The sequence below is a fragment of the Pogona vitticeps genome, chromosome 8 (assembly GCF_051106095.1).
Source record: "Pogona vitticeps strain Pit_001003342236 chromosome 8, PviZW2.1, whole genome shotgun sequence".
Lineage (NCBI taxonomy): Eukaryota > Metazoa > Chordata > Lepidosauria > Squamata > Agamidae > Pogona > Pogona vitticeps.
This window is the reverse complement of record NC_135790.1, coordinates 10,064,613-10,133,601: the sequence shown is the minus strand read 5'-3', so window position 1 is coordinate 10,133,601 and position 68,989 is coordinate 10,064,613. Positions and strand designations below refer to the sequence as shown.

General features: G+C 42.7%; 3 protein-coding genes and 1 long non-coding RNA gene across 4 annotated transcripts in view; all 4 read right to left on the bottom strand.

The window, feature by feature from the left end:
* The window catches only part of LOC110075185 (prolactin-releasing peptide receptor), a 17,973-nt gene extending 12,698 nt beyond the window's left edge, over positions 1–5,275 (bottom strand). The window contains exon 1 of the mRNA XM_020786157.3: positions 5,099–5,275. The gene's annotated coding sequence lies outside the window, so the exon portion shown is untranslated. The remainder of the gene's footprint in view (positions 1–5,098) is intronic.
* Positions 5,276–25,293: 20,018 nt separating this feature from the next.
* Positions 25,294–40,659, bottom strand: GOT1L1 (glutamic-oxaloacetic transaminase 1 like 1). The gene is made up of 9 exons (XM_020786146.3): positions 40,548–40,659; positions 39,292–39,476; positions 37,744–37,867; positions 35,538–35,650; positions 33,785–33,877; positions 30,436–30,586; positions 28,099–28,264; positions 26,948–27,090; positions 25,294–25,621 (listed from the first exon to the last, which is right to left on the bottom strand). Exons 1-9 carry the CDS (start codon positions 40,657–40,659, stop codon positions 25,392–25,394), a joined length of 1,317 nt encoding a protein of 438 aa, XP_020641805.3. The 3' UTR covers positions 25,294–25,391.
* A 1,379-nt stretch (positions 40,660–42,038) lies between these two features.
* On the bottom strand, positions 42,039–48,922 carry LOC144584181 (uncharacterized). The gene is made up of 2 exons (XR_013538277.1): positions 48,136–48,922; positions 42,039–44,057 (listed from the first exon to the last, which is right to left on the bottom strand). It is a non-coding gene; the product is annotated as an uncharacterized LOC144584181 (long non-coding RNA).
* A 4,950-nt stretch (positions 48,923–53,872) lies between these two features.
* Positions 53,873–65,795, bottom strand: LOC110075177 (nucleoplasmin). Its single transcript, XM_072978828.2, has 7 exons — positions 65,731–65,795; positions 64,044–64,144; positions 62,124–62,206; positions 60,452–60,571; positions 59,079–59,172; positions 56,947–57,108; positions 53,873–54,020 (listed from the first exon to the last, which is right to left on the bottom strand). The coding sequence occupies exons 2-7, from the start codon at positions 64,114–64,116 to the stop codon at positions 54,007–54,009; spliced, it is 546 nt and encodes a 181-aa protein (XP_072834929.2). The 5' UTR covers positions 64,117–64,144; positions 65,731–65,795; the 3' UTR covers positions 53,873–54,006.
* Positions 65,796–68,989: the final 3,194 nt, after the last annotated feature.

Here is a 68,989-nt window from a genome sequence, read left to right as displayed (position 1 = left end):
ATGAAAGAAATACTGTACTATATAGGCTGAATTGGGATTGTATAAGCCGGATGACAAACCTTATAAGGTGTTTTGTGGAGAATTGTTTCCACTCTGTGGCCCCTTTCAAGTGTGCCATAAGGCCCCCATTCAGATTGGCTTTTCTAGAGAATACTCTGAAGGAGCTTTTTAGATGGGTGGTAGAACATGTCCCCAGGCTCAATCCATGGCATCTCCAGGAAGAGCTGGGTCAGAATCCTTCCTGAAATCTTGGAGATCCATGACCTACTGGTGTCAAACGTGCGAGACTAGATGGACTCTTGGCCTGCCTCAGGATGAGGCAGCTTCTTGGGTTCCTATCCCCCATGAGGAACCATTTGGCTGAAAGCAGGCCCAGCATTGCCACTTCGCATCCCTGCATGTACAAATGAGAGACAGACCAGCAGCAATTCGCATCCTGTTCAGACTGGCCTGAGCAGATCTGTTTCCCCCCTAGAGCTTAGAGCATATTACACTTTTCAGTCAGCAGCTACTTAATGGGTAATATTTAGAGGAAGGAAAGAAGGATGGGAGAGAAAAGTGCTTAGAGAAGCTGCAACCGATAATTAATGGGAATCATAAAGGCTTCAGAGTTGCAAGGGCCCTTGTAGGTATTCTTGACTATAACAACCCCCAGCTCCGTGGAGTAACATGCAACCTTGAGATTGGTTGATTTAAAATTTCTTTATTTTTGAATCATTTATTGGTCTGTTTTAAAATCCAAGCTTTTTGATTGACTAAAATGTTCCCAGTTTATTTGACCAGCAAAGTCCCCCCCCCAAATATTAACACAAGTAATAAATATTATAGATGCAAACATCCTAATGGCAGAAGCATCGTCTGTTTCCCTCAACTCTTCCAGTGCAGATGCATAGAGTTCTGTAAAAATATCACAAAACATTGTTTTACTCGGGTGCAAATTCAGCTTATTAACCGAGCAGAGATCATAAGAAACCAATTATGTTTTAAAATGTAAATCCGTTGACAACTCTAATTCTCAGAGTGATTGAGATTTTAACTCCACAGACACTCAAGAGTTTTCGCCTGCCTGGATGCCCCAGCGTTCAAATGCTGGATGGGGTCAGTTGACAGCACTATCACAGGAGGACTTGGGGACACAAATTCAGGTTCCTATTCAGCAGAATGAACAAGAGGCCCCATCCCCATGAATCAGAACCTAAAATAATCTAACTGCATCCCTCGGGTGTGCTCTCAGGGCAGTGGAGGCTCATGATTTCACAGAGGTGGTGAGTGTGTTCTGGGTTTTACTCTTAACTTTACAGGAGTTATTCAAGATGCTGACCCCTATTCTCCAAATAGCTTGAGAACCCTGGATATCGCCTTTAAAATTCAGAGCAAAACCTGGTGCACATCCACCATCCCATGGCATTAGATTCACCAGCCTCCATTGGTTGAGTAGAACCAACGGGGCTCAATAACAGATGTAGAGTATCCAGGGAGTAAGACTAAGGCAAATTTTCTTATAGTGTTATCCTTCCAGGCGTGTATGTCTTTCAGGGATGTCATGCCTGACAGATCAGACATGAAAACAAAGTTGTGGTCAATGAGCAGTGACAGAACAAAAGTAGGATGATTTCCCAAATGCATTTTGAGGCAAGCTCACTATAGAATACACAGACAATCTTTTCTTAACGAAATTCTGCTCCTCTAATTTAGTCCCCAAAGGAAAAGGTACCTGTCTGTCATGGGTTTGGAGGGAAAGTTCCATCCTATGGGGAGTGGAAGGCGGGTCATCAGGAGGAGGGGCTGTACTGTATATATATGTGGAGCGTGTGTGGAGAAGCTGGAGAAGAAGCTGGGGAAGAGCTGAGAGAAGAAGCTTGAGTGGGAGTCTGTGTGTCAGACAGGGTACTACTGTGTGTCAGTCAGTACCAACCTGATAGGTTCAGGTGTCTGTATGGGTAGCCAGAACTGATAGGTTCAGGGTCTGTGCTTCAAGTTAAGTGTTCTGTGTGAACCAAACTGTGTGTATGTATGATTGAGACTAAGCCACGTTACTGTATCTTATTCACCTGATCATTTTATTTTCCCTGTGTGTTGTTTAAATAAACCTTGTTCTTTTATTTGTTAAAAAACCATCCCTGGTCTGTGTGACTTTTTATAGGGAATGGTTGGTGGCAGCTTAGTGAAACTGTGGCATCCTCCAGTAGGTCTGGGTTTGTCACACTCCCCCCCCCCTTTTGAAGATAGGGACAACATTTGCCCACCTCCAGTCTGTGGGGATTTCTCCTGCCCTCCAAGAATTCTCAAATATTATTGCCAATGGTTCTGAAATTACTTCTGCCAGTTCTTTTAATATCCTTGGATGTAATTTGTCTGGCCCTGGAGACTTGAATTCATTTACAGTAGGCAGGTATTCCTGTATTACTTCTGTACCTATTCTGTGCTGCATTTCCCCCACTGCATCACCTGCTCTTCGCCCCACAGGTTCAGCACTATTTTCTTTTTTGGAGAAAACTGAGGCAAAGAAGGTGTTGAGAAGTTCCACCTTTTCCCTGTCCTCTGTTAGTATCTGGCCATCTTCTCCATGCAGCAACCCTATCATTTCCTTGTTTTTCCTTTTGCTGCGGGCATAACAAAAAAGCCCTTTTTATTGTTTTTAATTTGTCTGGCAAGCCTGAGTTCATTCTGCACTTTTGCTTTTCTTACCTTTCCCCTACATATAATGGCTATTTGCTTGTAGTCCTCTTTGGTGTTTTCCCCATTTTTTTAGATCGTGCCTTTAGTATCTCCCTTTTAAGAAATTCCCATCAATCCACTCCCTTCTCTTTCAGTATCTTTGTCCATAGAATTACAGCCAGTAATTCCCTAAGTTTACTGAAATTGGCCTTCTTAACATCTAGAATGCATGTCTGGCTGCTCTTGGCTTCCTCTTCCCACTGTATAACAAATTCCAAGAGAGTGTGGTCACTCCCCCCTAAGGATCCCACCACTTCAACCCCATTAACAAGGTCATCCCTGATCTAAAAAAGCTGATCCCCTTGTTGCCTCTTCCACTTTCTGGACCATGAAATTGTCTGCAAAGCAAGTGAGGAATTTGCTGGACCTTATGTTCTTGGCAGAGTTTGACTGCCAACATATATCGGGATAGTTGAAATCTACCATTACTACTGCATCTCTCCCTTTTGAATGCATGGCCATCTGCTCCAGGAAGGCATCATCCAACTCCTCGGGCTGGCTTGGGGGTCTGTAGTATACCCCCACAATGACATCCCTCTTATTTCTTTACCCTTCAGTCCTTACACAGATGCTCTCAACCTGGCTTCCTGGATTTAAGTCCTGGATCTACTGACAAGTATAAACATCCTTGACATATAACACTAATCCTCCTCCTTTCTTGCTAGGTCTATTTATCTGAAATAGTTTATGCATCCCAATTCCAGTCATGAGTTTCATCCCACCAGGTTTCAGTGATACCTTTTGTATCATATTTATTTTGCTGTATTAAGAGTTCCAACTTAATGTTGTCCCTTTGATGGCTAAATAGAAACTGATTCTTTTCCAAATTTGCAAGTGAAGAAAGCTAAGCAGGTAGCTAGGAGTGGATTTTTGTGTAGAAACACTATCTGCTTTAATCAGTTCCAGCCCAGCTTGGACAACTTGATCTTTTGGACTACAGCTCCCAGCATCCCCTGTTGTTGTTGTTGTTGTTGTTGTTGTTGTTGTTGTTGTTGTTGTTGTTGTTGTTGTTGTTGTTGTTGTTGTTGTTGTTGTTGTTGTTGTTGTTGTTATTTATTTGATTGATTGATTGATTGATTGATTGATTGATTGATTGATTGATTGATTGATTGATTGATTGATTGATTGATTGATTGATTGATTGACTGACTGACTGATTGATTGATTGATTTCTATCCCACCCATCTGGTCTGGTCGATCCTAACGGTGCTTTCAAGGTAAATGATATACATTTAAGGAGTGGCTTTACCAGTTCCACTCCCCCAGTGAATTTCCATGGCTGAGTGGGGATTCGAACCCTGTTCTCCAGAGTCCTAGTCCATCACTCTAGCCACTACACCACACTGGGAATTCCAGTGCAGCATCCCCTACCCAAGCAATTTTTCCAAACTCAATATAACTGAATATATTCATGTATTCTTGGAGCAACTCCCATCTGACCACCAACTGCACTGAATGAGCAATTACATGCACATAAAAAATAATTATTCTACGCTCTCTTTCAAAACAAAATCCCTGGACTCAGAATTCTTTCATTTGGTGTCTGGTGACAAATATCACTCACACAGTTTGTGTAAAGCAACAGCCCACAAGGATAGATGACACTGTAACAATTTTAGAGACGGTGGCTTAAGTTTATGAAATAAAACACAGAATATTTGCTTTTTCAAGGAGGCAGCCCAAGTAACATATGGAAATCAGTTCCATGCTATGCTTCAGCTGTCACTGAACAACGCTACCAATAAAAGTAAGAGATTGTTTTCCTTAATGGAAGGACCGTGCACAGAACATGGTGAAAAATGCATTTTCAATATGGAGCAATTCTTTTTCTGCGCTTGAGCCTAAAAAGAGAATTCAGAGTCAGAAGTACATTCTGCTGAACTCAGCAGTTCCTTGCAATCATACTGATGGTACAAGGCAAGAGCTATTAATTCAAAAGTAAGTATCCCTGATTTCAATTGGATTTACTCCTTAGTAAATGCATACAGGATTAGAGACTTAGGGTGGGTCTGTTACGGAGACAAATCAAATATATTTTCAACCAAAGGCTGGGCAAGCCTTTGTGGTGATGAGCCTTAAAGACCATAGCAAATTAAGGGAACAAAAACAAATTCTTACTGTTAATTTTTGCTAGTTAATACTAATCTAATGCCCTGAATTTTCTGGACTTTCATAAGAATTTTCACTAGCGACACATGAACAGAAGAGGTACTCCCATTATCTTGTAAACCCTGAAGTATCCGATTACAAAACTTTACCCTCTTTCAAAGCACATTCCCATTCTCCAAGCTGATCATGGAGTAAAAAGGAAAAGATTATAAGACAATAACTTTATTAGAAGCATGCAGACACAAATTCATGCATTCTGTCGTCTACTGACCTGAAACGAATACAGCAAAAGTCAAGAGCAAAAGGCAGACGGAGGACTCCAACTGTACTATAGCTGTGTGAGAGATGGTGTGTGTGGATGGGTGTGTGTAAGAAGAGAGAGAGAGAGAGAGAGAGAAGGAGAGAGAGAGAGAAGGAGAGAGTCACAAAGAGAGCATACAGTCAGGCAGTATCCTGAGATGTTATGCTCTCAATAAGTAGATTTTTATTTGGTGAATTCAGTTGGAGGATAGATTTCACTTGGCTAGCACCCTCTGCCGGTTGTTCTTTCTTTGCTATTTTTCTATTGGTTGCTTAAACCAAGGGTGGGCAGGAGCCTCCACTGAAATAAAGAAAATTCCAGGTAACCCTGGGCTCCTGTGTGAGCAGGACGACTGTGGATGTTTTCTACCAGCTCTTAGCACTACCCCTCAAATGGCACTGTGCACTGATTCTTTTCCTCTTTAAAGGAGAAAGAAGAAGTAGCAGGAAAATGTGGGAAGATTAGAAATTATAGAGTATCTAGACTATACTTATAGAGTATAGGTATCTAGACTTCACCCAGAGTCTGAAAGACTTTTCTTTACGTGGGGCTACCTTTGAGATTGCTGCGGAAACTACAGGTGGTGCAGAATGCGGCGGCCAGACTACTCAGTGGGCTGAGAAGATACCAACATATCTCCCCCACTCTGGCCGCATTGCATTGGCTGCCAATCCGATTCCGCATTGATTTCAAAGTGTTAACGCTTACTTACAAAGCCCTAAACGGTTTAGGACCTCGATACTTGGCGGAACGCCTTCTCCCATCTAGATCTACCCGTGTCACTCGCGCGAGCCAGGAGATAAGGCTGAGGAGCCTAACGCCGAGAGAGGCCCGAAAGGAAAAGACCAGAATCCGGGCCTTCTCGGCGGTGGCTCCTCGCCTTTGGAACAACTTGCCCCCTGAGATTCGCGCGGCTCCCTCGCTGGGCATTTTTAAGAAACAACTAAAAACATTGATGTATAGGTGGGCCTTCCCAACAGAAAACCCTTGACGATCTTTTTTCTTATTCTGTTCTTTATTATTATTATTTTTTATTTAAGTTTCTGCTGTAAAGTTTTAAAATTACATTGTTGTTTTTACTGTAAGCCGCCTAGAGTGGTCTAATATGATCAGATAGGCGGGATAGAAATAAAATAAATAAATAAAATAAATAAAATAAATTGTCACTGCAGTTCCTGGACTCTTCAGAGCAGTTGGAAGTTCAGAGGATCATAGAATCATATGATGATGGCATTGGAAGGGGCCTATAAGGCCATTGTGTCTAAATGCAGGAATCCAAATCAAAGCAGATCACACAGATGGCTGTCTAATGTTCTCCAGAATGGGCTCAGGTTTGTTTTTCCTGCAGGCAACATAGGTACAATACTATACAGCAATACTGGGTCATTTCCTGGTGTTTAGGATCATGAATGCAAAAGCACACTATCTCATATTCATAAACCATTCAACTCTTCTTTTGAAGAATTGAAATTCCTGACATTTAAAAATGGAAGTTTTAGTACACGTACAATACACACAAATTCCAACAAGAACTTCCCTCATATAGAATTACCCAGTGCTAGGGAATCCAAGAAGATAACTAGCTGATCTCTACTATGGTTACTGGTAGAAAACAGAAGCAAGAACAGCTGAGAAGTGGCTGCAGTCCCTTTTTGCCAAAAAAAAAGAGTCTGAATGGCTGTTCTGGATTTAATGAAGTGGGTCAGGTACAGGTATGATTAAGTGCAACATATACAACAAAGAAACATACACACACTTTAGGTTCTCAGGTAAACTAATGTTGCACACAAAAGTTGCTCCATAAGCTCAGCTAGAAGAACATACAACCTAGCTTGGAATGAAGCTGCTTCTAATGAGAGGAAGAAACACATTTCAATCCTATTTCCAGTTAACAGAGAGAAGAAGAACAGTAAGGTTGGGCAGACATTGCAGACTTACTTGACTTACAAGATTTATCTTGGCCTAGCAGTGCTGCTGTTTGACAGAAGATCCAGGACTAGTTCTGCTTAAGCCAATGACTTTTTAATGTCTGTTTGGCCAGGATGGAGTTAAAAAGTTCTCCTTCTGAGAGTCATTAAATTTGGTCCTGACTGGCAAGGTCAAATGTTCAGATCTTCCTTCCTTGCTTCTCAATGTTTATGTTTCGAAAGTCCATGCTAATAATCAGTTTATACAGAAGGGGGGGGGAGCCAAAAACTCACAAGTTTTTCCTCTCTCAATGGCTTTTTTCTAGTCAGTATTAAACATGATGCTTGGATTCCTTCCAAATAAAAAAGGGGGTGGAACTGACCACTCTCTTTCGAGATAAGCAAGTTTGATCTTTTCAATGTATTTGACCAGTTTAAAATCTGCAGACAGAACAGGTTGTTGTTGGAGAACACAGGGGGAGGACAACATTACTTTTAAAAAATGTAACTCAAAAAACATTTGTCCGAACACCCAGACTGCCTGCTATATCTGTTCCAAATTTGGTGCTTATCTGAGGTCCAATTTCTAATTTTTTGTTTGGGCTGCCTCCATTTTTTAAGTTGCCTTAAGGAATGTTGATTTGCTCTATTGCACAATATCTATTGCTGCACTCTCATGCAGCAATAATACAGTGGGGAAGACTGTGACCAGGTGATCCTGCAGCCCAGATGTGCTCCCTGTGGATGGGGCAACATCAAGGTCCTTGATCTCCATCTGTGTTACAGTTCCTCATTTTAACATCAGACTGGGAGGAGACAGCCTTTCAAATGGAGGATGTCTGCAAAATGAGGACTACCTCTTGGCAGCCCTCGAAATGAAAGACCATCCATCATAAAAGTGAACACGTGGCCACCATAAGAAACTGCACATTGAGCTTATAGTTCTTCCGGCAGTAACTAAGTTTTAGAAATTAAGCTTTTCAACAGTTTAGAATGAGAAAAAACTCACATGCCTATGTCATGCCTTGGGAAGGGGATCGTAGCATCTGGGGTTGGAGATTTCCCCCATCTCTGCCTTTAAGGAAAGCACACAAGCCGTGTCGCTACTTTCTCTGCCAAGTAGAGAGAGCATCTACTGCTTCATTTGCCCATCTGCCCCTAGGTTTTTCACTGTGGTCTTCAGTGTCTCTGGCTGAGTTGATGTTGAATGGGAGCCAGCGTGGCCCAAGCCAGCAAACCGTAGCCATGACAACAAAATGCTACTTAAAAAGTCATGGAAACTATATCAAACAGGTAATGCCAGGTGATTAGAAACGAGGGACATTGTTCCCACTGGTTTTGTTTAATGGCTTAATCCTTTATCTGATGTTTATGCTTTCTCTTGCTTGCATTAAGAAGACTGAAATGACAAACAATGTTTTGCATTCAGGTTATAAGAACAGCTTGTTGGGATTCTGGGAGCCATTAGTCAACGAGCCAACTTTTCCAAGTTCTGGCCCTGTGAAATTTGAGTATGTCTGCCCCAAGCAGAAGTTGACTCCATCTGTGTTGCCACTACTCGACTTCACTGGCCTTAGCCAGACAATAATAAAAGCAAAAAACAGAAAAACCGAAGTAGATGCATCCACAAAAACTCACACAGAAATATAACAGTCTTTAAGGTGCCATAAAACATTTGGTTTTCATTTTTTAATATTTTAGTTTTGAATAGGCTTGGACAGACTAGCACGACTAGTCTGTTCAAGCATATTTTCTTTGCAATTTTCTTTGAACATTGCCACTGGTTACTCTCAGCCTTCTCCAAAATGAACATTCTTTTTGCATGGACATCTTTGGGGAGCAAACAGATGCTTCTCCTGCTGCTCACACTACATTGAGTGCACCTTTTGGGACATGAATATTCAATGCCTTGTCAGAAACAGCCATGTGATACAATATAGAAATCTACATTTTAAATCCCTGAGACCACCTGCAGAACATTTGGAAATAATTATCAATATATTTCACTTTATTGTGTTTTTTTCAAATGAGTTGCATGTTTCAAGGTCTTTGTCAGTGTAAGGCAAGATCACCGACTTGCATATATATTACCTACATCAGTCTAGAGGATGGCAATTATAGTTGCATGATAATGCAGTTATGTTATTGTGCAGCAGAGCAAATCAACATTCTACAAGGCAGTTCTAAAAAAGGGGCAGACCAAACAAAAAAATTATACCTTTGAAACTGGACTTTGGATCAGCACCAAATTTTGCACAGGCGAAGCAGGTAATCTGCTCTTGCTCTGTGCCAAATTTGGAGGGCCATTGGTGTAGACCATCTTAACTGAGGCCATGGATGTTGTCAACATTCAGGCTACTTTTTGCTCTGTAAAGCTTGGCTTCCTTTCTCCTGCTGGCAATGCAGTCAGAATATTGTCAGCAATCTGGGACCATTTCCTGGCTTTTTGAATTGTGACTTTGGAAGAGCAATATCCCACTGGATATTCAGTTCTTGGAGGTTTTTTCAAAAACTGAATTGTAATTTCTGTTTAAGTGCTGGGAAAATATACATATTTTGAATCACTGTGTATAAATCAGAATCACTGTCCACTGTTTTCGGTGATCTGCAAGTGGCCACCTCTGGAATGCCACCTCTGGGAACATGTCAGAAATGGAATTTAGCTTTTGCTGAAAAGAGATCCTTTATCCTTGGCTAAACCAGAACTAGTCCTGGATCTTCTGGCAAGCAGCAGCTCTGCTAGGCCAAGAGAAATCTTGTAGGTAAGTCCGCAATGTCTACCCAACCTTACTGTTCTTCTTTTCTTTGTTAACTGGAAATAGGATTGAAATTTGTTTCTTTCTCTCATCAGAAACAGCTTCATTCCAGGCTGGGCTGTATGTTCTTCTAGCTGGGCTCATGGAGCAACTTTTGTGTGCAAAATGGTCCAGGAGGAAAGGATTATGCAGCTTTTCATCACACCATTCTGCTGTGATGGTGCTGCGAAGCCTGCAAGGTGGCCTTGTTTAAAAAGACATAATATTAGAGGAAAGATGACGTTCAATGTGTTATTTAGCCTTTAGAGGTCCTAAATGTTTTTTCTTTGTTCTGGCAAATGCTATAGCTGGGAAGAGACAATTATAAGTTTTCATCATTTCGTGCTAGGCTGCTAATGAGGATGATAATGTAAAATTTTACATGTTATAAATTTCCCTACTGTTCGTTGCTAATCACAGTGAAGTAGCAGATCAAATTAGTAACATTTTAATGGATTTTACTATGCAATAGAAGAAAAAGACTCCAGTGGAGAATCCAAGCTATGAGGCTCTAACAAGGTGATGGTGAACTAAAAAGGGTTTCTTTTGTTGAAATGTATGCGTGTTTGTACACAGCATCTGTACGCAAGCATGGTATTAAAAATGACACAAGGTGTGAATGGTATTCTAACATTTCTTCTAGCCTTTGCAGATTCCCTGTGAGGACATAACACACACACCCTGGGGGTCCGTGTACCACAGATTAAGAACCTATGCTGTTGACCATCCTGAATGCTGCCATTGAAGTTGTTTGCATTCAGGCTGCCCTTTGCTATGTAAAGCTTGTCCTCCTTTTTTTCCTGCTGGAAATAAGGACATGATATTCTGCGGCAATATTGCATCATTTCCTGGTGCTTTGAATCCAGCTGCCTGGATACTTCATGCTTTCAGCTGACGTGATGAATAATGTTGATGGAGGAGCTAAAGAAAATGCCAAGGGCATTTTGTCATTACAGTGGTGCCTCACATAACGATGTTAATTGATTCAAAAAAAACCATCGCTATGGGAAACATCGTTATGCGAAACGCATTTTCCCATAGAGATGCATTGAAAACCGGTTAATCTGTTCCAATAGAAACGGATTACCATCCTTAAGCGAAAAAACCCAATGGAAACATTGTTATGCGATACAATGTTTTCCCCATTGGAATGCATTGAAGCCTTTTCAATGGTTTAGTGAAGTCAATTTTTGCAAATTTAAGTGTGTCATAAAAGGGTCAAAAACGGTTTTAAATCCTTGAAATAGTTTCTGCACCTTCTAAAACGGGTGCAAACTTAATTTGGCTTTGATCTGACTTTTCGTTAATTTTTGCTGAATTTTTTTCTCCCCCACCAACTTTTGACAGCTGTCAGAAGTTGACAACTCCATTATTTCCTATGGGGGAGGAAAAAATTCACAAACAAATAACGAAGACTCAGAACAAAGCCAAACTTAGTTTGCACATGATTTAGAAGGTCCTCTAACGAACCCAAGCAATTAAAACAGTTGCTGACTTTTCGTTAATTTTTTGTGAATTTTTTTCTCCCCATAGGAAACAATGGAGCTGTCAAATTTTGACAGCTCCATTGTTTCCTATGGGGGAGAAAAAAATTCAGCAAAATTTAACGAAAAGTCAGATCAAAGCCAACTTAATTTTGCACCCATTTTAGAAGGTGTTCTAACGAATCCAAGCATTTAGAACCGTTTTTGACCATTTTAAGACACTTTTTAAAATAAAAAAACAAACATCGCTAAGTGAAGCAGCGGACCTAAAAACGCATTCACTATGCGAAGCATGGTCCCAAACTTCGCTAAGCGAAAATCGCCCATAGGAAACATCGTTAAACGGTGCATATTATTTTCTTTAAAAACCTATCGTTATGCAAATTCATCGCTAAATGAGGCACTCGTTAAGCGAGGCACCACTGTACTTTGTCATTTCTTTCTACCACTTCAAAGTGGCCAGATGGGCAAATTCTCTACCAGCCATGGAAATGTAGCCATCAGCTAAGACGAGATGCTGCCATATATAGCTACACCTATCAGAGAATTCCCCTTCACGGATTCCTGCCTTGTCATGCTGAAGGGACTTGAGTAATTCAGAGAAGCTATGGGCTATGCCGTGCAAGAACACCCAAGATGGAAAGGCCATAGTGGAGCATTCCAACTTAAACACAATCCACCTGGAGCAGGAACTGGCAAGCCACTCCAGGATCTTTGCCAAGAAAACTCCATGGACAGAAACAAAAGACTAAAAGATATGACACTGGAAGATGAGTCCCTCAGCTCGGAAGGTGTCCAACATGCTACTGAGGAAGAGCAGAGGACAAGGGCAAGTAGCTCCAGATTTAATGAAGTGGTTGGGCCAAAGCTGAAAGGACGCTTAGCCGTGGACGTGCCTGAAAGTGAAAGGAAAGTCTGATGCTGCAAAGAAAAATACTGCATAGGAACCTGGAATGTGAGATCTATGAACCTTGGGAAGCTGGATGTGGTCAAACAAGAGATGGTAAGAATAAACATCGACATCCTGGGCATCCGTGAACTAAAATGGACAGGAATGGGCGAATTCAGCTCAGATGATTATCATATCTACTATTGTGGGCAAGAATCCCGTAGAAGGAATGGAGTAGCCTTCATAGTCAACAAAAGAGTGGGAAAAGCAGTACTGGGATACAATCTCAAAAATGATAGAATGATTTCAATACGAATCCAAGGCAGACCTTTCAACATCACAATAATCCAAGTTTATGCACCATCCACCCTTGCTGAAGAGGCTGAAATTGACCAATTCTATGGAGACTTACAACACATTCTAAAACTGATACCATAGAAAGAAGTTCTTCTCATTATAGGGGACTGGAATGCTAAAGTAGAGAGTCAAGAGATAAAAGGAACAACAAGTAAGTTTGGCCTTGGAGTTCAAAACAAAGCAGGGCAAAGGCTAATCATCAGCCGAACAGGTGTTTAGTGGATTCCAGCTCTGACTTCTCTGGTGGGCTCCCACTTAGAGGCAGCAGCCAGAAGCAATGGGACAGGGAAGCCACTGAGTGGGTGCCTGAAGGGGGGGGGAGGCCAAACTAGAAACCTGTTCAGTTGTTAAACAAACCAGTGGTTTATGCCCATCTCTATTTGCCATGCATCACGTAATTAGGATTTTTCAAAACACTTTTAGTTATGCAAAACCTGATTCAAAAGCAGTTCTTATTGTCAGTATAACCACACTTCTGGGCAAGTGGAAAGCACTGATTGCTCTGCTCCGGCAGCAAAATGTTTTGGGTCAACCTCGGTTCAAAGGATGAAGGCCAGGGCTCTCCCTCTAGCCAAGCTGTACTTTCAATTTTAGGTTGGAAAAATCATGGAGGTGGAAGGGTTCACATGTTGCAGTGTCTGCCTATGAGCAGGATAGGCTTGGTTTGGGAGATCACTTTATGGAAGACGGTAATTTCAAAAGAGACCACAGATTCTGGACATTAGAAAGGATAGATATTTGAGATTATAAGATTTTGCTGGAGAAAATGGAGTGACTTAAAAAATAAAGACTTTGGAGCTCTCTGGTTTAAACAAGAAATTGGATTTTCTTCCACTTCTTTAGAGCTGGGTTTTGATGAAAATTGTTCTCCCCTTTTTAAGCTGGTTACACCCAGATTCTTGAATCTAATTGCCATGTTCCAGCTGCACACATTACAGATGATCAAATTCATAGCCTCCTACTCACCTCCAGTTACAGTTCATTCTTCTGGAGACTCTAGTAGAAACTGCTGTAGTTTTCTTTCCATATGAACAGGCTCTTGCAATACACAAATAACTGAACTTTTACATACCTTTTGATGCTCCTATAAATATATGCATTGGTTGCCTTTCTTGTATACTTTTATATCTCCTTGAAATCAGCCTTTGAATACTTAGAGACAAAAACACAATATATTTTCTTAGCATCCTGAGTCTCTTTCTCCATGAATGCCCATGTGTGCTGTATTCCTATAGACTTGTCCCTCCTGCACACAAATGTAGACCTGCTTCCTCTCTTTTGTACATATGTGAACGGCTTTCTAATGAGCTCACAACAGTGTCCATGGCTCTCCTTTTCCCACCTTGTCTGCACAAAAGCCCATTAGATTGGTCAAACAGAGAGAGTGAAAGAGAGTGAGACAGACAGTCAGCCAGATAGACAGACAGTCAGAGACCAAAATCATCCATTGAAATGTTTTGGCTCTGTGGGGCCTAGACCCTCATTCTCTCCAGTCCAATCCAGCAATGTTATCCATATATTGAACAGGCTCTCAGAAATGTGTTCTGGGAATAGCTGAAGCATCAATCAGCTGTGGAGGTGGCAGCAGGCCCTATGTCTCCTGGAAGTTGCCCACAGGACTATAAATTTACTGTAATAGCTTTACTTTGCTTGCCCTCTTGATATTCACAAACAACACCAAGCTATTTCCCTTCTGTTGATTAGCAAGTGACTGTTAATGTGAGGCAGCAGCTAATAGAGTACTAAAATAATTACATGCAATGGTGAAAAGCCCTGTATTTCTGCAGAAAAACAACTCTACGAAAAGCTATTAAGACACTCAAAACTTCTGCCTAGTAGGATGGCAGATTCAAACCAATTTCCTGACTTCCCCGAGTTCTTTACTTATAAATGACATTGTGGAAAATTACAGAAAGAGAAGCTCAGACAGAGTATGGTGGCCTTTCAACTCAACAAGATTATGGAGGCAACAACCTCCACTATTTGTCAATTGAAAATAGGTCTGCTTGTTTTACATTAAGTGAAATGAAGGAGCGGTACTTGATAACAAGGCAACATGCAAGAAGCACAAATAGTCTGCTTTCATGGAGGTAAGTGGCTGGTGATCTGATTAAGGAAAGGAGGGGATGCGGACATCAGGAAAGTTGTAGAGATTGCCGTCATATAATGTGATGCTTAAGTAGCAAAAGACTCTGCCTCTCTCGATTTCTCCCAGAATCAACATGTTTTAATCCCCATGTCCTTCCTCCCCCAGATATGGAGAAATTTGGAAGACTGTGTTGCTTCTTATATTGAAAGAAAATTCTCTATTGTTCACATGGGCCCTATTTAATAGTTACAGCTCTTCCCAGGGCAAATAGGATTGTTACTGCCTGACATGTACTGTAGCTGCTAAACATGAGGAGTTTCTCGGAGGTGGGGGGTTGGAGAATGAAAAAGAAGTAGTGACCATAAACCAGCATTCCAAATACGGCTAAATACACAAGGGTCAAAGATGGAGTCGGAAGAGCTAAGCTCTTAAGACCTGCAGTAGGACAGGCAAATCTGGGAATGCCATTTTCTCCAGCATCTTTCCTTTTAAAATAAGAAAACAATTGAGAATTTAGGTAAGCTCTTGCTAGAAATGAACAGAAACCAATTTCTCCCCCATGTCTAATAGAAAAATGTCTTCATGTGTCATTACATACAGTATAGGTGCCCTATTGTGCATGTGTGGTATCTGAGATCCATCTGAGATTAATCAAACAGGTAAAACAAAATAGTTCTAATAGAGATAAAATGATACAAAATATAAAGAGAGTGAGAGTTTATTGATCTATTTACCATACAAGTATTTAACAAAACCAAGAACCAAATTTTTTTTTGTTCCCTAACTAGACTTTCAGATGGCTGTAGGTCTTCCAACATTTGAGGTCTAACATCAATCACATTTTTCAAAAATAGCAACATTAAGATCCAAAGGGCTGTTTTGTTTTAACATTTTTTTTAGTCAATCAGAATCAGTTCTGTCTGGAAACCACTGCAGGATGAGGTACCATACTGTATTCTGTACCTTGGGCACATAATCTAAAATCCATGGTATGGTAATATATTTTGGGGCAAATTAAAATGTCACAAAATAGTGTGAAAGCCTTCAAATAGTATAGAATGCTTTATAAGAGGGATAGGATCTGTTCTCGATCAACCCAGAGTGCAGGGCACGCAACAATGGGCTCAAGTTACAGGAAGCCAGATTTTGACTGAATATCAGGAAAAACTTCCCAACTGTTAGAGCAGTAAGACAGTGGAACCAATTACCTAGAGAGGTGGTGAGTGTTCCAACGTTGGAGGCATTCAAGAGAAATGTAGACAACCACCTGGCAGATATCCTTTGTACCGTGTTCTGGTTGGATCTGATAGCCTTATAAGCTTCTTCCAACTTCACTATTCTATGATAAGGTTTGAGCCTGGGAACCTCAACTTTAGAAGTTACTCACTGTTTACCCACTTCTAGATTCATACAGCAACCAAAGCATGAGCAAACAGGAAAAAGCTGCCTGACCCTCAAACTCTAGAAAGCATTGCCAAATAAAGGGCTTCTAGTGCCACTGATCAAAAATATTGGGGACTTTCAGACAAAGATTTCACATGTCGGTTCCAGGGCTTAGAAAATTCCTTTCTAGATCGCATTTTTCAGATTCTCTCAAATGCTAGCCATGTTGGCTCTGGTCTCAAACAGTCTGAGCTGGTATACATTTGCTTTCTAGGTTCATATGTGCTTCTGAATATGTATAAAACAGTTTCAGTTCTGCTTTTTTCATTCATCCCATGATGAACATAATGAGCATTATATAACTAATTTCTGTCGCACTAATAGATCTCTTAATTAACAACCAATGACTCTTTCCTTTGTTCTCAGAGTCACCTTATTTGCTAATGGAATATGATGGACCTTGGTAAATTCATCATGAAGACACCATGCAAAGGCTTTAAAAAAAAATCCTTTGCCTAGTGCTGCTTTCTCTAAACTTGTCACGTGCCAGCCATGGCTGTATTGTTGGTATACATGAGTGATGAAGAAACTGACTTCAGAAGTGTAACCACCCCGCCTCTCCTTCAGCAGTGAGAAACCATTGGCACTCCAGACACTTGGCCTACAACTCCCATCATCTTCCTGTCTAGCATGGCCATTTGTAAGGGATCACAGGAAATGTAATACAGAAATCGGGAGGGTGTGATTGGGGAAATTTGGAAAAGGCAACTGGGCTATTGACCAAATCTCTGTGGACTCTTGCTGAACTTATTAGACTGAGTACATATAGGAGTGCTGGAGTTGACTATGGTCTTCTGTGCACGTGCAAACGAATACCTGAACGGTGGTCCCATTTTAAGTATTATAAATGGACTTCAATATAAAGTAATGGCATCTTTGTTGCTTATACCTTTTCTCTTTAGCAAGAGTATGAGTCGTTCTATTCTGCATTCTATACAATTCAAGAGTGCCCATAGAGCTTCCTGGAGCAAATCAGAATAACAAGACATGGATGAGTTGCTGGGTGAAACCGGTCAGAATCTATATTGGCTCCAGCTTACAATGGCTTTGTAGAGATGGGTACGAAGTGCTTTGTGCCCCTTTGTCCTAAGTTGCTGATGTGGTAGTACAGCTGTCACATGTTCTTTCCGCCCACCCCACCGGCACCTCCATTCACCAGCTGGCATGTGCTGTTCCTTCCCTCCCTTTTGTACAATCTTCCAGTCCAGGCAGGAGCCCAAAACTCCTTTCTCCACCTCCTCCAGCAGCTGGCCACTTGGATGAGGAGGTGGGGCAGGGATTCATGCAATGCTGCCTTTGAATGGGTGGCTGCTGGAGGAGGCAGAAAAGGAAAGTCTGGGTTCTGCCCAGACTGGAATATCATGGGGAGGGACAAAGCAGTGCACACTGGCTGGTGAGTGGAGGTGCCGGCAAAGGGAATGGGGAGGAAGGTGACTTACGAAGGGGCACAAGGTACTTCGTGTCCATCTCTACTTCTTAGCATGATATTGCCCAGGAGCTCATTGCTGGGCAACCTGATCATTGGATAATTATTCCCTAATTGCTAAGAGGCCATGTTGACAGATATAAAGTCTTACGATGCCTGAGTCTGTGCCTGGCATGTCATCCACTTGATCTAGTCCTTTAGCCTAACCCTCAAGGTCCCTTATGGGACTGCCTACTCTTGGGGAGATGCTCTCTGAACCTCTTCTCCTTGCTGAGAGGATCTAGCCCAGACATTTCTGCCACTAAGCTGTGAGGGATTTAGTAAAAGAGTAAATACATAGGCACAATTATAACAGCACTTGCAAACTCCACACGCCATAAAACCCTTTTAGGGCTGCAGATCCAAGAATACCCCAGCCAGCATGACCACTGGCCATGGTGGGGGTTCTGGGAGCTAAAGTTCAAAAACACACACCACTTTTTCAAACTCTCAATTAAACAGATACACAAAAAGCTGCTAGGAGGAAGATTTTTTAAAAAAAACAAGGTGAGGAGAAGTAACAACAGATAAACCTCCTTCTGTGCCGCATCAGCTGGCACAGACAACACATGCCAATAGTAACTGGTAGTCTAATCCAGACATTAAATATGCAAATATGATAGTGTCTGTGACTGGAATGAAATACACTTGCATTTTGTCTTGAAGCAACAGCTAAGTAGTACAGACACTGAAATATGCAAATCAGTTATATCTAATTTACTGTTATTTTGATAGTGTCTGTCTTTGGAGTGACGTAAGACATCAGAATGAAAGGTTAAGAGGGATGAAATTGTTAAAAGCTACAGGGAAAATAAGCTGCATGATGAAAATATTAAACAAAAGAAACACAAACAGAGAGAACTAATAAAAGAGGCAAAAGGGGAAGCTAAATAGTCCAAAAAAGAAACTTTTGAATCTCATTTGGCAAAAGTCTGTTGCCATACCTACTCTGTACAGTGTCTGCCTTCTATTGCTTCCTGTTCAGTGTGGCTCAGATTAGTAATGAATTATTTCTTGCAGGACATTTCTATGATCTACGTGGTGGCGCTGTGGGTTAAACTGCAGAAGCCTCTGTGCTGCAGGGTCAGAAGACCAGCAGTTGTAAGATTGAATCCACGCGATGGAGTGAGCTCCTGTCACTTGTCCCAGCTCCTGCCAACCTAGCAGTTTGAAAGCATGTACATGCAAGTAGATAAATAGGTACCACCACGGTGGGAAGGTAACAGCATTCCATGTCTAGTCAAGCTGGCCACGTGACCATGGAAACTTTCTTTGGACAAATATTGGTTCTATGGCTTGGAAACAGGGATGAGCACCACACCCTAGAGTTGGACACGACTGGACTAAATGTCAAGGGGAACCTTCAAGAAGGTGTCCCAGGGGCCATAGAAAGAACTGACCTCCCCCATCATGCCTAATGATGCTCCAACTCTGATGTGACATCAACTCTGAAACAGCTGTATCTCCATTTAATATAATATCGTGAGAACTGCAGAACCGGAAGGGACCCTATGGATCATCAAGTCCGACCCTTGTCAAGGAGGGGAATTGAACCTCCAGTCTCTGGCTCTGCAGCCAGATGCCTAACCGAGTGATTTAGATGCTCACTCGAGACAAAAAGACTTTCAATCTTGTTTAAGCTTTTTCTGTTGGAATGGAATTGTTGGGACCTGTTTTTCAAGCAAAAGAATCTCCACTCATCCACTTCACGGAGTCTATTTGTGGGAAATCTGAGACCCATTAATAATAGCTTCTGCCCACTTAGTTGTTAGAGGCCTGGCTGCTTCAAGAGTCAGGCCGGGCAAGGATCTAGTGAGGAGGTGGTGGCCCCGCAGCAATCAAGGACCCTGTCAACCGCAGCGGACATCACGGGCTGAAATTGTGTTTATTGGACAAGACGATGCACGGATGTCTCGGCATGATCTACTGATAAAGAAGAGATAGCTAGGTCTCAGCAGATGACTTCCACTTTATGTTTTAAAAAGGCCACAAACTGGTCACAGGAGATGCTATTGGGAGGCGCGTACAATGCGGAACAATTCTGCTTGATTGTTTTGAGGTTTACTTATCCGGCAACCGAAGCAGGATTTTCTTATAGCTTTTATCTTGGCTAAGTAAATATCTGACGTGATTTTCGTGGCATTTAAATTAGTTGCCATTGGGACCAATCTCCAAATGCCCTCTGGTCTCCTCTTATAGTGCTTCAGCCCCAGCAGTTGCTGGTTATACCAAGCTGCTGGCCAGGGTTGAGAGTGGAGGGGGTGTTAGGAGCGATCATGTCAGCCACCCTGGTGGCTACCACATACCATTCATCCACCAGAGCTTTGGCAGGAGTGTTGTAGCAATCACCTTGCTTTGGCTCAGGTAGAAGATTATTGGCATGTACCAATGAGAGCTGTTGGGAGGCGGAGCCAGAGAAACTAGAAGAGAGAGGTGAGTCAGAGTCTAGGGAGTTCAGTCAGAGACAAAGTTGAAGAAAAGAGTTTGGGGTTTGAGGCAGAGAGAGTGTTTAAGGAGTGATTAGTCTGAATGTGACCTGTATTAATTAAGATAGAAGAGGTTAAAGTAAAATACTGAAGCTTTGTGTAACTTTAAGAATGTGCTTAAGAACTAGTCCTAAAACAACTTGTAATAAATAAACCTGTTTCCGTTTAAAAGTTCAGTACTGAATGGACCTCAGTCTTTTATAGGAAATATAGGTTGATAAAGAGATCAACTGCCATGTAGGTGGGGCCATTGACAAATTGGGACATATCCAAGGAAGCCATGGTTTCCAAGAACTCAAGAGCTGGACCTGTGGCCCCAAAGCCAGCATGTGCATTGAAGTCACCCGGAACAATTAGTCTGGGGGACCTCAGTGCCGCCACCAAGATGAAGTCCTTGAGCTTAGGAAAGGAGAGTGCTGGATCACGGGGAGCATGGTAAACCAGCACCATCCCAAATCCATCCCTGGTCCCCACCGATACGTGAAGGATCTCAAGGCCTGGGATGCTCAAGGCAGAGAGCCTAACAACCTCTAATGTGTCTTTATAAATAATGGCTACTCCTCCTCCCCGACCTTCCAGTCTACCTTGATGTTGGATGGAATATCTGGATGGAATTTTTATATATATCAAACTCTGTTTGGGTAGAGTTATATGGTAATGTATGTTGATGATCTCAGCCAGGGCAGACATACAAATCAAATCAAATCAAATCAAATCAAATCAAATCAAATCAAATCAAATCAAATCAATCAATCAATCAATCAATCAATCAATCAATCAATCAATCAATCAATCAATCAATCAATCAATCAACAAACAAACAAATAAATAAATAAATAAATAAATAAATAAATAAATAAAGTTCACAGGTCTGTCATGTAGAATCTGTAAAACTAGATCTAAACGTGTGGACTGGTCTAAAAAGCCTCGGGGCAATTTTGAACTATTTACTCTAAGCCTCAATTTTATGCCACCTTCAGGAGAATGTGAACACTTTCCCGAATTGTAACTTTTTAGTGATCCAATAATGATACACCCCAGTCCGGGTGCTATTGTACTGGAAAGGCCATGAACTATAGTTGGCACAGAGATGTTCTGTCCAACAAGGTCTGGAGAGACATCTTATTCCCTGATCCAGTGCGAAGCCCTTCTGTGTGAGAGCGACCCTGCCTGTATTAACTCCTGCCAGAGCTAAGCAAGCTTATATCATTGCAGGCATCAATTCTCACAAAGGCCAGACAAATTGACGGCAAGAGGGAAGCAGGATATAATGTGACACTATTACAGGGATCCATACACAGCTGTGATATGTACAGTTTGCCATGCAGAAAGAAGACAAGTTGGCAAGGCCATAACTTGAGTGGGCAACTGGGGCCTTGCCCCACAGTTTAAAGAGCACTGGAACTACTGGGACGTCTACTGGCAAATGTGAGGAGAATTTAAAATAAACCTCCCAGTTCTTTCTCTCTCTCTCACACACACACGCATAAAATATTCTTTTGGGGGGATACCCCTTTCACCCTTTCCTTAAGCCAGAGTGGATGGGAGAGGGTAATGCTTGCCCCAAAATGGCTAGTTACAGTCCCAAAAATCAGTGACTAACAGTAAATCCGAGCTGCTATTCCTTCATTGCTATGTAGACTTGTTCATGGCAGATGCATATATCTAGTGCCAGTGAATTTTGAACAAGCTGGTGATTATGAAAAAACACACACTGAAAGGAAGTACTTTAATCTCTGAGAAGAAAGCCATGATCAAGAAACAGGACACCTGTTGCGACTGCTCAAAAACTAATTAGGTAGCCTCAGCAAATGATCAAGCCTTTGAGCAAACAAGCTTCTGGGGGTGACGATTTCAAGTAGATGCAGTTAGAAGTCATTCTGGGTCATTCAGAAAAACATGTTAGAACTTACATAGACCAGCTTAAAACTCACTGTTCAAGTAGTAATGGAATAATATCTTATTTATTTTAGAATGTGGATCTATTAAAGGGAATACACATCCCAATAATTTGATGAATCAAGTGACTTACCAAGCTGAAACTTTCTACACAATGTATTCTTGAAGACCTTCATGGCCGGGATCTGATGGTTGTTGTGGGTTTTTCGGGGTCTTTGGCCATGTTGTGAAGGTTGTTCTTCCTAATGTTTCGCCAGTCTCTGTGACTGGCATCTTCAGAATCAGAACTCTGTCTGTGGTCTGGTGCAGTTTGTTTGGATAGTTGAGTATTTATAGCTGTGGGATCAGCTTTTGTCCCTTTTCAGGAGATGGGTGATTCTGGTGATGAGCATGTTTTTTGTTATGGGTGTATTGTTGTGATAAAAGGGAGAGATTATCTGTCACTGTGATAGATGGATCTCGTTAGCTGGTATTTTGTATGCAGTGATCACCGATCCTTGTAGCTGTGTAGAGTTCATTAACCAATATTTTCTTAAGGAAATCTATTTGTTTAGACATTAAGTCATGTCTGACTCTTTGTGACCCCATGGACCAGAACAAGCCAGGCCCTCCTTTCTTCCACTGCCTCCCAGAGTTCGGTCAAATTCATGTTGGTTGCTTCGATGACACTGTCCAAACATCTCATCCTCTGTTGTCCCCTTCTCCTCTTGCCTTCACATTTTCCCAACATCAGGGTCTTTTCCAGGGAGTCTTCTCATCAAATGGCCAAAGTATTAAGAGTCTCAGCTTCAGGATCTGTCCTTCCAGTAAACACTCAGGGTTGATTTCCTTTAGAATTGATTGGTTTCATTCTCCTTGCAGTTCAGGGGACTCTCAAGAGTCTCCTCCAGCACCACAATTCAAAAGCATCAATTATTCAGCGGTCAGCCTTCTCTATGGTCCAGCTCTCATTTCTGTAAATCACTATTGGAAAAACCATAGCTTTGACTATGCGAACCTTTTTTGGCAAGGTGATGTCTCTGCTTTTTAAGATGCTGTATAGGTTTTCCTCTCAAGAAGCAGGCATCTTTTAATTTCGTGGCTGCTGTCACCATCTGCAATTATCACGGAGCCCAAGAAAGTAAAATCTGTCAAAGCCTCCATCTCTTCCCCTTCAATTTGCCAGGTGGCGATGGGACCAGTGGCCATGATCTTAGTTTTTTTGATGTAGAGCTTCATTTTTGGCACTCTCTTCTTTCATCCTCATTAAGAGGTTCTTTAATTCCTCCTCACTTTCTGCCATCAGAGTGGTATCATCTGCATATCAGAGGTTGTTGATATTTCTTCCAGCAATCTTAATTCCGGTTTGGGATTCCTCCAGTCCTGCCTTTCGCATGATGTGTTCTGGCTATAAATTAAATAAGCAGGGGGACAATATATAGCCTTGTCGTACTCCTTTCCCAATTTTGAACCAATCAGTTGTTCCATATCCAGTTCTAACTGTTGCTTCCTGTCCCACATATAGATTTCTCAGGAGATGGATAAGGTGGTCAGGCACTCCCATTTCTGTAAGAATTTACCATAGTTTGCTGTGGTCCACACAGTCAAAGACTTTTGCATAATCAATAGAGCAGAAGTAAATGTTTTTATGGAACCCTTTGGCTTTCTCCATAATCCAGCACATGTTAGCAATTTGATCTCTAGTTCCTCTGCCCCTTCGAAATCCAGCTTGTACTTCTGGGAAATCTATAGGCCATCACAAAGCATGCAGGGCTGGTCCAATACATTGTGGTACTAGGTACACAGGAAAAATAGTATCTCTTGATAAAATAAAGCATTGATGCATGTAACAATGTGGGGAGAGTCACAGATAATTAGGAATACTTCCCATATTCCTAAGAGAAGAGCCTCGTGGCGCAGTGGTTAAAACGCTGTACTGCAGCTAAAACTATGCTCACGACCTGGGGTTCAAATCCCAGGTAGCCGGCTCAAGGTTGACTCAGCCTTCTATCCTTCCGAGGTCGGTAAAATGAGTACCCAGCTTGTGTACAGGCAATGTGTAGCCTGTATAATTAAAAATTGTAAACCGCCCGGAGAGTGCTTGTAGCGCTATGGGGCGGTATATAAGTCCAATAAATAAAATAAATAAATAAATATTGTTGCTTCTCACACTACATGTATATTGGTTTTCTTAAGCTTCCTTTGTTATAGAAGTCCCCTGTTATAGAACGCCTTGTGTATAGGTCTGTTTTTTTCTAATTAGGATCAAGAACAAAGTGGAAGTAACCTCAGAGAGGAAAGGAAGGAAGCTCAGATTACCAATCTACATGTAGCTGACATGTGGATTGTTATTTCTAACAACAGGGAAGGGGAAGTCAGGATTATTTGGCATTTATGCATTCTGAAGGCAATAGCCTGGCCCTGAATATATGGCTTTTGCAGAGAATAGCTTTTTGAGAATTCATAATAGACAAAAGAAAGAAAGAAAGAAAATTGATTGCCTCCAAATTGGCATCTGGCTCTTCCTTCAGTAGTGGCAAATCAGTGGCAACAGGCTGGTTTAGGGGGTCCAGGACAAGTTGTGTGGCATGCACAAGCTTTGTCACCCAAAAGAGAGAGACATAGAGAGGGCTTCATAGGAACAGCTGGGAAGAAATTTCTGCTGCCCACCCATTGCATTTTCCTTTTTACCTAGTGCTGGGGGTAGATATGGCCAAAAAAAAAAACCAAAACAAAACAAGCTGCACCTTGTTCCAATAAAGTCTTAGAGTGAGTCAAAAGCTTTTATGCTCCCTATTCCACTGTTTCAGATCCTCTTCTCCAGATTCTACCTGTTGTTTGAGGGATAGAAGGTTTTGAAAGTGGAGACATCTTCCCTGGATAGGTTTAGAAGGCTCATCCTGATGCACTCTTAGCCCACCCACCGACAACCATTTTTGAAATCTCCTTGAGTTGCCCTGTCTTTGCCATAGTCAGTTCCACCAACATCACATTGGCACTACCAAGATCAGTGCCCCTTATGTTTCCTGGGCCCATGGCTTCACAAGGCTGAATGGTACAATGGGACACTCTGGCACCTTTCTGCACCATAAAGCTTGTGCAGCGACTTGTATCAAAAACAAAGGAAGAACGTGCCACTAAGGGGTTGCAAAGTGGCCAATTCAGCCCCATCTCCAGGTTGGAGAAGAGCTCACCCTTGGTGTGCATCATCAAGAGGTTTTGCGCCCTTGATAAGTGACCCGTTGTTGAGCCCACCACATTTACTATCCAAGATATCTGATTATGTAGTTTTGCTTCAGAGCTTGCAAAAATTACTTGGACTGCAGCCGCTGAAATCCATATTGTCCATGGTGACTGGAGAATTCTGGAAGCTGCAGTCCAAAAAAAGCTGCTAGTCTGGAACCAAACAAATAAATCTGATATGATTTATTTGACAAAAGGCTTCCAAAGCACTGTCTTTATTATGATGCCTAGTTATTTGAGGAAGACTCTGATGGCAAATCCTGCTGGTGGAATCTTGGACAAATCTTCTCAGCGTTCTCCACACTCTGCCTGTCTTGAAGGGTGGTGGCCATAACTGCCTCATGGATGCTCTGGGTGACATAGTCCAGGTTCTTGGAGTTAATGCTGCAGATGTTGATCTGCCCATTCGGAAAGAGGTAGATATGCTTCTGCTTTGCTAAGAATTCCACTTCAGAAGCTGGCAGGAAAAGAGGATCGTTATTCACCCTGGCATGTAATCACCAATGAACAAAAGGCAACCATCTGGCATTTATACAAAGGAAACATGCATCTGCTTAGCTTGAGTGGTTGCAGGTTATAAGGGCAAGGCTGGAAAATCATCCCTTTTGGAATGGAATCAATAGAATATGGAAAGGGGTCAGAATCCCCAGCCTGCATAGCCACTGGGCGAAGAGAGTACGGTTTCTCAGAGTCCAAACGTTGGCAAAGCTCCCCTGTTCATGCCCATCAATCTTAGGGGCCTCCTTCATGTCCCCCGCCCTAATCATTTGATTGAGCAATTCAACACCTTCATTCAATCTAATATGACTAATGAATTGGAGCATGAGTTTTATTACCATTTATAAATTAAAAATATCTAGAAGTATATTTGGTTTCTGAGAACTTACTGAAAAAATTGAAAAGTATAATTTAAAATATGTCAAAGACACACACATTAATACAACAAAGATCATCTATTTAGATGGATGTTTTAGGAGGAAGTATGGTGGCTGGTTGGTTCTGTTTTGCTCCAATTCACTCCAGTGTACAATTTGATTGGGTGAACCACAATACCATGTTGTTTTATGCTTATCTGTGTTCATCGATAGATTTTGTTGGTGGCAATGGTGATATATCTCCTTCCCTCTGCACCTTAGCATTATTCCCCCCATTTAACTTTGTTCTGCTTTGCTTTGCTTTGATTATTTGTCAGTAATCAAAAACATCCTGCTTCAATCTTGAGGGCTGCTGAACTCATTCATAATAAGACAATTTGCCAGCAAGATGTGGGTGCATTGAGATCAAATCAGGAACTCTATAATTGTTGGCAATCTCCCCTTGCACATGATATCAACATACTTACACAACATCTTTGCGAAGGCTTTCACGGCCGGGATCTAATGGTTGTTGTGGGTTTTTCGGGCTCTTTGGCCGTGTTCTGAAGGTTGTTCTTCCTAACGTTTTGCCAGTCTCTGAGTGCTGTCCTCTGAAGATGCCGGCCACAGGGACTGGCGAAACAACCTTCAGAACACGGAAGGAAGAACAACCTTCAGAACACGGCCAAAGAGCCCGAAAAATCCACAACAACACTTACACAAATTCAATTTACTCCACAGGATTTAGGTTGTTGAATCAGTGAGAAAGCAATCCCATGATTGCTTTGCCATGCACCCAACTGACAGCAAAGAAGGGATGATATTAAGGATCCATATAGGTGGCAGAATTTGACCTTAGCGCCCAGGACAGACCTCACAGGCAAACCTATCCCAAGCTTACTAACAAAGTAGCCATATTGGATACTAACGAAGGAGCCCAATGAAGCTAAATACTCCTGATTGAGCTGTAAGATGCTCCCAAGAGCCTGGTGTTCCCAGAATACGCAGCTTCTCTTTCAATTTCTCTCTAATCAGCATGATCCTCTTTACTAGTGCCTGGAGACTCTGTATCCTGAGGAAGAGAGAATTAGGAAATAGAGGGCATGTCATTTAGTAGGCATTCTTCAGTCTCGAGAGATTATGGTAACGTGCTCTGAATAGAGGACTTGGAACAGCGTCTAGTGTGGCTGAGAAGGCCAATTCGAGACGGACCATCCCTTCCACACTGAAGACAAATCCAATCTGTCCCCTCTCCAGCTCCCTGATTTTGCTGCTTCCGGGACAGCCTCTTTGCCTTGGCCTGCTGGACAAGGGTCTCTTCAAATTGGGAGAGGCCGTGATGCACCGCCTGCCTCCAGGCTGAACGCTCAGATGTCAGAGTTTCCCATCTTTTGAGGTCCATTCCTAAGGCCTTCAGATCCCGCTTGCAGATATCCTTGTATTGCAGTTGTGGTCTCCCTCTGGGGCGATTTCCCTGCATTAATTCTCCATACAGGAGATCTTTTGGAATCCGACCATTAACCATTGTCATGACATGGCCTGGCCAACGTAGATGTCGCTGTTTCAGTAATGTATACATCCCACTTGCAAATAACCTTGCATCACAGCTGTGATCTCCCTCTGGGGCGATTTCCCTGCACTAATTCTCTGTAGAGGAGATCTTTAGGAATCTGACTATGAGCCATTCTCATTACATGCCCAAGCCAACGTAGACGTAGGCACGTCATTAATTAATTTCTATTTGTTTTCAGCTCTGAATGAGAAAATAAATCAAGGAACCAGAGGGAAACCCTGATCATTTGTTTTAATTTCCATATCTGTATGCTAGATTATTTGGTGCTTCCCCTGTTCATGCTTTACTTAAATCACACCCTCAGTGACTACGGGACATTTCTCTGAGATACCATGGACTGGATTGCTTTTGTCTTTTCTCATAATTCATCTCACTCAGAGCAAAGTACTTTGGGATGCTTTGGCATTACAAATATATTGAGCTATTCATCTCCCTGTGAGACATAGAAGAGCCGCTCTTTTATCAAATTCAAGCTCGCTCTGTGGAGCTCCCTCCTTTGCTCCTTACCATTCATGCCGCAGGGCAGGGCAGGTGAGCACCATGGCAATGACCCGTCCCCCCAAGCTGGTGGGGCAAAACCATGACATGGCAATCAGCTTGGCTATCTGGGATTGGATCCTTATCAGTGTCTCGTTGTCTTTTGTCACCACGGTGAGGTTTCCCACTCGCTCGTCTGCAGGAAGAAACACAAGGCACATGATGTGCTGTGTGTGCCACAGCTAAGCTATCTATGTCTGCATCAATAAGATGGCGACAAAGCCAACTTACATTTCCATACCATTCTTCCAATCCCTCCCTGCAACCAGTGCAAGCATTCAGCTGGGGTCACAGTTAGTTGATGCTGCTGGTTAATGAAGAAAGAGATTCAGCAAAGTAGGGACAGGAATCATTTGGTTCGCAGGCCATGTACAGCTGATGGGCCACTCCTGTCCCCACTGGCTGTGACCCTGCCCATGAAAGTCAGTGGGGGGAAAAAGGCCACTCCAAAAGCTTATAAAAATGGCAAGTCACTTGATAAATAAATTGCATTCCCTTCCACCTTTTCACATTAAAAAAGCATACATTTGAACCAAAATTCAAATGGACTCCCAGTACTTCTAGTTCTGTTATGTCCTTTCCATTTGTTTGTTTGTTTGTTTGCTTGCTTATTTATTTATTTAGCCGCCTAGAGTGGTCCTATGTGATTCAGATAGGCGGAATATAAATTAAATAAATAAATAAATAAATAAAATTTTATTTATTTATTTATTTATTTATTTATTTATTTATTTATTTATTTATTTATTTATTTATTTATTTATTTATTTATTTATTTATTTATTTATTTATTTATTTATTTATTTGATTTCTATCCCACCCATCTAGTCCAAAGATCTACTCTTTTAGTGTCTTAGGTTGCTCAGTACAGCCACTGGCAGGTTTTTGGAGGCAGGAAATGGCCCAGACTCCAGTACCTTGAACTTGCCTACCTTGACCGAAAGTTTACCTCAGGGGATGTTATTGTTATGTGCCCTCAAGTTGCATCTGACTTGCGGTGATCTCAGTTAGGTTTTCCCAAGTATCAAAGATAAAGGAGTGGTTTTAGCACAGCCACACCCCTAGTAGGTTTCCATGGCCGAGCAGTGATTTGAACCCAGGTCTCTGGAGTCCTAGTCCATCACTCCGTCCACTACACCACATGGCACACACAGTTCAGGGGATAGGCTCCTGTTTTCTCTTGAGGGCCATGTGCCCTTAGAGTCATGGGTCAGTAGCAAATGAAAGCAAAGGCAGAACTGAGCTTTCTGGGAAGCCTGTCGCTCTCTCTCAAAGAGTCCCACTGCTGCCTGGCTTTTTGCTCCGGGACCCTTGGCTACTGTTCAACCTGCTGGAGTCCTTGTCTGGATACCTCCCTGCTGATTCAGTATATCATTGCCTAGGCCTCATTCTACCTGCATGGACAGTCCCCCAGCCCTGTGGGCTGTGCTGCTGACCTGCTTTCCAGCATTCCTTTCCCTACAGCAGGTGTGGGACTCATGCACAATAGCCTCAAACATGTCCCCCAGAGTCCTCCTCAATTTTTAAATGCTAAAACTACCTAAAACAGGAGGCAATAGACTGCTCTAGCACTCTTAGCTAAAGAAGTTATACCACCACTTTGTTTTGCTCTGTCCACCCAAACCCAGCTTTGTTTTGCTTTTTTCAAATTGGAAGCCATTTTCTGAGTTACTTCACTTTTCCTTGGAAGGGCTGATGTAGCTTCCATAGGTTGCTGGGGCTGGACAAATGCTCCCCAGGTCTTCAAACTTGTCCCTGCCCCGCTCTGTGGCTACAAATGGCCTATCAAGATCACATTGGAGATGACTGAGGGCATATGGAAGCACATATGATGAGGCACCAGCCCCCAAATTCCTTATCCTTGGGCTTGAAGGCCTTTCCCAGCTGCTGTCCAGAATTCACGCTGGTTATGCCATCTTCCCAGCAACACATTCAGTGGCAGTAGGAAGGAGACTTATGTGTATACTGACCTACTCACATATGGATGATAAATCTGCAGCTAGTGCTGTGTGTGCCTTGCACATAGGTTGGTGATTCATCCGGCACTCGTGGAAAACCTATGGTCCTCTGCATGTTGTGGACTACAATTCCCATAGTCAAGGGACCATTGGCCATGCTAGATGGGGCAGGTGGGATTTGTAGGCCTTGAATAGCTAGAGGACCCAAAGTCCCCTATCCTTGTGCTTGAAGGCAACATCCCAGTTGCTTTGAATCTGTGGCATTTGCTTGTTTGCACGATGAACATTCCCCATGGATCCCAGTAACATTTATCCTGTCTAAGTCCCAACTGAGAATAGAAAACATTACCGTATAAGCCAAATATTTTGGAAAAGGACTGGGCACATAGTAGCTCAAAGTCATTGTCCACAAAGTACCGCACTGCCCAGGCATCTTTGTCGAGATTTCCTGAAACCAATCCTTGAGTTGCAATCTCAAAAAGGGGGAAGAGACGTCTCTTCTGGACATGGAAGGGAGTGAAGAAAAAGAGGTGTCATGATGAACAAAGATGACTTGTTATTGCGAATAAGGCAAAAACCAGACAAGCTGGCCACTTCATAGTTAGAAACAAAGCTATCTTAAGAAGTAAATGATGTCTAATTAGTTTCCAATATTGTTTCTCAGCTTTGAAAGCTCTCAATTAGCTTGCTTTGATTTGATGATTGAACATCTACAGTTAAATGCCAGGATTCATTCACATATGAATTGCTCAAACATGACAAATACTTCTGCCCTCAGTCAGTCACTGTAGTTTTGCCTAAAAGCAGCGATCTATGTTAATACAGTGGTGCCCCGCATAGTGAGGTTAATCCGTTCCGGATTAACCGTCACTATGGGGAAACATTGCTATACGGAACGGAAAAATCCATTGGAACGCATTAAACTTTGTTTAATGTGTTCCAATGGGGCCCAAAACTCACAGTTCTGCGATGCTTTCCCATCCAGCCGCCATTTTCGCGCCCTTGGTAAGCGAAAACGCTGCGCGTGGCCATTTTGGGCGTCCGGCGGCCATTTTGGAACTGCCAAGCAGCTGTTAAAAAAAATCGCTATGCGAAAATCGGCAAGCGAAACGTTTACCGATCGTCGCAAAGTGATTTTCAGCCATAGAAAGCATCGGTATGCGATCGCATTAGCGATCCCAAAAAACGGATCGCTATGCAAATTCGTCATTAAATGGTGTGCTCATTATGCGAGGCACCACTGTACTAGTTTAGTGGCCACAATGACACATGCATGCAAGTGACTGAGGAGACTGGCAGGCGGACCCATGGAACATGTCCTGAATGAATAGCTTAAATGAGTAAGTTGAGTGACAAATGAGAAGAGATGGCAAATCTTACTGATCATCAGAAATGGGAAAAGAGTCCATTCCAAATCCAATTCTAACAAAAGGATTTCAGTGAAAATTTAGTTGTATTCACGAAGGCTTTCATGGCCGGGATCTAATGGTGGTTGTGGGTTTTTCGGGCTCTTTGGCTGTGTTCTGAAGGTTGTTCTTCCTAACGTTTCGTCAGTCTCTGTAGCCGGCATCTTCAGACAGCAACCTATGCTCTAGTTTCTGGAAGATGATAGAATACTGATTCCACGTTGGCAATTATGTCTTCCACAGGAATTTTACTGGGTGTGATTGCAAAATTTCCTCCTTTGCTTAAGACTGAGGTTTTTTCTGGGGAGAGTTGGTGTCCCGATAAGTTGATGATGATGCACGTGGTGTCTAGTGTAGGTTTCTGTTGGCTTGTTTGGCATTTGTTGAATTTCTGTTTTTGTCTGGCTGTGTATGATTCATCATTTTTTCCCCCATCTTTTTGTACGAGAGGGTATCAATCTTGTCCCAATCTTGACTTCTCATTTTTTTGGCTGATAGTGATGTGTAGGCCTAGTAGTTCTTTGTCTGTGGAGTCTAGGTTTTTGCGGGTTGTGTGGATTCTTTCCTGTAGGAGGGCATGTTCCAGGCGGTCGTAGATGCGGTTGGCCTGTGGGGAAATGATGGTCCTTTTTGTCCTGAGGAAGGCTGGTATGGTTTTTGTGTCTCTGCAGCATAGTAGAAATGTTAAGGAACATAGTAGGTGTGCTCTTTTGCTTCGGAGTGTTTCCAGTCTCCAGGTCTGTCTGACTGTTTTCTCCCCGTAGAGGCATTCAATATATTCGTGAAGGCTTTCACGGCCGGGATCTAATGGTTGTTGTGGGTTTTTCGGGCTCTTTGGCCGTGTTCTGAACAGTGCTGTCCTCTGAAGATGCCAGCCACAGAGACTGGTGAAACGTTAGGAAGAACAACCTTCAGAACACGGCCAAAGAGCCCGAAAAACCCACAACAACCAAAATTTAGATGATTTCCGAGTGTGTGAATGCATTCCCTCTTCCCCTATTTGTATGTTTGTTGTTGTTATATGTCATTACATCGTTGCTGACTTATGGCAATCCTAGGAGTGCTTGGGTTCATTACTGAGTCAGTTCATCTGGTATTAGGTTTCTCTACACTTCTCCTGCTGTCATCTTTCTCTAGCTTTCTTGTCTTTATGGGTGAGTCTAGTTTTCTTGTGATATAGGCAAAGCACGATTGTCGTTGCTTGGATGCACATCTTAATGTGGCAAGGAGTTTTGAATGTGTCGGGGAAGCTCAAAGCAGCACCCAGAGGAGTTCAGATTCCCAGTGGAATTGCCCAAGGCAGAATGATCAAAGCTAAGACATCAGACTAATGCTGCAACTACATTGACAAAAAGTGTGGGAAAATCTATGAGACCAGGATAACCCCATTCACGTTTTTTTTCCTATTGACTACATGAAGTACAAACAAATGTGAATTAGCCTGGAGTTTTCTTCCATCAAATCCATAGTTTTTCTTTCTGCCACTGGGGCTTCTACTCTTTTCCCACAGTGGATCCATTTGCATCAGTTCAGGCAGTGTGATCATTTGAACTGATGCAGAAAAGTACCGTAGCTGATGCAATGGTGCAGCAGGTTTTTTTGGGAAGGGCAAAAGTGCAGTCCAGGAGGACTGGTTGTTTGCAAATAATGCCATTTTTAAAGAACAGTTTGGTGCTAGTGCTGTTGCACTAGGGTGCTTAGATATAAAAAAGAAGAAAGGAATGGGAAAAGAATGGGAAAAGAATTAGAGAATGAGGAAACAAGAGGAGCAAATTGCCACTTGGCCCTCATTTACAGCTTATTAAGGTAGTTCTCCTGTAGCCATGCCTCTTACAGGGCTCCAGAAGAGCGATTTCCTCCTCGCTCCCTGTGTGGCCAGTTAATGCAAAGACACCTGGGGAAATCCAAATTCCCAGTGCAACTTCACAGCTGGTGAATTTACATTTCTCTTTTGTGTCATTGCACCCTAAGATGGGTGCAGTACCCAAACTCTTCAAGAGTAATGGCCATGTCACCAGAAAAGAACCGAGTGTTGCATTGATGATGGGGTGGAGAAAGTTCTGGAGAGTAGATACCAGGCAACAGCAATAGTGGGAGGTGAAACTGGCGGAGGATCTTTCATAGACAACAGGAATGATATTCAGGGTAACTATTAGTACTGAACACACAGAAAAGGCAGTGGTAAACCACCTCTAAATATTATATATGATGAGACAACTCCCCTCTTGCACATCCTATGAAATGAAGTGACCTATTGGGTAACTGAGCTCTCCAGCTATTGAGTAGACTTACCTTCATCACAGCTGCAACTTTTTCCCAATCTTGAGGTCCCAGGCCCATTTCTTCAGGGGCATGGAGGAATACAATAGCGCCTTCTGGAGCATTCTGCAAGGAAATCGACCCATCATTCACCACCAGCTATAGAGTAAGGACATAGGGAGTGGCTAACATGGGTTGAAAATCGAGAAAGAAAAAGAGCCATGCCCATATAAATGGCTGCTTGCTATCACTACTAAGAAGCAAACCATCTAGCCTAGTCAACTCCATTTGCAACAGTGGTGGGGAACCTTTGGACCTCTGAATACTTTGGACAATAGCTTCAAAAATTCCTAGCACTAGCCACGTTGGCTGGGGCTTCTGGGAATTGAAAGTGAAAATATCTGCAAGGTCAGAAGGGATGCTGTGGTGAAGGATGACAACAAATGATTCAGTTGCATATGAGTGGGAGAACAAATCCTAGCTCAGTGGCAGAGCACATGCTTTAGTTACCATCTTGCCTGATCCAGTCCTTTCATTCTTCTTAGTGAGGTGAGACCTGAGATTCTGGGCAACCATTATCCGTGGGAGAAGGCAGATGCATTGTGTGACGTGGATTGAACTCTGTAGGAGGTAGGATTCTGTATTTATTCAATTTGGGAGGGGCCACATATCCCTGCTTGATTTTCTCCTCCCCAGCCCAGCAAGTCCGGCTACCTGTGAAACTGCTGCTGTTGAATGTAGGGGAAATAACCACACCAGCAAGACGAATATGTCAGTGGTCTTCCAGTCCTGGAAAGTTGCCCATCCATGTTTATCCTCAATACACAGGAAGCATATTTGTTGTTAGATATATCAGGATACACTGGGTTGTCCCAGTATCACTTATTTATGCCAGGATTGATTGCTGGTTGCCCTTTCTTTTTTCCTATCTTCCCACTGCCTCCACAGCTATTTAAATTTCTCCTCCCTTCCCTGCTTGTTTTACCCATCTTTGGGTATGGGGATGTGTGGAGACTGGCCAGAAGAAACAATGCCCGTATAGAAGCATTATTAAATGACATCTACCCACAAAGTATACCGATCAGCAGTACAAGGGTCCATATTAGTGGAGTGAATGAAATCAAAGCAGAAGAAAAATAGACCAATACCCATTGGTAATATTTACCCTCCACCCCAGAAAACAAGCTGTTGCTGCTGCTGCTGCTGCTGTTTCCTGTTCTGTTGACACTAGTTTTAGCTTTCTCTCATGGTGATACTGGGATGCAGCACCAATACCATGGGTGCAAAGAAAACTGAAATAAATTCTTAGCATGGACACAGGCTGTTATCACATAGCTTGCTAGAGTTGTATTTGAGATTCCTGCATCCTCTCCAAGCCAAGGAACACCATACATATACCACCCTGAACACAGCCTTCTGACTTTGGAACCTGAGGAGGATTTTGATCTGGGTAGTAGAGTACTGGGGTGGGAGAGCAACAAAGAATACTGGAAGCTGCATTGGGGAAGAGCTGTAGCTCAGTGGCAGAGAGTATGCTTTGTGTGCAGAAGGGCTCAGCTCCAGCCCTCAGCATCTCTAAGCAGAGTAAGGAAAGGATCCTGCCTACATCCCTGAAGACCTACTGTTGGTTAGTGTTGACAGTGCTTGGCTAGATGAACCAATGCTCTGAAGCCGGATAGGGTAGCTTTGTATGTTTCTAAACTGAACATTGAAGCCATTGAGACAGGTTGGACTATTGGATTGTCGGTCTGAACAAGCCTGGAAGCTCTTCCCTTCATTACTGTACCTGCATTTCCTCCAGGAATCTTTCAGTGTCCACCACCAGTTTGATTTGGTCCCAGTAATGGTAAGAACGAATATCCGTAAAGCCAGCCACTTCGAATATACAACCGATATCATCTGAAAATTGAGGAAGATCTAGTACAGCATTGGACATTACCACTGAAGGACATACTTGGGTGTAAAAGATGAGGATGGCTTGCAATTCAGTAGATCATCCTGGTATTTGTGTCACATTTGTTTGGACGCAGAAGCGTCTTAGTTATGGCTGCCCTGTGCTGTCTCAGCCTGCTGAGATAGTCATATTCTTTCAGGATATGACTATCCTGGGTCTCCAGGCACGGAGACAGTTCTCAGAGCAAACAGTGCTAGAGCAGGGAAAAGTTTTGTGTTTATATCTGAGCTGGAGGTGAGGGCTGGACATGCATCTCTACCCATTCCTGGCTAGCAGGAAGGTTCCTAGGCTTACCTGAAATTATAGTAAGTATGTTGCACTTGTGCAATGTTTTAAAAAAAAGCAGAGCAAAGAGAAAAGACAGGTGTGAGAACGACTAAGTGCATGCTGCTTGCCATTTGGAGTAAGGGAGGATTCCGAGGGCCTTCCCTATTTACTGAATCGCCTGTTCCAGAAGCGGTCCTGCCCTTCCTCACAACCCTCCCTCCCTACCACTGCTATGAGAGTTCATGGGTCTATCTCTTGCAATAGGTTTTGGTCTTGAAATTTCAGGCAATATTCTGGCATCTCTCATCCTTGATTCACTTTCCAGATTAAGGGCATCAGATAGCTGCGCTGGACAAGAATTTTGCCCAAGTCCTTGGAGTGAGGAGAGGGTCAGTGGCCCTCTAGATGTTGTTAAACCCTAACTCTTCATGATCTCAAACCATGGACCATGGCATATGGGCCCTAGAGAGCCCGGCATTATCCGAAGGGTCTACAGCAGACAATTCTGGACTATATGGATCAGTGGCATGGAACAGATTCACCAAGTATGCTGGACAGGAAAAAGAAAGCTTGATTTAGGGGGTACATTTCATTCAACCAGAAATAGCATCTGGAGCTTGGTCCAAATGTTGATAGGTGTCATCTGGATCTCAGAATACTGTAAGATCCTTATTCCTGGCATTACTTTAATGCTAGATTTTACTACTTACAAGAGTAAGCAGACAACTATACCTGTTGAAATCTTGTGTGAGGAAGGCTGGCTTCCCTTCTGCATGCTCTGTGGCTATACCCTCACCAGCTGCACATTTTGAGTTCCTGAGCAATGGCCCAGGACATGCATTGATATATGAGTTAGAGCTTTTCATTGCAAGGCGTCACTCCCTTTGCCCAATTGCAGTATATCTATTAGGTTCCCAGCTTTCAGCTTTTGGCCTTGAGATGAAAGCATAGGGGTCCATACCAGGGACCTCAGGCTTTGGGTCAAAAACCTTAAGGAATGGAATGCTGCCAACTCAGTAACTCTGGGGTTCCTTGATATGGCTTCAGGACTAGTCATATATGTTACAAACGCCTCCCCCCCCCGTTTCAGTTTCTAACAATGGAGTTCATCGTTAGTTCATAGGAGGTGATTATATCCAAAAGGGAGTGCATAGCTTCCCTTTCGTCCATCACTGAGTTCTATCAGTTTCTGTATTGAATCTGAAGAAAAGAAGGACGTGCTTGTGTGAAGGCTCCATGCACAGGCAAGAATCCTGGACATTTTGACATCTTGCTCGGGTATAGAGTCAAAATGCAAGCACAAGCTTTCTCCTCTCTTCAGATCGGTTATTGAAAATGTGAAACATCTCATGACAGAAAGGAGAGAACTAGACATTTTGCTCTAGGTAGATTCATCTTGCCGGGGTGTAAAACACATGAATAGAGTTCCATGCACTCCCCTGAATTATGGCAAAGAATTAAAAGTGAGTCACCAGTCTACGGATTCCATAAGATGGAGCCATGGCAAGTGAACGTGGCAATCAAACTGTTACAAGTGTGCAGTGCAGCTAAACACTTGGGGGGCACATAGGGAAGCTCCACCCACCTCCATCCGTCAGGAGGTGGAGCCCCTTCGGCAGCACAGCCTTGCTCCCCTCTTGTGGACTTCCCATGAGTTCTTTCAATGCAGAGAGCGTTTTTTAGTTGAACCCCTCCAGAAACATTGTCCATGGTTTGCAGTTTCCAATGTAGGACTGGGCAAAAAACCGGCGATAGAAAAAAAATAATATACCTAATTGTGGGACGGCAATATAGATGGTAGCAGGTGCTGACTCAGTGGGCTTGTACCAGCGGTGCAGAAATTCAGCTGCAAGCCACAGGGCGCCTGGTCCGCCAACCGTGTGAATGCCACCTGCCTATTTACAGAAGAAAAGAGAGAGGACAGAGCTAGCTTTCTCTCAGGAATCTAGGACTGCCGCTTCAAATTGTCCATAATGTAGAACAATGTTTTCCCGTAGGTTAACAAGCATGCAAAGCAGAGGTGGGCAGAATTCAGCACCCTTGAGACCTTTGACACCTCTAGTCACCCCCCAAGACCACTGAAAAATATTTGGAAAGAGATAAGAAATCATTTTCTGCTCTTGGAAGCCTCTGGAAACAGCAGTTTCCCACAAAATGGTGTGCAGGGACTCCTGTTTACAAGAAGTAAACAAACAAAATCCAGAAGCAATGTCCAAAAAACCAGGAGCACCTTTTAGAAAGAGGAAAGATAATTCTGATGCCAGCCTGTGGGGTGGAAAATTGTTCCCCCACCTCTGGTATTTTGTCAGCAACACTCAAAACGTGGCTTACTATTGGAATTGTGCAGAGCTGGTAAAACTACTTTTAACATAAATGTGTATAATGGCATATTGATGCTATTGACCTAACTGAGCAGTGGAAGGAGGATGCTCTGAGTTCCAGAGGATCACCCTCCAATGGCCCAGTTAAGGATTTGCTCAGTGTGCCATAAGAGTCATACTTATGGAACCCATCCTTTCGCCTCCTGTATAATTATGGACCCAAACTTTACCCTTCCTCCCCTCACCGACCTTTCTAATCTGAGCCAAATCCCACTTGTTTCAGAGGGTTCTAGTCTGAGAAATCAAAGCAAGAGGATGGGGTGGGTAACTTCTGACAGCCCAGGGGCCATGTCTGCCCTTACCTGGATATGGAGAGCAGAGGTGATCATCACCAACTTAAGAAAAGGCCCTGTTAGGCCCTATTTTCTGTGGCACCAGGAAGGCTGGGGAACCACATTTGGGCCTTGGGGGTCTGCATATGGCCTGCACTTTGTCCCTGTTCCCATAAACAGAATTTAAAAAGATTCATATCCAAGTCAAGATGAAATCTAGCACGCCAAAATTAACAAAACTAAGAAAAAGCAATAAGTTTCATGTTCCTTGATATGAGGAAAGTGGGTATAGGAATGCACCCTTTGGCTAACATTTTATGCACAGTTTCCTGGGAACAAAACCCATTGAATAGTGCGGATTATATGCACATACACATGTATAAAATTACCCCATTTGTCTCCTGTATGTAATGGAGAATAATTAGTCCATGTTTATGTCCATTTTTAAAAAGGCTTATGTTACATTTATATCTGACTTAATCTCATACATGGCTCTCTTCCTTCCCACTTTATCCTCTCAGAAAAACCTGGTGAAGTAAACTAGGTTAAGAGAAAGTGCCTGGCCTTGATTTGTTGGGTCTAGTATCTGGTTCCTTTCCAACATGCCAACCGCCTTCCTGCCCTGACGTCTACCGACTTAGCTGATATTGCTTATAGAAGCCACACCCTGTTCTGTAAGAGAGCACGACTGTCCTTGCCGATAATGAGTTTCACGGCTGCTCTGGTGAATCCCAATATGCCAAGCTCTGGGAGGTATTCATGGTCCAGGGTTGGATCTTGGGGTATTTGAAGAAGAATGTGTTGCACAACTGGAGGAATCCAGACTTCATCTACATGGTCAGTCAAACAACCTAGGAAGAACCATGGAGTTTGCTTGGGAAACATCTGTGAAAACATCACATCCTTAATGCATACTAAAATTAACTGTTCGAACTCTAAAAACACTTCTTGAATTTCTCTCTGGAAATTTGGAGTTCAGAATTTGTGGATTTTATTGCTCTTTACAACATCGTTAACTCAGGACTGATTTACTGTGTGACCCTAACAGGTTTTCAAGAGAAGTGATATAGTTGAGGAGTAGTTTTATCAGGACCACCCCCCCCAGCAAGAGTTTACACGATTAAACTGGGATTCTGAGCCCTTCTCTGTCCACTGCACCACCCTGGGTATCATGTTGTACAGCATTATCAAACTATTACCCTTCCTCAGCATCTTCTTTTCAGAAACTCCAGCCCATGTTCTGTTTATGCTTTACCTAGAACTTGTTTTTTTTCATGGTCTCATCTCCTTCCCCCCAGGTGCATCTATCATTCTGATGCTGAAAACATTTGGATCTCTTGCAGAGCTTGGAACATTATTATTTTTTTAAAAAATCATTCAAATTAACTCTTGAATGGCTTGGTTAGATAATTCAAGGTATTTTTAGGACAGTCACCAACCCTCTCATGAGTTCACCCTGCCATTAATCTCAAGGCTTTGTTGTGATTTTGTGCAATGGCCACAAAACAAGGTTTTCTCCTCTCCCATAACTTGCAAATTCGCTTCCATTGTTTTGTGATTGCCTTTCAAGATATAAGGACATCTTTCATTTGCAGCGCTCATTCCTCAGACATGAAAGCCTGCCTGAATCTTGTCTCTGGAACAGTAATGTGGTTCCAGCTCTGATGCTGATTTTTTTTTTTTTTTTTGTAATATAGTTTGGCCCTCAGGAAAAAAAAATAGCAAGGTTCCTGGTTTCATTATATGTCAGCTCATCCACCACTCAATACTTCAGGATGAACATGACAACTTGCATTGGAGATACACCAATGTTGGAGACATATCAAGCATTTTCCCTACTTGTCACCCTACCAAGGGATGTAAAACAGTTTGGATGAAGCTACTGTGGTCTGAAGCCAGCCAGACTTGACTAGCAGATTTACCTGCATGGCCAAGACACACCTTCTGAGGTGAAGGATCTGCTCTGTAGACATCTAAAGGAACACCTGTGTCTGTGTCTAAAGGAACATCAAGGAAGACTGAAAGAGTCTCCATAGACCAAATTGGCCGGGGAAGCTTTCATGCAGGTCTCCTGCTCAAAGCGTGGAGCATTCCAGAAGAACCAACAGTAGTATTTCAGGCCATGGAACTGTTCATACAATGGTTTCCAAAGACACCAATATGTATTTACATCCAAAGATTCTGAGCAAGGGCTGTTGGATGTGTACCTTATAAGAGCTCAGACCTGTTACTGTTTTTGGATTTGAACTCCCACATTGTTAAGGCCATACTGGCTGGGTGATTCTAACTGTAGTCCAAAGAAGTAATATTCCTAAGCTTTGTGCCTTGTACAAAAAAAATAAAAATAAATCACACACATTCTTATCTATCAGATCATCTCATATCTATCTGATGTTTTCAGCATCAGAATGATAGATGCACCTGGGGGGAACCGCTATCCATTATTTGCTTGAAATCAAGGGAAAAGGGTGAGATGCCAGAGAATTGGAGGAGGGCTAATGTTCTCCCTATCTTCAAAAAAAAAAGGGGGGTGGGTGGGTGGGGGGGTGGGGAAAGGAACCTAGGAGCTACAGGCCATTCAGCCTGACATCAATCCCAGGCAAAATTCTGGAACAGATCGTAAAACAATGTGGTAATAACTAGAAGCCAACATGGATTTGTCAAGAACAAATCCTGCCAAACTAATTTTCATCAGGTCACCTCCCTGACAGACAGAGGGAATGCTGTAGATGTAGTATATCTTGACTTCAATAACGCTTTTGAAAAAGTGCCCCATGATATCCTGATTAGCAAGCTAACTAGGTGTGGGCTGGATTGCTCACATGACAGGTGGATACACAATTGGCTACAGAATTGTTATGCCAAACAATTTACCTTAAACAAAAGACTGAGACACGAAGGCTTTTCTATTGAAGTTCATTTTATTTACATGAGAACAAAACAAACAGAACACCACTGCAGTTGGTGGGAAGAAAAACCAATTTCACCTTAATTGTGGGTGATTAGGATTTCTTCAAAGAACAAAGGAATTGGTACAGTCTTATAGCTGTCCCCTCAGGGCGAGAGGGGTGGGCCTTTGAGGTCATTAAGTTAGTTAGCAACAATTCATTGGATTAGTGAAAACACATTTTAGACATGCGCAGAACAATTCACTTTCCCTAAATTGGGCCTTTGTCTCAACATTCCATGCTTATCTCAGAAAAGCGTGAGACCTTGAACAGAGAAGAAAAGGCAAGGAGAAAAGGGGGGGTCGAGGAGCCTGTTTTTACAAGGCTGGATAATCTCTTCTGAATACACACACAAACAGCTTGGTTTTCTTTTTCAAGTAAGAACAATCTTTTATGAGGCAATTGCCTCATTTGAATAAGTCAAACCTTTTGCTTCTATCAATTCCCCCGTTTTTCTTTTTATAATTTCTTTTGACTTATTCACAATTATGAAAACTTCCCCCCTCCCCCAGACCGACCAAAGGTGTCTTTCACTTGGACAATTTTCATAGGAGCCCCAGGTACAATCGAACTTTACAGGCACCTTCCTGAGGCTTGCAGGGCGTGGTAGATCAGGTGGCTAACTTCACACAGTTTCATACAGAAACAAACAGGTGAGTTTCTAACCTGCACTTGCTGCTATTCTCCATACCATGTTGTGCTGAACCCAGCCTATTCCACCACATTTAATTCTAGTCCAGCCTCCATTACCAATTACTGTAACACGGAATTCAATCCAAATTCTCTCGGGGTTTTCTCTAGGGTCATAACAAGTTTGAGTTTCAAGGGAGTCCTGACAAATTTTGTACTCTACCTTGCCAAATGCACAGGAGGCAATATTATCAACACAATTGAAGATGGACTTATAGGTTAAGGTCTGCTGTTCCCTGCTTCCCTGCCTTGTCGTTATTACACAGGGGCAGGTGGATCCTGTAGCTTGTAGCACAAGGCTCAAGAAGAGCCCTAACACTATCCTTATTTTGCCATCAACCCGTGGTCTGCCAATAAACAATTGCCTGATATTTCTCCAAGACATTAGAGGGGTGGGCTTTACCTCTGCTTGTAGTGGGAATTCCATTCCTCGTCCTCTGAATCTAGACTGGGCACTGACCAGGGGCTTGCGTTCTTGCACTTCTAACACGTTTCGTGGTGCACCGAAGATGCGTAACGGAGCCATCCCTTGGGAATTGGTCTCTGCCTGCGCCGAGCTATCAGATTGAATTCTCCACGGACAGCTTGCAATTGGCGTTTTTACAGCCTACAAGCTTCAGTCCACAACCCTTCAGGATATCTCACCTTAAGCACATACCACCTCAAAGCCGGGTTTTCGTCAAATTTAGTTATTCTGGCACTCCAATGGTGAGGGCAAAAATGGCAATGCAATAAACAGTAAGGCTCAAAAGGATCCAATCCTATCAGGGGGGGCCTTTTAAGTTTCAGATATCACCTGATACTCCGAGTAAACTGCCGGGAGGTGAAAGTATGAGAGTAGAAAGATCACTTTCCTGGGGAAATGACCTAGTCGGAGTCTGACTCTGATCCCGGGCTGATGTTGCTATCTCTGATTTTAATGAGGGGGCACTGCTTGCAATCTCGGTTATGCCAGAACTCTAGACTTGAAGCCAACTCAGTGCTAGTATACAAAGTTCCACGGCCCTTACCTCGTACCTCTTTGCGTACCATCAGTTGGTTACCACAGGCCAACCCTTTGTATTCAGTGTCCCAATAGGAAGTGGTTTGTATTTGTACCTTCCACTCTTCCACCTCCCCTTTTGGTGTTCGACTAATTGAACAGGAAAACCAGGGACAAATTCTACCTGTTATATAGGGAGTTATAGACATTACTCTGACAGCAATTACCCAAATAGTGGTAACCTGGGCAGGACAATGAAATCCGACAATCCTCATTACCACCGAGAACCCCACAAATCTGTAAAAACTCCGTTAAAGATTTTCCTTTCCTCCTCCCAATCAGTGGTCCCCTCGTCCTCCAACACTACTTGATCACCAATTGAATATCTTTTTAAGAAATAGAGTCCCCTAAGACTCCTGTCTATTCTCAAATGTACCTGCCAAGTTTGGATCAGATTATTAACTTTTCTTACTTCTATATACACACTAAAGAAAGGACAATATTTATGCGCTAACCGACTAATGGACATTACATATGTCATTTAAAAATAGTCTTTTAGTCCGTCCTTGGACACAGGCACAACTTTTCACCGTCCCTCAGGGTCGACTGCGCGCTTGGCTCTGGTATAGTGAGTCCAACCAGCTTCCTCAGTTTGGATGACAGTCTCTGTTGTCAACAGTATCTGGAACGGACCAAGCCATCTTGGGGCGAGCGGTTCACTCTCCCATGCCTTGATATAAGCCCAATCCCCGGGGTGGAAGGAATGCACTGCTACCTCCAATAGCGTCCGTTGCACTGAAATGCCTCGCTCCCTGTTATCGGAGAAAATAGAGAATAGGGCCAGCAAATACTTTCTTATAAAGGCATCCTTGAACAAATCTAAATTAAGGCTCACTCTCTGTGTATCTCTGTGCATTAACATCCCAAATTTCCATTCTGCACAGGCTTCAAAGGGCGAGAGTCCTGTAATGCTATGCAGCTGCTAGGGGCAAACCCTTCGGTCAGGGCAACTGCGCTTGTTGCATCAACTATTAATTTGCTCTTTCAAAGTCTGGTTCATCCTTTCAGTTTTTACCCCTGTTGCTAACCATTGATTGGATTAACCCATATCTACAAATAATTTGTTCCAATAAGATTTTACAAACTGTCCCTGCCGTTGCCCGAGCCGTAGGGTATGCCTCTACCCAGCCAGTGAGCTGATCAGTTATTATCAAACACTGATTCCAAAGTCCTGACTTTGGCATATCAATAAAATCACATTGCAAATGTTCAAAGGGGTGGATGGCCAGAAGTCGTCCTCCCATTTCTGTTTTTCTCGGGTTATTCTTATTTACTCTCTGGCAAGGAATGCAGTGGGCTAAAATGGTGTTGGCGTGTGACCACACTTTTCTTCCCTGTATATTTTTGCAGAAAGGCTGAGACCAGAGCCTTAACTCCCCAGTGTCCTCCCTCATACAATGCCTTGAGGACTTCCCTGACCACCCCCTCGGGCAGCCATTGTCTTCCATCTCTCAACTTTAGCGTGCCATTCACCATTGTAGCTCCCTGCTCCTCTGTCAATTCAAGCTCCTTTGTGAATACACCAAAGGGGCAGTGATCTCTTTACTGGTAGGAATAAGGGCTGCTAAGAGGGCGGGATTCAATTCTTTTCCTGCCACCTTTCTTGCCACTTCGTCAGCCAGCCGGTTTCCTACTACCTCCGGGGAGTTTCCCTTCTGGTGCCCTGGAATGTGGATAATAGCTACCTCGGACTGGAGGCTCAACGCTTCTAGAGTGTCCAGTACCAACTGATGGTGGGCCAGATTCTTTCCTTGGGATGTCCTCTTTCACTCCAAATTTTTCCAAAAACGTGGACTACTCCACATGCATACTTAGAGTCTGTCCAGATATTTACAGATTTTCCTGTGCTTATTTCTAAAGCTCTTTAGGGCATATAATTCTGCTGTCTAAGCTGACATGGACGGGGGAAGGGGTCCAGATTCAACTTCGAACCCCTTATCCTCTCTACCACTGCATATCCCGTTATTCTTTTCCCATTCACTACTCTAGAGGAACCGTCAGTGTACAAGTTCCATATTCCCTCTATTGCCTCTTCCTGTAGGTCTTCCCTAAACTTTATCTGTAGACCAGTCAGGGCAATACCATCATGTTCATTACACAGTTCCTTCCTGACAGTTTCTGATAAACCCTCAGTATTAGATCGAGTTTTTCAAGGAGAATAGCCTCGATCTGTAGCAGCCTACTGACCATCATCCACCGCCAAGGATAGTCCTATGCTGGTGTGAAAAATGCAGGACAATCACTTCCTTTGTTCCTATGTTGCATTTACTCCTGTTCTCAAATTCTTCACCTTAAAACTGAAATATATTCTCCTAACGATTTCCGGATTTAGGCTCGATGTAGTTGTTTGTTATAGGAATTAAACCATAACCCATAGTTTGCAAGGCATCCATGCCAATGATTAGATCCTCTGTGGCTTCTGGATAATTCACTCTCAATAAAAATACTACACATTTTAATCTCTTAAAACTGGTAGTGACCCCTGAATGCAAAAGTGACTTCTAAGGAATTCCCACAGAAAGTGCCTATGTAAAACAGGCAAACCATTCCTGGTGTGAAATCAACCCCCCTTGTCTCTCCAACTCCCACTTTGTGCATCTGGAGAAGCAAGGAGGGGGATCTGAACATTCCCAGCAATTCTGCTTGCTATCTCTTATCTACTAACCTATTTCTTTCTCCTGTCTTCAAATTCTCTTTCTTTACATTTCTCTATCACTGCCAACATCTTCACACCTCCAAAGCCTCCTTTTCAATTCAGGCTTTTAAACACGTACTTCTGCCAATCAATCCACATACTGCATCTGTCATTTTCCTGCATGTTTTTCTGTGGGATTCCATAGTCAACAATTCCCCTAGTGTCTTTTGTGTGTGTGTGTGATTTCCCCCATTTTCTAACTACAAATTTTACAGATCCAGAAGTGTAGCTTTCCAATAGGCTTTTACAGCCCCTTTAGATGGAAAAGAATTACCCTGTTAATCACTAAAGTCTGCATGTGTTTATACAGTCCTAACCTTGGCCGGGATCTCCCTCCCTCAACACCAGGCGATTTTTTTTTCCTACTCTGTGCCTACTCTTAACCCTTTATACCCCAGTAAGTTTAACAAGCCAAAAGAGCTTTTTCTCACTCCCTGTTCTCCATTCGCTCCTATTTCTCTTAGGACTCCTCCTGAGGATTCCATTTCATATACACTTTTGGATAACATTCTCTGTGTTTTTCCTGAACTTTGAGAAAGTTACGTTCCTTCTTCTCTTTTTAATCCTTTTTCCTTTCAGCTAACTATAGTGCTCAGCTTAGAGCAAACAGTTCTGCTGTCCGAGCTGGCATGCACTATTAGTTTTGTTAAGGACTCCTTTCCTGAATCTCCTTCCTCCTCTAGCTGCATCGCTTGTTGATACACACTTATTTTTCCCTCCTTTCTAGCCTTTCCTTTCCCATTTCCCCTCAAAACTCTTTACCTGATCTTGCAACAACTTTCCTTGCCTTCTTTACAATATACTCTCTCTCTTTGCCTAGCTTCACCTAAGTATTTCCTGAGCCACCTTAAAAGTGAACACAGTCAGGGCCCCTTGCCCCCCCTTTCTCTTTCCCTTCTCTTCTGAGCGGGTAGGGCAGAGAAAAACTCCTCCAGTTTCTTTTCTGTAACTTGGACTTTATATCCGGGTAACACCCTGACACAAATTCCAATCTCAGAATATTTTCATTTCCTGAATCTTCTGGGTCCAGCCCAGTGTTCCTTCGCATATTGCGTTTTAGCCTTTCCAGATATTCAACTGATATTCTTTTCCTTAGGGTTGACCAAAAAGCCAATTTCATGCTAACAGTCTTAGGGACTGTTGCCTCCAACCCTTTCAACAAGAACTCTTTCATTTCTGCACTTCGCCCTCTGATATTTTCATCCTGAAAATCCCAATCTCCAGGGGTTACTTCTGGAAGGGATTCCCCGGCCGCCTGTTCTGTTCGAGCGGCAATTGCCAGAGTCTCCTATGTGACTCCGGCCAGCTGCTTACAAATGTGCAGCAGCTCTGTGGGCTTGTAAATCATAATCCCTAAAGCATCTCTGAGACTTCTCTGAGTGGATACTGGGCACTAACTCCCTGCTCTTTCATCTGCCGTGCCTTAGAGCGGGTCACCGGTCCCTCGGACAGCGTCCCGTCTTTATTTTCGCCATCCCCCTCCTTTTCTTTTACTGAGGTGGAGCAGTCCAATTTACAAACTCCAATTTTGTCATTTCCTCACCTTGTAACTTAGAACCTATCAAGTCTCTACTTACTGCCAGTTTTATTTCTTCTCCAAATTTGATTAGGTACCATATCCAAAAATCTACATAAGGGACACGGGGCGGATGGGCCAAATTTTGGCCCTTTAGAACGAATATCAAATTGTGTCTAAACTCCAGAGCACATGGACCATTTCCTTCTCTGTCTGAAACTCCTGTACCTTTTTACAGACTCCCAATGCAGCAACAGCTTGCCCACCGCACTGTTGCCAGGAATTCCTAACTCATTACCACCCCCACAAGGGCCTGGAGTCGGGGCGTCCCCCTCGGAATTCCTACCTCGGTCCCCTCTGGACCTTCTGGACCCCCGCGGGCCCTTTTTGGAAGTCTGTATTCCCATCCCACGGGAGACAAAGACATAAGGATAGGGAGGTTGCGTAGAGAGTAAGGGGTCTCTCTGACGCAGACACAAGGAGGGTACAGACAACAGTCGCACACCTTGGCCCAGGGCCCCGGACTACTTCAACGGCCACCTCTGGGAACCGCAAGGTCACTCACTCTTCATTCACACAACAACAACCAACCCTTTCAGAGTTTCCCACTACGACTTACCAGGTCCGTTGATCTGCTGGCTCGTTGATTCGTTGGCCGGCCGGCTTAAAAAAAAACTCTCGCGTTCGTGCCTCTTTCCGAGTTCTTGATGCCAAGCAGCCAAAGCGTCGGCAAGGAAGCGGCTGCCTTAAAAGAAGGCAGGGGCGCCTTCCGATTCACTTCACCACCGCCTGTTCTGCCTGACCTCAACTGGATCAAAATCCAGCCCCAATCGGGGCGTTTAGGGATCCCGGACGAGCCCCCAAATTGTTATGCCAAACAATTTACCTTAAACAAAAGACTGAGACACGAAGGCTTTTCTATTGAAGTTCATTTTATTTACATGAGAACAAAACAAACAGAACACCACTGCAGTTGGTGGGAAGAAAAACCAATTTCACCTTAATTGTGGGTGATTAGGATTTCTTCAAAGAACAAAGGAATTGGTACAGTCTTATAGCTGTCCCCTCAGGGCGAGAGGGGTGGGCCTTTGAGGTCATTAAGTTAGTTAGCAACAATTCATTGGATTAGTGAAAACACATTTTAGACATGCGCAGAACAATTCACTTTCCCTAAATTGGGCCTTTGTCTCAACATTCCATGCTTATCTCAGAAAAGCGTGAGACCTTGAACAGAGAAGAAAAGGCAAGGAGAAAAGGGGGGGTCGAGGAGCCTGTTTTTACAAGGCTGGATAATCTCTTCTGAATACACACACAAACAGCTTGGTTTTCTTTTTCAAGTAAGAACAATCTTTTATGAGGCAATTGCCTCATTTGAATAAGTCAAACCTTTTGCTTCTATCAGAATCATGCTTAGAGAGTGATTAATAATGGGCCTTTTTCTAACTCGGAGGAGGTCACAAGTGGGGTACCCCAAGGCTCGGTCCTGTGCCCAGTGCTCTTTAATATTTTTATTAATGACTTGGATGAGGGAGTGCAGGGAATGCTTCTCAAATGTGCAGATGATACAAAATTGGATGGAATAGCTAATACCCTAGAAGACAGAAACAAAATTTAAAATGACCTTGATAGGATGGAGCACTGGGCCGAAAGGAACAGAATGAAATTCAACAGGGATAAGTGCAAAGTACTGCACCTCAGAAAAAGAAGCCAATTGCACAATTACAAGATGGGGGATACCTGGCTCAGTAAAACTACGAGCGAGAAGGATCTTGAAATTGTCGTAGATCACAAGCTAAATATGAGCCAACAGTGTGGCTACAAAAAAGGCAAATGCTCTTTTAGGCTGCATTAATAGAATTTCCAAATCCTGTGAGGTGCTAGCCCCCCTCAATTCAGCACTGGTTGGGCCTCACCTCGAGTACTGTATCCAGTTCTGGACACCACACTCAAAGAAGGGTGCTAACAAATTAGAACAAATTCAGAGGAGGGCGACAAGGATGATCAGGGGGCTGGAAGCCAAGCGCTATGAGGAAAGACTGGAAAAATTGGGCATGTTTAGCCTTAAGAAAAGAAGACTGAGAGGTGATATGATAGCACTTTTCAAATATTTGAAAGGCTGTCTTACAAAGGATGGGCAGGATCTGTTCTCAATCATCCCAGAGTGCAGGACACGCAACAATGGGCTCAAGTTAAAGGAAGCCAGGCTGGTTGAATATCAGGGAAAACTTCCTAACTGTTAGAGCAATATAATAGTGGAACCAGTTACCTCAGGAGTTGGTGAGTGCTCAAAAATTGGAGGCATTCAAGAAAAACTTAGATAATCACCTTGCAGATATGCTTTGATTGTTTTCCTGCATTGAGCAGGGGGCTGGACTTGATGGCTCTGTAGACCCCTTCCAATTTCACTTTTCTATGATTCTATCAAAGACCTTACTCAGGATCAACTATGATGTCTCATTTTCTCACACAGAGCATTTATGTTTGAACCACAGTTCTCAGAGTCCCAAAGCTAGTATGGCCTTGTTGATAACATTATTCATGGCATTGGAAAATTGTTTTCTCTTGTTCCTCTGAAACAACAATCAAAGTACAGTAATCTAGTGAAAAGGATTAGCAGCGAGTTCAGGGCAGCCTATCTAGCTGGATAGCTCAGTGGTGTTCTTGTTTGACTGTGCAGCCAGAGGTTGGGAGTTTGATTCCACACTGTCCTTCTTGCGATAAGAGCCAAATGGTGTAGTCACAGACAAGCTGCACAATCCCAGGGCACCCCCCAGAAGAAAGGAATGGCAAACCACTTGTGTATTCTCTACTTTGAAAACCCTGGAAAGGGTCACAATAAATTGGAATTGATTTGATGGCACACAGTACATAGAATCAACGAATTACAGTATAGAAAAATTGAGTTGGAAGGGGCCTATAATGCCTCCAGTGTTGAAGCACTCATCTCCTCTCAACATAATTGGTTTCATTGTTGTACAGCTCTAACAGTTAAGATGTTTTTCCTGACATTCAGCCAAAATCTGGCTTCCTCTAACTTGAGCCCATAGTAATTACATGTCCTACACTCTGGAATGATAAAGAACAGATCCTGCCCCTCCTCTGTATATACTATCTTTCAAGTGTTTGAAAACACATATGTATCAGGGCAGCCTGAACCTGTGATAAGAGCCAACCTCTAGTATTTATTTAGTTTATAGGACTGACTACCCCTGGATCTGACCTAGAAGGATAGATTTATTAAAGGAAGGACAGGCTTACCTGTGGCCTAGAACCTACTAAAACCCACCAAAACTGGCAAGCAGCAGCCTCACCAAAAGTCTGAGACACAAAAAAGTTTTGTGATGTTTTACTTTTCACTATTAATTCACAAACACAATTAATTGGAAGGAATGGTAGTATAATGGATTTATAGAGCTGGAAGATCTATGAAGAGGCCCTGATGATGAAAGAAAGCTGTAGCTAAATTATGCCTGAGCGATGGTCATGTAACTTCTGTTGACAGACCGCCATCACATTACAAGCCGTCACCTTGTTGAACAGCTTTTACTGTCATAAAGTTCATTGTAATGAAATCTCCTTCCTTATCATCTGAATTTATTGCTTTGAGTCTTACCCTCTGGAGTAGTAGAAAATAAACTTGCTGCATCTTCTGCAGAGTAACTCTTCAAAAATCTAAAGATAGCGAACCTCCCAGTCTTTTCCTTTTCAGGCCAAACATGCATGGCTTTGTATTCTCGAAGGCTTTCACAGCCGGGATCCGATGATGGTTGTAGGTTTTTCATGCTGCCTGGCCATGTTCTTGAGGTTTTTCTTCCTAACATTTCGCCAGTCTCTGTGGCCAGCATCTTCAGAGGACAGGAATCAGAATTCTGTCTGTGCTCTGGTGTCTGTGCTGTGGTCTGATTCCTGTCCTCTAAGGATGCCGGCCACAGAGACGGGTGAAACGTTAGGAAGAAAAACCTCAAGAACACGGCCAGAGAGCCTGAAAAACCTACAACAACCATGTCCAGCTTTCTTGTTCTTCATTGGGTTTCATTTCCAGACCCTTTACCATATTAGTTGCATTCCAGCTCCTTGATCTCTTTCATAAACTGTGGTTCCCAGAGCTCGGCTGAAGTTCCAGTAAGGTGTGATCAAAGCAGACAAAGTGGGGCTCTTTATTTCCCTTGATCTGCATCATATTTCTGATGATCTAGTCTGGTATGACTTGCAGCTTTGCTACTGCTGCATAAAGTTGTTGGCTCATATTTAATTTATGGTATTCTAGAATCCCTAGATCTTTTTTTGTTCGTACTGGTACCCAGCCATCTCTTACTGACCCTATATTTATACATCTGATTTTTATCAACTCAGTGTAGTATTGTCTGTTTTTCCCAATGAAACTCATTTTGTTTCTTTGGCCTGGCTGTCCAATTTGCTAAGGTTATCTTGAGTCGTGATTCTATCTTCTAAAGTGTCAGCTGTCCTTCCCAGTGTGGTGTCGTATACAAATCTGGTAAGCCTCCTCTCCACATCCTTTTCTTAATCATTTGTAAAGGTGTTGAAGAACATGGGATGGAAGACAGAACCTTCCAGAACACTTTGTGCTGCATTTCTCCAGGATGTTACGGAACCGTTACTGAGCATTCTTTGAGTACATTCCATCCAGCAGCTAAACATCCCACCTAACAAAAGCATCGTATCTCCCATGTTACCAGCTTGACCTTAACTATATTATCATGGACATCATCAAGAGCCTTACTCAAATCAAATATGTACATGACATCCATAGCTTTTCCCTCCAATACACGCTTGCCGTTCTTATTATTTATTTATTTATTTATTTTATTTTATTTTATTTTATTTTATTTTATTTTATTTTATTTTATTTAATTTTATTATTCTATTTTATTTTATTTTATTTTATTTTATTTTATTTTATTTATACCCCACCTATCTGGCCTAATAGACCACTCTAGGCGGTCACTCTAAAATAAATTAGATTAGTCTGTCATGGCTTGTTTTTATCAAAATTCTCACAGACCGAAAATTTAATGGTATCTGCTAGACGTTTTCCTGGTATCCGTGTCAAGCAAACCAGTCAGTAGTCGCTCAGATCTTCTTTTTCCTGCTTTTTGAAGGTGTGGGGACATTTGCTCATCTCCAGTCTTCAGGAGCCTCACTTTTCCTCCAAGAATTCTCAAAGTTTATGGACAGAGCCTCTGAGCTCACATCTGCAAGCTACTTTGGTACCTTTGGAAGGAGTTTACCTGGCCCAGGAAACTTGCATTCATTCAAAGTTGGTAGCTGTTCTTGTTCCACCTCTTTACCTGTCTTAGGCAGCAGCCCCTTCCCTTCTTCTTTCATTCTGCCTGCACTAAGCTGAGCTCTGTTTTCCTTTTGGGAGAAGATAGCAGAAAAGTCAAAACTCAGTAGCTCTGCCTTCTCTCTTGCCACTGATTAGTATTTCTCAATCCTTTCCACACAGGCAGCCCTACTATGCCCTTGTTTTTCTTCTTGATCTAAGCATAAGCAAAAATCCCTATTTGTTATTTTTAACCTCTCTTGAAAGTCTTTTCCACCCTTTTCCACCTTTGGCCTTCTGTTTCAAACTTCTCTCTACTTGCTTGTCTGCTCCCTTCCTTAGTGATTTGCTCCTCTTCCTTCCATTTCTTATCCATGCCCCCTTTTTAAATCTTATTTCTTCTGACAGTTCCTTGTCGCAGCCACTCCAGTTCCTTCACACATAGCAGGGCAACGGAAGGGATAGCAGAGGAGATGGGAGTACAGAGTGCCCTTCTTTGTGTGCTGAGCATAACTGAATTATAACCCCTCCAGAGACCTTTCGTCCAGTGCCCCTTTCCTGCCCTCCAAGTTGGTCGCCAGTGCCATCACAACATCTTGCAGTAGCAAAGTGCACCCTCCATGTGCAAAGCACTCTTTCTCTCTGCCCCAGGTCTCCCATGGTTCAGGTAGTAGTATCTTGATGGCAACCAATTAGCACAAAGAAAAGACTGCAGAAGAGGCAGCTATCTTCCTTCTCTTCAGCCACAGAAGGCTGCGTATTGGCTCCTGACAAGTACTAAACGTGCTACTAATGCTGCTGCTGCTGCTGCTACTACTACTACTAATAAATCTTACAACTGCATTGCTGGAAGGGTCCCTGTGGGTCATTGAATCCAGCCCCTGTCAAGGGGAATTGGGGAATCGACCTCCCAACTTCTGGCTGTGCAGCAAGATACCTAAACCACAGAGCTATACAGCAGTTCATATGCCACCTCATGTACTTTGTTATTATTGAAAACTTTGACATCACCCCAGTTCTGCCATGCTGATCCAAGAGGAAAGCCTAGCATAGACCAGAAAAGAATCCACTGTTTTTCTTGTAACAAATCTTTAATCATGCATGCATAATATCATCCATCAGCAACACAGGGAACCATCTGATGCTGTTCAGTTAGCAGATCTCCTCCGTATGATAATTGCTACTACTAGGTAGCATCATCGTTGATCAGATGTTTCTTCCTAAGGGGAGAAAACCTTTGAATTAATTGCAGTCCTCAAACAAGGAATTGGCACCAATTACAAATTGGGGATGTGGTGGCGCTGCGGGTTAAACCGCAGAAACCTCTGTGCTGCAAGGTCAGAAGACCAAGCAGTTGTAAGATCGAATCCACACAACGGAGTGAGCTCCCGTCGCTTGTCCCAGCTCCTCACCAACCTAGCAGTTCAAAAGCAAGGGAAGGTCACGGCATTCCATGTCTAGTCGCGCTGGCCACATGAACACGGAAACTGTCTACGGACAAACGTTGGCTCTATGGCTTGGAGACGGGGATGAGCACCATGCCCTAGAGTCAGACACGACTGGACTAAATGTCAAGGGGAACCTTTACCTTACAAATTCCCAGCTTGAAAAAGTTAATCACCAGCACCACTACATATCCTTACAGTGGACCCTCATCTTACAGACGGCTCGACTTACAGACTTTTTGAGTTACAGACTTCTCTGGCCCCAAAATTTAGGTTCGACTTGCAGCCTGAGAATCGACTTACAGACCAGAAAAAAACCCAAGATGGAACAAAAAGGAACAAAAATGGCTGGTTATGGGATTAATCGGTTTTCAATGCATTGTAGGTCAATGGAGACTCGACCTACAGACTTTTTGACCTGCAACCACCGTTCCAATACGGATTAATTCCATAAGTAGAGGGTCTACTGTAACTCGTTTGTCCTTAATGCTAAGCTGCCTGGATAGCTCAATGGTTTAGATATCAGACTGTGGAGCCAGAGGCTGGGAGTTCAATTCCCCACTGTGCCTCCTGGGAGAAGAGCCAGCCTGGGTGGCCTTGGGCAAGCTGCACAGTCCAAGAGCACCCCCAGAAGAAGAGCATGGTAAACCACTTCTGAGTATTCCCTACCTAGAAAATCCTGAAAAGGACTGCCATAGGTCAAAATTGACTTGACGGGGCATGATTATTATTTAATGATATGTAATATATCATATTGCCTTTCGTAGTCTTGGAGGTTAGATGTATACAAAATCAGACCACTTTGGAAGCCTTGTTAGTTTAACAGTTAAAAGAGTTATTAAAAACAGCATTTCACTTCCCAGGTATTGCTATGCCTTATTTCCTGCAGCAGGGATGTTTTGCAACTAGGCAACACCTGGAAAGAAGATGTTAACCACAATACCTCATTATATTAAAGACAATGGAGCAGAGTAGGAGAAAGGAGAATTGGAAGCTCCAAAGTTGGCTCAATGGAGGTTTGCTGTCTGACCCAATGGCTAAAATGGCGCCGTCCAAAGCCAGAAGATCCTTGGAAGTCCTTGAGCTTTGGACTTCCATCATTCTCTCCCTCCCCTCTGTTTTTGTGCCATCCACCATGGATAACAGTTCTGGAGACCTTAAAGGCTTGCCCTAATTAAGGGAGGGGACTGGACAATCCTGGATGGGCTAAGGGCCAAATTCCAACTTGACCAATTGCCTAAGAGTTACGACCCACTGAAAAAAGAGAGGGGGGGGAGAGCCACCAGTAACAAAACAAACAGACAAACAAGACTTTGCTTGGGTTTAAATGGATTCTTTTACTTCGAACTGGTTTGCTTTCCAGTCACAAATTAACCCACAAGGAAGCCAAGAAGTATGTAATCTGCATGAAGACTTTCAGGGAGGGAAAAAAAAAAGAATTTTAAACTAAAATAAATGCTGCAGGCAGTGTTTGACAATATAAAAAAATTAAAATCAGTTGAATTGAACACACAAAAGCCACATATCAGCTGGGAAGCCATGGTGCTATTTTTTGGTAGCAGATCACACTGCTTTAAAAGGGGAATATTTGCGGGGGGTGTTTGGAGGGCTGCTACACCCATAATAGATTTTGTCTATAGATTTTGTTTGTTGTTTTATTCTTTATTTTATTTATTTATTTATTTGATTTTTACCCCGCCCCCTAGACAACGTCTACTCTTAGGAATCAATGTCTTAGGAATCAATGCAGCTACTTTCACTTTTTCTTATCTTGACTGGGTTTTTCTTAATGGAAAGATAGGTAGAAGTACTTGACAATAATTTTAATAAATGCCAATTACCGTCTAATTATGTATTAGGAAAAAGAGTACACTGAATTGAGAAATAACATAGGAGGAGGAAGAGGTGATGCCTTACTAGCTGAGTGATGAAGAGATAGGGATAAGTACCCAAATAAAAATGAAACACAGATTAGCACAGGATCTTGTACGCTGTAACCTGGGTTCGGGGGCCAACGTTTGGCCACCCAGCTGTTGCTGGAGTCCCAAATCCCAGCATCCCTTAGCATCAGTTCTTCTGCTAGGACTCATGAGAGATGCAGTCCCATCTCTCATTATCTGCTCATTACCAAAAGCTGCCACCACCTAGTAGATGTGATCTGGGAGGTCTGGGTAGGCTGTCCGGAGGCTTTAGATGGCTGTTCCAGTGGCTTTTGGTAAGTGTGGCCCTCTTTTCCATGGGACGCATGACTAACCTTCTCCTTGATCTGCTCTAGCAGACAAAGGCCTTTTCAGTTAGAAGGCATTTGGACCAATGACCAATGGGTGGAGGCAGCATTTTTAAAAATGATTGTGCTTTTACATCACTTCTAATTCAATTTTGTTTCAATTTTATGATTTGCTTGGTTGTGTTGTAATATAATTTTTGTGGGTTATAACACTGGTTCTTAACCTTGGGTTACTCAGGTGTTTTTGGACTGCAAATCCCAGAAGCCTTCACCACCAGCTGTGCTGGCTGGGGTTTCTGGGAGTTGCAGTTCAAAAACACCTGATTAACCCAAGGTTAAGAACCACTGGGTTATAATATGAGAAAAGTGACATATAATAGAATATATTAATTAAAGGACTCTAGATCCTGGCCACTACTGATTTTCAGCATATCAAATCTTTCAGTTCTAGTGATACTCAAAACCAAAGTATACCGTTAAACCTTGATCCTGGGGACCATGGAAGTGATCTTGTTGCTTCCGACTCAGGGGTCGCGTCATCTTCCTCATCCTCAAGATTGGTCTGATCCATGTCATCATCAGCCTGTTTAGATGGAAGCTCTTCATCTGAAGGTTCATAATCAGAATCTTCGTCCACTTGGAAAAGAGAATTACAGGCCAGTATTAAACAAAGGAACCACCAACACCACAACTTTCTTCCTTTGGAGGTCATCACCCAAACAGCCATAGGCAATGAGAAAGGTAGAAAAGTAAAAAAATAAACAAGTCCTGGCTGTTGAGATAGACACACGCCTGCCTTCTGTTACTAGGTGGCTTCAGGCAATGTACTCCACTGGGTTCTGTGCCAGTTAAGAGCGATGGGCTGGGGAAAGGAGAATGGAAGCAAGATCAAGCTGTGATGTCATAATGACAGCAAAGAGTGAACTTTTTTTTTTTAAAAAAAGAACACAATGCTGAGAACTGACATATTGTCTTATTAATAAACACTGCTTCTGACAGATGTCTCAGGGATTTTGGTTGGCCTAAAAAAGTCACATAGGTCCCCAAGATCACTTTTGGCTGTAGGGCAATGGGGAACAATGTGCAGGCCTCCTAAAGTTAACGGACTTCAATTCCCATTATCGATGACAATTGGCCATGGTGGTAGGATACTGAGGGTTTGGCCAGATAGCCAAATTGGAGCCAGCTGGAGATGCCTCCATAGGGTCATTTAAGGTCACACAGAGGTGTGGTATGCCATTTGATGTGATCCTTGCATCCACACACAAGGGTCAGGTGGTTTCATGTCAGGAAACCACACTGTACCTCAGGTGACCCCATTTGGCTCACCTCCCTTTAAAGTGAAAGAGAAGGAAGGAAGGAAGGAACAAAAAATCCTCCTTATTGTCCACTCCTCCTTCTGGGAGGAAGCATTCTTTGTTTTAAAAAATTACCCCCAAAAGCGTAGCACATTAGTACTGCTTTGCAAAGCTCCAAACAAACAAACAAACAAACAAACAAAAAGACCTTTACTGCTTCTCTCTCCCCCTCCATGGAGAAGGAGGAGGAAGCTTTCCGTTTTTCCAAGATTGTGAATAATTAAGCTTACTCAATGGTATTGGGAACTGAAAGCTTAAGCCCTCATTGTTGGTTTGATCCCAGCATGGGCTGGGATGTAACCAAAATGGAGCAGTCTTACCTGCCACTAAAAAAAATAAAAACAATAGTCACTGACATGGAGCAAAATAATGTGGGTAGGAACGCATCTGAGACAGGCTAGTTTGTGATGGCCCATGCCACTGCCAGGAAAAGGAGGGAACCAGCCTGTCCCCAGAGTGAATCAAACAGGAAGAAAAATAATCCCTAATTGCACCTTTAGTTGAATGTCTGTAGACTTAGGATGGGGGCAATCTGGTATGGAGAAGAAACAGAACATGACCTCTGGCAACAAGTATGACTTAGAAGCAATCCGTCTGACACTACCCTAATGCAATTAGAATTGGTGCCTCCACAAGACCCATTTTAGGTTGGGTGGGTAGATTAACTATTTGGGCTTTCCTCTAGGAATTCTGAGAATTGCAAATCTCATAAAGACAAATGAGACCAAAATCCTTGAGTTCTAAACTGCATTTCCCCCATAATTCTTTAGAAGAAATCAACAGTCAAAGCCAGGCTTGGTTTTCAATGGACATACAGTAAAGGAACAGAAACAAAGACAGCTAGCATCCAGGAACACTCACACATTAAGTATTCCAACCAACTTCCACAACTTTTCTGTGAATACCTATAGCTGCTTTTTGGTAATGCATTTTGCCTCATGACCTCCATTGAAGAGCTGCTACCAGTTCCCATTAAGCGGCACAGCATCCCAAATTGCATTGCCTGAACATTTTTATGCATCCCTTAATACCGAATACAGTGGATGGCACCATCACACCAGAAGATCTGTGGGGTCTGGTTGTTAAATGCATACACAAAGCCATTAAGTTGTTTAAAGTAGTTAGGAAACACCATCCTTATTGTCTTGAATCTTCTGAATGGATACCCAGTCTAATCATTTCCAGCTCTCCTGCCATTAGAAATTCCTTTCATTCACCAAGCAGCAGGGGGAGGGTTGGTTCACTCACAGATCAGGTGGTGTCCACTGAGGTAAACTGGCCCAGCTCCAGACTTCAGTAAAAAAGTAACGGGAGGGATTAATTCCAAGCCATCAAGAGAGACCTGTTTTTAAAGCAACACATTAGGTTTTACAATGTTTTTCTTCTATGTTCTACTGCAAAGTTGGAAGAATTACACTATACAGTAGGATCCCTGTATCTGTGGGTGATCGGTTCCAATTTCCCCTGCAGATGCTGAAAAAAATTATAGCAAATGCTATTTTAATAGTGAATGCTATACATATCATGGTCACCTGTTCCCTCTCATGGCCAGTTCTGGTAACTTCATCTTGAAATATATATATTTCTAGGATTTTTCTTTTAATATTTTAAATATTTTCAGACTGTGGGGAAATGAATACTGATCCCACAGATATAAGGTTCTTCCTGTACCATCGCAGCAATAATCAGACCAAATTCGTTGAAAGCCAAGAGGGGCAAGGTGCAGGCCTTCAATATGTTATTTGACTGCAGATCTCATCAGCCCTTGCCAGCATATGAGAGAAGCTGGGAGTTGCAGCTGATCAACATCTGGACAGGGGGGGGTCACCATTTGTCCATCACTCTCCGAAAGCCAAGGAAGGGGAATGTGTGGCCCTCCTTATATTGATCAGCTGTAGCTCTCACCATTTGGTTGTGTGGGTAGGGCTGATGGGGGCGGTAATCCAAAACTATTTGAGGTGCCATCTCTCTCCCCCCCCACTCTAAATCATGGCCATGCAGGCTCTGTGATTCCTGGAGCCAATCTGAGGAGTAATTTTTCAAGGCTCTGATTCAGTGGCACTGCTTCTGTAAACCTGAAAGGTTTAACTATTGTGGCCAAGCAGTCTTGTAATGAGGCAACGGCTGTGGAGTTGAATTCTGAAAACCCCATGACTTTACCACAATCAGGCATGACATCACCTTCCTCAGGTTCCTTTGTTTCCTGGAGCTTACTGTAATAAAGAAGAGGAATGATTTCCTCTGGCAACAATACACTGTTGTGAGTTCCCAGTGTTGTTGTGCAGATTATTTTGGGGCAAGTTAGTCTTGAATAGGTCCTTTAGCTTTACAAAAGAACTGATAGCGGAGAGGAAAATGACTAGAACTGCCTACATTTTTTGGATTCTGCTTTGTGGCGTAGCTGAGGGCACTGTGATGATGAATGCTCACTTTCCACTACAAGTTGGCCAAGAGCTCCTGAGATGCACCTTCCATGAACTTGTCTGACTCTTGCATAAGAACATTGGGATGTAGGGGAAGACAGTCCATGAAAGACACACCCTTAACGTGCAACTCAAACATTTCTCTGTCTCAGAATTCCAAGGGGTGCTTCAGCATGACTTGTTGTCTTCTGGCATTACCATGGGTAAGACGGATTGACACAGAGAAGCGATTGGCACTGGCTTGGGGACACTGGCCATGTTCTTGCTCTCTACAGCTACCACATGAGGTTCATCATCAGCATCTTCGCCAAGAGACACCTGGAGAAGCAAGACACACCATGTTATTAGATGCCACTCTCAGGAACTATGGATTTAATTGAAACCTTTCCAAATTCAACTAGGCTGCTCATTGGGATCATGAATTTTCTAAACATCAGGGTTTGTTGGTTACTCCACATGTTCTCTGTGGTAAACTCAATGGAAGAATTGTTTTCAAAATAAGAAGGAAACTGACTTTCTGAAAGTTATTAATTCTCTTTTCTTGACAGAGGCTGAAATTCAGCAGTGTAATGCACCCAGCCTCAGCAATTTTTTTGGAAATTAAAACTGTCTGATACTCCCTTAAAAAACACCTTGGTAGCAGCATGTTTCAGAGATTACAGACTTCCTCTCCAAGCTGCAGCCCCCAACTGATTTCCCCACAATTACTGTAAGAGTATCCCTAAAGAGCACTGGGACCTTCAGTGTGGATTTTTAATTTCTGAAAAACCAGTGTTAAGGTACATTGCTGAATTTCAGCCACAATGCTTAAATAGCAGCCCACAGTTGTTACTCAAGTCATTACAGTGTTGAAAAAGGAACCTGTTCCATTAGGTATTTTGGTGCTCGTTACTTTTTTCCTGACTTTTTGTTATGTTTGAGAGAAAAGATTAGAATTAGAGATGGGCATGAACTGCTGGTTCTGTGGTTCTGTGCCAGTTTAACCCTTTGGGTAAACAGATGTCCAGCGCTTCCCAACCCTGCCTCCCCTGGCAGGCACCCACTCAGAGGCAGCTGCCAGAGGAGCCAGGGCAGAGAAGCTGGGACACTTCCTCTGAGTGGGTTCCTGCCAAAGGAGGTTGGGCTGGGAACCACTGAACATCAAAGGAAGAACCAGCACGAATCACCAGACCTGTAGTTTGTGCCCATCTCTAATTAGGATTGATAAAATAATGTGATAAAACATGAAAAACATCTGCCAAAATATTTTACATTGATGGATAGCTCAGTGGCTTAACTATCTGGCTGCAGAGTCAGAGGTTGGGAGTTTAATTTCCCACTACACCTTCTTGACAGGGCTGGACTTGATGATCCATAGCAGTGGTTCTTAACCGTGGGTTACTCAGGTGTTTTTGGACTGCAACTCCCAGAAGCCTTCACCACCAGCTGTGCTGGCTGGGATTTCTGGGAATTGCAGTTCAAAAACACCTGAGTAACCCAAGGGTAAGAACCACTGATCCATAGGATCCCTTCCAACTCTGATGATTAAAAGTAAACCTTGAAAATAATGAGAAAGCCTTACTTGTTGCATCAATACAGGTAACTTTGATCTTATTCATTATGTTACTTGTGAAATGTTTTTCAGTTACACCTTTGCTATCCTATAATCAGCTATGTTATGTGTAACTTCCTACTTCCAACTCCAACTTTTTATCTCCAATTCCAGCATCCTTGGCCACTGGACTCCTTGGCTGAGGCTGATGGGACCTGGAATCCAACACTCTCTGGCAGGTCCCAGAATTCCCAGACCCCTGAGGAATGTTGGTAAACAGAAGCTGTGCTCAAATTATGACTATTACTGGGAACAAGGAGCTTCCTCACACCACCTCACCATTCTCAAGTAAATAAGGTGTTCTAGTAAATCATCATCTTCTTCCACCACAAATGTCCTTGCTCTGTCATTCAATTCACAGCCTGCAGGAGACACCAAGTGGTTATAAATGTAATTTCTCAGCTTTAGAATATTCTAAATCATTTACTTCCTATGATCAACAGACTCTTCTAAGAGATCTCTGGCAGAGAGAAATCTTTTCCACTACGGGTCTGTCCACACTGTTAAACTTGGTGTGATCCAGCTGGTGCTTAAAAGGTTAAAAGCTAAAATCTTCAGTGCAATGCATTATAACTCAAGTACCCACCTGCAAAGGCAGAGCAAAGAGCTATTTTGCATCTCAACTAATTGTCCCCAAAAGATTGCACGCCCTAGCCCTTTGCCAAAAAGATATGGGCCAGCTCTTAAAGGGGAAAGATGGCTAATGTTAAGTAGAAATACGAGTGGATGAGGTCTGTTTCTCCATGTCAAATAGTGCTATCGGACAATCGTATACCATAACCATATGCCAGTGTGGACAGTCTTCAGTCTTAGCAAGTTGCTTCTTAAAAATAATTTAAATCATGGTCAATTCCCCTCCCATAAATACTACCTAGTAACAAGTAAGCCTATTAGACACAACAAGATTTCCTTCCCTCAAATGTAGATCTGGTGCTGCACCACTGGAACTACGTAACTGTGGACAGGAGCATGCTGGGCTTCTGCTGTTGGCTGTGTTTCATTTCAGCTTGTGATTAATTTCCGTTATTGTACAACACCAGTGATGTGCTATAGGTTGGGATGGCTGGGGTGTGTGTGTTACACTGTTGACTTGTGTTGGAAATTAAGACAAAAGAAGAGTATGTTTCTTTCACTTGTTTGCTTTGAATGGGGGAGGTTGATCTGTGACCTGAATTTTCCCACTTTTGCTATAACCTTTTGTTTCAAACAGTATTTTTCTCCTTGGGTGATTTCTCTGCTTTTAGAAATGCAGGAACCCACAGGCATTAGGGTTGGGAAAAGGAAGTAGTTTGGAAGTCAGTGTATAAATATACAAAACAAATAATGAGCAAGAATACAACATCTTAAGATTCATTAAATTAAATTAAATTAAATTAAATAAATAAATAAATTAACCTCTCTTATATCAGCAAAATCTCCAAGGAACTCACATCCACTCACAAAGCAAAGAGACAACCAGCTCGTCTCTCCCTCTCATAGCTGTGGGATACCAGTTATTACTGACCAAAGAGCACTCCCATTAGTGGTTAGTGTGCTGCTTAGTGGTTTTTTCCCCAGAGAACATATTCTAGGATCACTGGTAGTTTTCGAGGAGGTAGCCATGTTAGTCTGTGCAAACATATCATGCAAAATGCAAAGAACAAAAAACATGTGGCACCTTAAAAACTAATTATTATATTTTAACAGAAGCTTTCATGGACACGTCCACTTTGTCAGACATATGGAAACAGAAGGAAATGTTGAATGAAATATCAGTTTCACAAGTAGAACATCCTACATATTCATTGTCTCTTGAGTGTATGATACATCTACATGCAGTAATCTAGCCTATGTTGTTTTGGGGTGCTGTTATAAACATAAACATCCCTCCAGGAGACAGAAAACAGGTACCGGTCCTGAGTAAAGATGAAAGGGGGGGGAAGAGAAGCGAGAGGAGGGTTGAGTGGGGATATTCAATCCATTTATATGGGTATCCATCATGCAACCGGAAGCTATCCTTGGACTACAGTTTCCATCACCCCAGCTATTGTCTGTGCAAATGGGAGTTAGAGCCTACTATACCTTGAATGGGTTGGGTACCCGCTGTTGCCTTGAGCTTCCCTGCCTTGGCCCATTGGCTATGAATAATCTGTTTTTGCTAACCTGCCAGCTGCCTGGAATCACTTTTAACTAAAGATTGTAGCAAAAGGGTGTTCTTACCCCAAAGGACGGACACAGATTTTTCTTCTGAGGAAAGAAAACTTGAACAGGGACTGGAGAAAGGGGAGCTCATGCTGGTGAGTAACAAGGCGTGGGTGGATCTAGGATAAGAAGCACAAAGAGAGACAAATAAACAGCTATAGGGAATTTGCCAGTTTCCCCCCCCCCCCAAAGATAGCACAATAGGCCACCCCAGTATATTCAGTCTTCAGGAAAAGGTTTAGTTTCCTTGCAGGAGATAACTCAAGAGCAGGCCCAGTTAGTGACACAGTGGCTAACATCCTGTTACTTAACACAATAAATTGCACTAGAGGAGGGCCATTGAATCAATGAGGATTTGGTGAGCCAAATGCATAAATACCACTAATTCAAATGGGCCTACTCTAATTACCACTTACTACACTGAAATAAGTCTCAACTAGAGCAGGTCCTTTTGAATCAATGGAACTTATGCAGTAGTTGACTTACCAAATCCCAATGTCCTCTAGATATGTTATGCTGTGTGCTCTTGTGTTGCTTCTCACTTACGGTGAGGTATGGGAGATGTTCCAGGAGTGGTTTACTATTGCTACTCTTCCCCCAGTGAGTTCCCATGGTAAAGTGGGGTTTGAACCCAGTTTTCCTGAGTCCTGCTCCAAATGTTCTACCCACAGCCATTCCCATCAGCCCTAGCCAGTGAGGGATGATGGGAGTTGAGTTCCATTAGCTTAAAAATACTGTTCCTTGTGGAGGTGAAAAGTATTATTTTAGGAATTGTCTCATGACAACCACCCTCAAACCTTTTCTGTGCCGCCAAGCCAGTGCCGCTTTGCCCCAGCTGGTATTTATATTTTGATTTGTTGTTGAGTTGTTGTTGTTGTTTTTTAAAAAAATGTCTACTTAGTGAAAACTCTGGCTTCCGCTTTGGCATAGCCTGCCTGGGTGTGGGTGTTACAGTAACCAGCCTGGCAATTACCATACTATGAATTAGGAAGGAGGAAAACAGCATTCCGTCCAAGTATAAAAGTTATCTCAATTCAACGTCTAGTGATTAATACGATATCGCTACTTAGCTAGGTATGCCTCATCTACTTCTAAGAGAAAGGGGTTAGTGGAAACTTCAGGTCGTAGTTCAGTCTTAATAAGGTAGCTTACTCTTATGCAGAATATCATTGAGTGAGTTTGATATTGAGTGCATCAATACTTCATGCTTTTTTATTGAGTCCTGATATACCAAGTGCTATATAGAACCCCATTATTGAAAAGGAGTTGTTAGAAACATATCAGAACTGAGGAAGTAACTCATTAAAATGCATTTCATTCTTCTCTCCCTTTCTTGCCCTCCTCACCCCATAGGACTCAAGAGAGCAAATTAAATTAATTCAAATGAAGCCTTAAGCAGAAGTGGAACAGGTTGCGGACAGACCAAATTAAAAAAGGAAAATCATTCATTGTACCACACTAAGACAAACTAAAAATTGATAGCCTAATGTCATTGGAAGCATGATTGCTAATCATGGTGAGTCTATAATTCATCTACAAGAGATCTGGCGCCAGAGGAACCAATATTTTAGAAAACGATGCTTAAATAATAATCTTCATATAGCTACTTACAGAATTAGTAGAGTATGAAAACATGAACACTTTCTTGGAAAGGATTTCACCCTTTATCCTTTCCAGGCCTTGGAACCACACCCCACACCCGTACCTTCTTAAAGACCTCTTCCTAACAGTTGGAATAGCTACTTCGTGAACTACAGCTCCCAAAGTTTTTCAGCTGGCTAGTGGATTCCCAGAGCTGTAGGTCAAACAGCATCTGTTCTATGTGGCCTTGGCTGCCAGATGGGCGGGATGGATATATATATGAATATGAATGTAAAAACTCTTGTCCTTTAAAATGGGAGGTCCATTCAACCAAGAGACTTAGTAAAGGAAACCTGGAAGCTGATACACAATTGGGCCCAGGAAAAGATAAGAACTTAAGGGAAGAATTATTTCCATTGTGAATCAGTGCTCACTAGAATCCTTTGATGATATTTAGATGACGGGACGATGGCAAAATCTCTGATCTATGCGGGTAGTATCGATTTTTAGTTTTTGATGTTTTTTGTTTATTATAGTTAGATTTTTAATGTTTTAGTTTGGTATGCTAGGTATGTATGAATAAAAGAAACATTTTAAAGGTCCCTGAGGTTGTCATCCAACCCAACTGTACTGAGTAGCAGGAATGTCAGCACTCTGAGCATGTGCAGAGTGTCTTTTCAGGAACACTGAGCAATCTCAGTGATAGCCCACTGAGGCAAAACCGCACACGAAGCCCTTCCGACCTGCTGAAGTCAAAATGCAAAGTAGGATTGCCAACAGATCAAAATAAAAATCCGTAAGTAAAGCCTTTCCTAGCACAAATAAGAGAGAAATCTGTAGCCCTCCAAATGTTGCATTCCCATCAGATGTGCTGAACTATAACTTTAAACTTTGATTAATGGGAGTTGTAGTCAATGACTAAGATCAATTATAAATTGTCTTCATTGCTGCAGACATGCTATGTGTAAAGTCCCATCCAACCTATTATGATCCTAATAAGACTTTCAGGGCAAGCATGGCCAAATGATTTGAGCCCATCTATTCTGAATTCTAGTCCATCACTCTATCTACTAAACTACACTGGGTACCACAAATTGCTTCAAGGCCAGTGCAGAAGCTATGGCTTTAATCTACATAAATAATAAGCAATAAATCTTCTTCTCCTTAAAGTCTTCTCTTTATATTCTTTAGGGGGAATGGGATTAATTTGCTTCTTGATGCATCCATCTGGACATGTGTTAGCTCTAAGCCGACCAGATTGTATGAAGCAATCTTCCCCTGCAGAAACCCCATCGCATTTTGAGGTATTCCATAACAACATCCAGCAGATGGCGGCACGAGATCGTTCTTAGTAGGTTGACCAAGGCAAGGCAGGCCAAAGCATGGAGTAGATGCCCATCTGCAGCTTCAAAGCACATTTTAACCTCTTTTTTTCTGCTCTTGCTTGCAGAGATGAAAAGCTTGCATGCCACCTTCCGCTTTATTTCAAAAGCTCTTTGCAAGTGATTAATTCAGGCTACTGCACAAGTTTCTTTGGGTGGGCTGGGCTGGGTGAGAGGTATTACAAGCTGCAGTCTTGCAGAATCTCATAGTCAGCTTAGCCACTGGCAAAAAGCAACTTTTAAACATCTCTTCCACCGAAGTCTACTATATGGAGAGGAAAAGAGGAAAGGGTGGTCTTGCCTTCTCCTGGTTTCAGCCCCACCTGCTCTTTTCTAAACCAGTTCCCACCAGGTGAGTTGAACTATGTATGGCTCCTAGCACTCAACAGTCAAGATGGATTGGGGATGATGGAAGTCATATAGTGGGAACAAGGTTAGGGAAGACAAAATATCACTTAACAGAATCAGGGGGCGGGGGAGGCGGTCGGTTTGAGCTTTTAAAAGATGTACTTATGAAATGTACATGGTTTTATCCCAATGCTATCAGATCTGTTGATACTCTCAGAACTAAAGAAATGGGATTGGAAAAGGTGATAAAGTGGATAGATGTTGCTTCCTGTTAGGTATTCAACTGGAGAGGGGGGGGTACCTTGTACCCAATGTTAAAGTGAGGCACCCCCTTCCTTGCAGCCTACAATCCGCCCTTGATCCAACCACTGTACAAGTGAACCTGAAAGTGGGCAGATGGCTCTCTAGCTGTTAAATTCCCTTGGCTCTGCTTACTACCCATCAATATATGGAGATCAGACACTCGATTCCTGGGCTGGAGAATTTAGGAGCGAGGACACAGGAGCAAGCAAAGCTCCCGCAGTCCTCACGTTAGCAAAGCCATGTGAACATCTGTCCATGAGCATTTTGAGGTATCCCTGGAGGGCAGAATGGGGCTCAAAGCACAAGGGGCCATAGATCAGCATGGTGAAGCCCAACCTCTGCCATTCCTGGTTCCACCAATCAGGGAGCAGAGAATGGAAAAGACTACTTCACTAAGAGGAAACAGTGGTGGGGGGAAGTTACTTTTCAAGTGACAACTCCAAGTAGTTACTTGTTGAATGACAATATCCCAACCAGGAGGGCCATGCTTGTACTGGTTAAGATATATTAGCCTACCTGTCAAAAATGTGCCCTTTTCTAGCTCTGACAAGAGTGGGTATCATCCATTGTAGTAGCGTTCAGTCTTATTATGTAGTAGTCATGCATATTCATATTGCAGGCTAATATTGCTAAGAGGCGGAGCCGAGAGATATGTAATAAAGAGGCGGAGTCAGAGGCAGTCAGAGTGAGTTACTTAGGCAGAGTGAGAGAAAGTGGAGAGATAGAGTGTGGTATCTGGTTGATCTGAGGTGTGATTAGAGTGAAGAGTGAATAAGAACTGTTATGACAAATACAAGGTTGAGATTGATGATAATAGAAGTTACCTATGATTAATAATCAAACATATGTAATCAATAAACAAGTTTTATTTAAAAGACAGTGAAGTTTGGACCTGCATCTTCATCCTTCCATAAGTAATGTTGATTTAGTGATCAACTGGTGGCAGCGGGGTAAAAAGGAGTATTGGTTTGCCTTCATGTGCTCTGTGTTTGGGGAGTCAGGCAAGGGGCGAACGTCACATCCATGTATCTCAGAATAAAGCAGCTTTGGCTGAGAGCTGATCTCAAAAGTCTCAAGCAGAGAGCAGAGCTGTTGGGTCAACACTTTGGTCAACCCCAATGAGTCCATGTCTACTTGGGACTAGCAATGGCAGGCTGGCATTTCTGTCTGTTTATTCCTATCCAGGAGAGGTCACTAGGTAACTTTGAGGGCCCATGGTAGAACATCTGTTTCTATGGCCTTTTACATATTTTGGTCCCACCGGAGATGTAAACAACTCCCCCCAATGAGTTATACTGTGTGCTTAGACTGCTCTGCTGCTGTGAGTGCTGTTGCTCCTGTTCCGTGCCA

What these genes read in the sequence shown, in the direction of transcription:
- GOT1L1 (XM_020786146.3), bottom strand. Translation starts at nt 40,659, where the DNA reads ATGGAGACTCTTTCAGTCTTCCTTGATGTTCCTTTAGACACAGACACA. An exon ending in TATTGCCGTCCCACAATTAG is followed by an intron (nt 35,651 to 37,743) that starts GTATATTATTTT and finishes CTCAATTTTCAG; the next exon opens with ATGATATCGGTTGTATATTC. An exon ending in CCTGCCCTGCGGCATGAATG is followed by an intron (nt 27,091 to 28,098) that starts GTAAGGAGCAAA and finishes TCTCTTCCTCAG; the next exon opens with GATACAGAGTCTCCAGGCAC.
- LOC110075177 (XM_072978828.2), bottom strand. Translation starts at nt 64,116, where the DNA reads ATGAGCTCCCCTTTCTCCAGTCCCTGTTCAAGTTTTCTTTCCTCAGAA. An exon ending in ACCTTATTTACTTGAGAATG is followed by an intron (nt 60,572 to 62,123) that starts GTGAGGTGGTGT and finishes TTGCTTCTCCAG; the next exon opens with GTGTCTCTTGGCGAAGATGC. An exon ending in CAGTGGACACCACCTGATCT is followed by an intron (nt 57,109 to 59,078) that starts GTGAGTGAACCA and finishes CTCTTTTCCAAG; the next exon opens with TGGACGAAGATTCTGATTAT.